Genomic DNA, 72,089 nt, shown 5'->3' on the forward strand with positions numbered 1-72,089 from the left:
CATGTTTCACTACCATACAATGCTGTACTCCAGATGTACATCCTCAGAAATTTCTTCCTCAAATTAAGGCCGGTATTTGATATTAGTAGACTTCTCTTGGCCAGAAATGCCTTTTTTTGCCATAGCGAGTCTGCTTTTGATTTCCTCCTTGCTCCGTCCGTCATTGGTTATTTTACTGCCTAGGTAGCAGAATTCCTTAACTTTATTGACTTCGTGGCCATCAATCCCGATGTTAAGTTTCTCGCTGTTCTCATTTCTTTTACTTCTCATTACCTTCGTCTTTCTCCGATTTACTCTCAAACCATACTGTGTACTCATTAGACTGTTCATTCCGTTCAGCAGATCATTTAATTCTTCTTCACTTTCACTCAGGATAGCAATGTTTTCAGCGAATCGTATCATTGATATCCTTTCACCTTGTATTTTAATTCGACTCCTGAACCTTTCTTTTATTTCCATCATTGCTTCCTCGATGTACAGATTGAAGAGTAGGGGCGAAAGGCTACAGCCTTGTCTTACACCCTTCTTAATACGAGCACTTCGTTCTTGATCGTCCACTCTTATTATTCCCTCTCGGTTGTTGTACATATTGTATATGACCCGTCTCTCCCTATAGCTTAACCCTACTTTTCGCAGAATCTCGAACAGCTTGCACTATTTTATATTGTCGAACGCTTTTTCCAGGTCGACAAATCCTATGAAAATGTCTTGATTTTTCTTTAGCCTTGCTTCCATTATTAGCCGTAACGTCAGAATTGCCTCTATCGTCCCTTTACTTTTCCTAAAGCCAAACTGATCGTCACCTAGCGCATTCTCAATTTTCTTTTCCATTCTTCTGTATATTATTCTTGTAAACAGCTTCGATGCATGAGCTGTTAAGCTGATTGTGCGATAATTCTCGCACTGTCAGCTCTTGCTGTCTTCGGAATTGTGTGGATGATGCTTTTCCGAAAGTCAGATGGTATATCGCCAGACTCATATATTCTACACACCAACGTGAATAGTCGTTTTGTTGCCACTTCCCCCTAATGATTTTAGCAATTCTGATGGAATGTTATCTATCCCTTCTGCCTCATTTGACCGTAAGTCTTCCAAAGCTGTTTTAAATTCTGATTCTAATACTGGATCCCCTATCTCTTCTAAATCGACTCCTGTTTCTTCTTCTATCACATCAGACAAATCTTCACCCTCATAGAGGCTTTCAATGTATTCTTTCCACCTATCTGCTCTCTCTTCTGCATTTAACAGTGGAATTCCCGTTACGAAACCTTAACGACTAGTTTGTCTGCTCACACTTTGCCTTGTAGTACAGCATCAGGCTGATGTCACACCTGAAAGCCGCACAAATCAAGCATTGGAGCTGATCGAGAATTAGGATCTGAAATTCATATCAGGTCGGAAATGCGTGTAGGCGCAACACATACGTGAAGGTAAAGTAATTTAAGACCTACCAGCGCAGAACAAGACCTGAAATCAACGAGTTGTCTTAGAAGCAAGTGGTCCGAGCCACACAAAGCCGGAAAAAGAATATATTACGTGATTAAAAGTATCCGGACATCTGGCCGAATACGATTTACAAGTTCGTTGCACCCTCCATCGGTCATGCTGGAATTCAATATGGTGTTGGTCCACCCTTAGCCTTGATGACAGCTTCCACTCTCGCACACATACGTTCAGCCAGGTGCTGAAATGTTTCTTGGGGAATGACAGGCCATTCTTCACGGAGTGCTTAACTGAAGAGAGGTATCGATGTCGGCCGGTGAGGCCTGGCAGGAACTCGGCGTTTCTAAACATCCCAAAGATGTTCTATAGGATTTAGGTCAGGACTCTGTACAGGCCAGCCCATTACAGGGATGTTATTGTCGTGTAACTACTCCGCCAAAGGCCGTGCGTTAAGATCAGGTGCTCTTCAACAGTGGGAAGCAAGAAAGTGCTTAAAACATCAGTTAGGCGTGTGCTGTGATAGTACCATACAAAGCAACAAGGGTTGCAAGAACCCTTAGTGCAAAACACGACCACACCATAACACCACCGCCTCCGAATTTTACTGTTAGCCCTACACACGCTGGCAGATGACGTTCACAGAGAATTCGCCTTACCCAAGCTCTGCCATCGGATCGCCACATTGTGTACCTTGATTTGTCACTCTACACAACGTTTTCCGACTCTTTGATCGTCCCGCTCTTTACACAAGGGAGTCGTTTGACATTTACCGGCGTGATGTGTGGCTTATGAACAGCCACTCGACCATGATATCCACCTCCCGCCTAACGGTTATCGTACTTGCAGTGGATCCTGATGCAGTTGGTAATTGCTGTGTGATGGTATGGATATATGTCTGCATATTACACAATACGACCCTCTTCAACAGTGGGCGGTCTCTGTTAGTCAACAGACGAGGTCGGCCTGTACGCTTTTGTGTCCCTTCACATTTCCACTTCACTATCACGTCAGCAACAGTGGACTGAGAGATATTGAGGGGTGTGGAAATCTCGCGTACAGACGTGTGACACAAGTGACACCCAGTCACCTGACCACCTTCGAAGTCCGCATGTTCCGAGAAGCGCTTCATTCTGCTCTCTCACGATATCTAATGACTACTGAGGTAGCTGATACGGAGTACCTGGCTTTAGGTGGCAGCACAATGCACCTTATATGAAAAACGTAATTTTTTAGGGGTGTCAGAAATGTGAAAACTTTGGGGCTTATCCGCATGGCAGAAAATTCACAAAATAGTTAAAGACATTTGGACTAAAGGAATCATATCCAGTGACTGGAAACAACCATTGAGCCATCCACTCCGTAAAAAAATCGCTCAACAGAGGAAAGGCCGCTGGACCTAGTGGGATACCAGTTCGATTTTACACAGAGTACGCGAAGGAACTTGCCCCCCTTCTTGCAGCGGTGTATCGTAGGTCTCTGGAAGAGCGTAGCGTTCCAAAGGATTGGAAAAGGGCACAGGTCATCCCCGTTTTCAAGAAGGGACGTCGAACAGATGTGCAAAACTATAGACCTATATCTCTAACGTCGATCAGTTGTAGAATTTTGGAACACGTATTATGTTCGAGTATAATGACTTTTCTGGAGACTAGAAATATACTCTGTAGGAATCAGCATGGGTTTCGAAAAAGACGGTCATGTGAAACCCAGCTCGCGGTATTCGTCCACGAGACTCAGAGGGCCATAGACACGGGTTCACAGGTAGATGCCGTGTTTCTTGACTTCCGCAAAGCGTTCGATACAGTTCCCCACGGTCGTTTAATGAACAAAGTAAGAGCATAGGGACTATCAGACCAATTGTGTGATTGGATTGAGGAGTTCCTAGATAACAGAACGCAGCTTGTCATTCTCAATGGAGAGAAGTCTTCCGAAGTAAGAGTGATTTCAGGTGTGCCGCAGGGGAGTGTCATAGGACCGTTGCTATTCACAATATACATAAAAGACCTGGTGGATGACATCGGAAGTTCACTGAGGCTTTTTGGAGATGATGCTGTGGTGTATCGAGAGGTTGTAACAATGGAAAATTGTACTGAAATGCAGGAGGATCTGCAGCGAATTGACGCATGGTGCAGGGAATGGCAATTGAATCTCAATGTAGACAAGTGTAATGTGCTGCGAATACATAGAAAGATAGATCCCTTATCATTTAGCTACAAAATAGCAGGTAAGCAACTGGAAGCAGTTAATTCCATAAATTGTCTAGGAGTACGCATTAAGAGTGATTTAAAATGGAATGATCATATAACGTTGATCGTCGGTAAAGCAGATGCCAGACAGATTCATTGGAAGAATCCTAAGGAAATGCAATCCGAAAACAAAGGAAGTAGGGTACAGTACGCTTGTTCGCCCGCTGCTTGAATACTGCTCAGCAGTGTGGGATCCGTACGAGATAGGGTTGATAGAAGAGATAGAGAAGATCCAACGGAGAGCAGCGCGCTTCGTTACAGGATCATTTAGTAATGGCGAAAGCGTTACGGAGATGATAGATAAACTCCAGTGGAAGACTCTGCAGGAGAGACGCTCAGTAGCTCGGTACGGGCTTTTGTTACAGTTTCGAGAACATACCTTCACCGAAGAGTCAAGCAGTATATTGCTCCCTCCTACGTATATCTCGCGAAGAGACCATGAGGATAAAATCAGAGAGATGAGAGCCCACACAGAAGCATACCGACAATCCCTCTTTCCACGAACAATACGAGACTGGAATAGAAGGGAGAACCGATAGAGGTACTCAGGGTACCCTCCGCCACACACCGTCAGGTGGCTTGCTGAGTATGGATGTAGATGTAGATGTAGATGAAGAAGGTAAAACAGACATCGACAACTACAGGGGCATATGCTTGTTACCAGTGACATACAAAATACTTTCTAAAGCACTTTTAAATAGAATAGAGGAACCAGCAGTACCTAATATAGGAGATGATCAAGCAGGATTTAGAAAAGATAGATGTGCAGAACAGATTATTAATTTTAAAACAGTTTTGAGAGTAAGAGCTACACAAAATAAAAATACAGTAGTTACTTTCATAGACCTCAAAAAGGCCTACGACTCAGTTGACCGACAAACACTGTTCCAGATACTTTATGAATCGGGGATGGATGAAAACACCAGAAGACTTGTCGAACAAACGCTCAGAGATACATCATCAAGAATTGAGTTTCAAGGCGAAATTTCTGAACCATTCAAAAGCAAAACAGGAGTTCAACCAGCAGATGGACTGTCCCCAATTCTCTTTAACTTGGTTTTAGATAAAATAAAAAAAACGTGGGAAAGCACATTAAAAAACAAAGGCACAAAGGGTATATGCAAGGGGCAAGGAAAGAACAAATTTGAAGGGAAATGTTAAGCCTTTGTGGATGATATGGCACTGATAACTGAAAACCGTACAGACGCAACAGTTAAGCTTGATCTGTTACAAGAGATTGATGAAAAGACTGGGCTAAAAATGAAAAAACCGAGTATATAAAACACAAACATAATTCAGAAAAGTTTATGAAAACAAAGTATGGAAAACTTGAAAGAGTTGATTGATTCAAATACCTGGGGGAGTGGATTCAAGCCAATGGACTGGATAATACAACAAATAAAGAAACAATAAGAAAGTTAGAATTAGCATATAAATTGACACAAAACTACTACAATAAGAAATCAATATGCAGACAAGTGAAGATTATAATTCAGTCATTAGGACACAGGCAACGTATGGATCAGAGAGCCTAACACTGAATAAGAAAGGCGAATTAAGAGAACTAGAAAAAAAGAGAGAGAAAAATACTACGAAAAATTCTAGGTCCTGAGAAAAACATGGAAAGCAGGTGGATTCAAAGGAGAAATTAAGACTTACACAAAAATACGGAAAAGATCATAGATACCATGAGAAAGATATGGCTAAAAATTTTTATGGACATTTGAAAAGAATGGAAGAAACACGGGTTACAAAGAAAATTTTTAATTAAGTTAGTAAGCTGAAAAAACTGTAGTATGGATAGATGCAGTAAAGAAAGACGCCAACTATATATATATATATATATATATATATATATATATATATATATATATATATATATATATCATTGTCTTCAGTCCTGAGACTGGTTTGATGCAGCTCTCCATGGTACTCTATCCTGTGCAAGCTTCTTCGTCTCCCATTACTTACTGCAAACTACATCCTTCTGAATCTGCTTAGTGTATTCATCTCTTGGTCTCCCTCTACGATTTTTACCCTCCATGCTGCCCACCAATGCTAAATTTGTGATCCCTTGATGCCTCAGAACATGTCCTACCAACCGGTCTCTTCTCCTTGTCAAGATGTGCCACAAACTCCTCTTCTTCCCAATTCTACTCAATACCTCCTCATTAGTTATGTGATCTACCCATCTAATCTTCAGCATTCTTCTGTAGCACCACATTTCGAAAGCTTCTATTCTCTTCTTGTCCAAACTACTTATCATCCATGTTTCACTTTCATACATGGCTACACTCCATACAAATACTTTCAGAAACGATTTCCTGACACTTAAATCTATACTCGATGTTAACAAATATCTCTTCTTCAGAAACGCTTTCCTTGCCATAGCCAGTCTGCATTTTATATCCTCTCTACTTCGACCGTCATCAGTTATTTTGCTCCCCAAATAGCAAAACTCCTTTACTACTTTAAGTGCCTCATTTCCTTATCTAATTCCCTCAGCATCATCCGACTTAATTCGACTACATTCCATTATCCTCGTTTTGCTTTTGTTGATGTTCATCTTATATCCTCCTTTCAAGACACTGTCCATTCCGTTCAACTGCTCTTCCAAGTCCTTTGCTGTCTCTGACAGAATTACAATGTCATCGGCGAACCTCAACATTTTTATTTCTTCTCCATGGACTTTAATACCTAGTCCGAATTTTTCTTTTGTTTCCTTTACTACTTGCTCAATATACAGATTGAATAACATCGGGGAGAGGCTACAACCCTGTCTCACTCCCTTCCCAATCACTGCTTCCCTTTCATGCCCCTCGACTCTTATAACTGCCATCTGGTTTCTGTACAAATTGTAAATAGCCTTTCGCTCCCTGTATCTTACCTCTGCCACCTTCAGAATTTGAAAGAGAGCATTCCAGTTAATATTGTCAAAAGCTTTTTCTAAGTCTACAAATGCTAGAAACGTAGGTTTGCCTTTTCTTAACCTTTCTTCTAAGATAAGTCGTAAGGTTAGTATTGCCTCACGTGTTCCAACATTTCTATGGAATCCAAACTGATCTTCCCCGAGGTTGGCTTCTACCAGTTTTTCCATTTGTCTGTAAAGAATTTACGTTAGTATTTTGCAGCTGTGACTTATTAAACTGATAGTTCGGTTATTTTCACATCTGTCATCGCCTGCTTTCTTTGGGATTGGAATTATTATATTCTTCTTGAAGTCTGAGGGTATTTCGCCTGTCTTATACATTTTGCTCACCAAATGGCAGAGTTTTGTCAGGACTGGCTCTCCCAAGGCTGTCAATAGTTCTAATGGATTGTTGTCTACCACCGGGGCCTTGTTTCACTTAGGTTTTTCAGTGCTCTGTCAAACTCTTCACGCAGCATCGTGTCTCCCATTTCATCTTCATCTACATCCTCCTCCATTTCCATAATATTGTCCTCAAGTACATTGCCCTTGTATAAACCCTCTAGATACTCCTTCCACCTTTCTGCTTTCCCTTCTTTGCTTAGAACTGGGTTTCCATCTGAGCTCTTGATATTCACACAAGTGGCTCTCTTTTCTCCGAAGGTTTCTTTAATTTTCCTGTAGGCAGTATCTATCTTACCACTAGTGAGATAAGCCTCTACATCCTTACATTTGTCCTCTAGCCATCCCTGCTTAGCCATTTTGCACTTCCTGACGATCTCATTTTTGAGACGTTTGTATTCCCTTTTCCTGCTTCATTTACTGCGCTTTTATATTTTCTCCTTTCATCAATTAAATTCAATATTTCTTCTGTTACCCAAGGATTTCTACTAGCACTCGTCTTTTTACCTACTTGATACTCTGCAGCCGTCACTATTTCATCCCTCAGAGCTACCCATTCTTTTTCTACTGTATTTCTTTCCCCCATTCCTGTCTATTGTTCCCTTATGCTCTCCTTGAAACTCTGTACAACCTCTGGTTTAGTCAGTTTATCAAGGTCCCATCTCCTTAAATTCCCACCTTTTTGCAGTTTCTTCAGTTTTAATCTACAGTTCATAACCAATAGATTATGGTCAGAGTCCACATCTGCCCCTGGAAATGTCTTACAATTTAAAACCTGGTTCCTAAATCTCTGTCTTACCATTATATAAACTGTCTGATACCTTCTAGTATCTCCAGAATTGTTCCACGTATACAACCTTCTTTTATGATTCTTGAACCAAGTGTTAGCTATGATTAAGTTGTGCTCTGTGCAAAATTCTACCAGGCGGCTTCCTCTCTTATTTCTTAACCCCAATCCATATTCACCTACTACGTTTCCTTCTCTCCCTTTTCCTACTATCGAATTCCAGTCACCCATGACTATTGAATTTTCGTCTCCCTACACAATTTGAATAATTTCTTTTATCTCATCATACATTTCTTCAATTTCTTCGTCATCTGCATAGCTAGTTGGCATATAGACTTGGACTACTGTTGTAGACGCATATGTATATAATTTCGGAAAGTCGGTAAATGTGTAAGGGCTTACCAACGTAAGTAAATTATGGCGGAATAATTGGAGAATTAAATAGATTCTGAGAACGGAAGATTCTTGAAAATTTGAAAATGATGACGAACACGTAGCACTGAACGATCGAAGATATACGTACAAACGGATGGAAATATTACGACGAAGTTAACGAAACAGAAGAATAAATAATATAAGAAACACAACTACGCGTACATTCAGACTGAGAAACAGGAACACCAATTCTAACTGAGACTAAGCACAGTTCGCACCATACTCTCCCATATTTGTAAGGTCTGGCTGAAAAAAAGTGACTACCAGTTAGATAGAAGTTAGGTATTTCCATCAACTCCCATTTAGAATGAAATATTTTTCATGAAGCTGTGAAAAATTACACAAGCCCAGTTACCATGCTCACTACTTCAATCGAGTTCCCAGTAGCAGCTTCTTTCATCAAAATCCGAGATACGAGTGAAGAATATCCAAGTCAAGCGCCAAGCGGAAGTGGTCGGAAGAAACCCTTTCCGCTCCCTGCCAACTTAAGCACAATGGAAACTCGACAAGGAAAAACGAAACCTCTTTGCCTCACTCTACACCTACGCAAGAGTTGGCTAAACTGCGAAAATAGCAGACAAGAAGTTTACTCGTTATCAAACACGACGAAAACCCAATGTACAGACGCACTCAGTGAATCTATCATTCAAAGAAGGTACGAATGGGAAACGACACAAGCACAACACTGAAACATCACAATCAAATGTGGGGAAGGTGGAGGAAACACAGATAGTAAATCAACATATGTGTGTGTGTGTGTGTGTGTGTGTGTGTGTGTGTGTGTGTGTGTAAAACAGGTACAGGACAAACACGAATTGAGGAAATGCGTTAAGTTCTGGCAAATAAGAACCAAGTGATGACTTTCTCCTGGCATGATTTACTAAGTGCAGCGAAAGTATGAGGAGTTACAGACACGCAAATTGTTGTTGAATCTCAGTAAAACATTTTGCAATCTTAAAGTATGCGACACTGAAGAGTCACATTACAGTCTCCACATTTCTCATTCACTGTCTCTTTCTGTTTCGAGTCACTGTAATTTCCTCCGGAAATACCGTCTTCTGTGAATGAATACTGGAAATTGCTTTAAAATGCCGTCATCTTGTGATGTTGGCAGTGCAACTGTTCCTAAAGAGCGAAACGGTCGCGACTTGTATCTTGATTATGCTAAGTTTGAAGCAGAAACGAGCTGATGGAATTTCGGACCCTACGCTGTAATCGGCCCAGTATGTTCCACGAACCTCTTCTCCAATTACAACGCTGTTGACCTCAGACAAGCACCGTGCTTCGGCTCTCCTGCATTCCTTGCCAGCGAAGCACTCGCAGCATCAACAGTTCGCGCAGCTGTAATTTGCTTATGAATCTGATACGGCACAAAGCTGACCCACAATTTGCACACTGGCCGGGGCCGTAATTTCAGAAGTGGCTGTTTAATTAGCTTGTCAGGCCAGGGGAAACTCGCCGAAACGGCCGTGTGTTCTGTAGAGGACTGAACGCCTACGGCTGCCTGGAATTTCCTCACTGTGCCACGGAACTGTATGACATACATACAGCGCACGATTTCTGTCGTGGGATTCGGCCCACTCTCTCTTTCGACTAATCGCAGTAATGTTAAAAGTAGCGGTCGAAATAGCACAGTGTAACACTTATATGGTTTATGAGTAGAGTTACTATAGGTAACTGTGTATTTGCAATTTATGAATTGTATATTCTGTGTTGTGTAAACTCCTTGATCTATGGCAAGAAAATCAGAGTTTTGTAATGTATATATGAAAAAGATAGACACAAAGCCCATGCCTACTACAGTAGTACAAGTTTATATGCCAACTAGCTCTGCAGATGATGAAGAAATTGGTGAAATGTATGACGAGATAAAAGAAATTATTCAGGTAGTGAAGGGAGACGAAAATTTAATAGTCATGGGTGACTGGAATTCGTCAGTAGGAAAAGGAAGAGAAGGAAACATAGTAGGTGAATATGGATTGGGGGGAAGAAATGAAAGAGGAAGCCGCCTTGTAGAATTTTGCACAGAGCATAACTTAATCATAGCTAACACTTGGTTCAAGAATCATGAAAGAAGGTTGTATACCTGGAAGAATCCTGGAGATACTAAAAGGTATCAGATAGATTACATAATGGTAAGACAGAGATTTAGGAACCAGGTTTTAAATTGTAAGACATTTCCAGGGGCAGATGTGGATTCTGACCACAATCTATTGGTTATGAACTGCAGATTGAAACTGAAGAAACTGCAAAAATACGGGAATTTAAGGAGATGGGACCTGGATAAACTGAAAGAACCAGAGGTTGTACAGAGTTTCAGGGAGAGCATAAGGGAACAATTGACAGGAATGGGGGAAAGAAATACAGTAGAAGATGAATGGGTAGCTGTGAGGGACGAAGTAGTGAAGGCAGCAGAGGATCAAGTAGGTAAAAAGACGAGGGCTAATAGAAATCCTTGGGTAACAGAAGAAATATTGAATTTAATTGATGAAAGGAGAAAATATAAAAATGCAGTAAATGAAGCAGGCAAAAAGGAATACAAACGTCTCAAAAATGAGATCGACAGGAAGTGCAAATGGCTAAGCAGGGATGGCTAGAGAACAAATGTAAGGATGTAGAGGCTTGTCTCACTAGGGGTAAGATAGATACTGTCTACAGGAAAATTAAAGAGACCTTTGGAGAGAAGAGAACCACTTGTATGAATATCAAGAGCTCAGATGGAAACCCAGTTCTAAGCAAAGAAGGGAAGGCAGAAAGGTGGAAGGAGTATATAGAGGGTTTATACAAGGGCGATGTACTTGAGGACAATATTATGGAAATGGAAGAGGATGTAGATGAAGTTGAAATGGGAGATAAGATATAGCGTGAAGAGTTTGACAGAACACTGAAAGACCTGAGTCGAAACAAGGCCCCGGGAGTAGACAACATTCCATTAGAATTACTGATGGCCTTGGGAGAGCCAGTCATGACAAAACTCTACCATCTGGTGAGAAAGATGTATGAGACAGGCGAAATACCCACAGACTTCATGAAGAATATAATAATTCCAATCCCAAAGAAAGCATGTGTTGACAGATGTGAAAATTACCGAACTATCAGTTTAATAAGTCACAGCTGCAAAATACTAACGCGAATTCTTTACAGACGAATGGAAAAACTGGTAGAAGCGGACCTCGGGGAAGATCAGTTTGGATTCCGTAGAAATGTTGGAACACGTGAGGCAATTCTAACCTTACGACTTATCTTAGAAGAAAGATTAAGAAAAGGCAAACCTACGTTTCTAGCATTTGTAGACTGAGAGAAAGCTTTTGCCAACGTTAACTGGAATACTCGCTTTCAATTTCTGAAGGTGGCAGGGGTAAAATACAGGGAGCGAAAGGTTATTTACAATTTGTACAGAAACCAGATGGCAGTTATAAGAGTCGAGGGGCATGAAAGGGAAGCAGTGGTTGGGAAAGGAGTGAGACAGGGTTGTAGCCTCTCCCCGATGTTATTCAATCTGTATATTGAGCAAGCAGTAAAGGAAACAAAAGAAAAATTCGGAGTGGGTATTACAATCCATGGAGAAGAAATAACAATTTTGAGGTTCGCCGATGACATTGTAATTCTGTCAGAGACAGCAAAGGACTTGGAAGAGCAGTTGAACGGAATGGACAGTATCTTGAAAGGAGGATATATGATGAACATCAACAAAAGCAAAACGAGGATAATGGAATGTAGTCAAATTAAATCGGGTGGTGCTGAGGGGATTAGATTAGGAAATGAGACACTTAAAGTAGTAAAGGGGTTTTGCTATTTAGGGAGTAAAATAACTGATGATGGTCGAAGTAGAGAGGATATAAAATGTAGACTGGCAATGGCAAGGAAATCGTTTCTGAAGAAGAGAAATTTGTTAACATCGAGTATAGATTTAAGTGTCAGGAAGTCGTTTCTGAAAGTATTTGTATGGAGTGTAGCCATGTATGGAAGTGAAACATGGACGATAACCAGTTTGGACAAGAAGAGAATAGAAGCTTTCGAAATGTGGTGCTACAGAAGAATGCTGAAGATAAGGTGGGTAGATCACGTAACTAATGAGGAGGTATTGAATAGGATTGGGGAGAAGAGAAGTTTGTGGCACAACTTGACTAGAAGAAGGGATCGATTGGTAGGACATGTTCTGAGGCATCAAGGGATCACAAATTTAGCATTGGAGGGCAGCGTGGAGGGTAATAATCGTAGAGGGAGACCAAGAGATCAATACACTAAGCAGATTCAGAAGGATGTAGGTTGCAGTAGGTACTGGGAGATGAAGAAGCTTGCACAGGATAGAGTAGCATGGAGAGCTGCATCAAAGCAGTCTCAGGAATGAAGACTACAACAACAACATATGAAAAAAGCGAAAGAATATGTTGAAATGATTATTCAGCAAATTTTTGTATTTGGGCTAGGTAAATTTTCCAGATTTTGAATACTTTATGACGAGATTCCCATATTCAGCTGCGTGCTCATACATCTGGTTTTATATTCCTCGAGTGAAATGAGCCACTACTATCCTTTAGGTATTGTTGAACTATTTACCGAATTTCATTAAGTGTTACATCATTATGCACTCTATACGAGTAGTGTACTTTGTTCGGATCCCGTCGTTTCACTAGAAAAACTTTTGCCCCTCCATGTTTTACAGTTCGGTTATAAGTCGATTGGTCCCGGAAACACGGAAAGAGAACGTGCGAAAATAAATATTTTATTCTACGAGATGTTAACAACAGCAATTTGATTGACTTCGACGAATGGCAATCCTCGACTTACCTGATAGATTGGACTATTTAACTATAGTCCAATCCCAGAAAGGCCGGCCGCTGAGGGCGAGCGGTTCTAGGGATTACAGTCCGGATCTGCGCGACTGCTACGGTCGCAGGTTCGAATCCTCCCTCGGGGATGGTTGTGTCTGATGTCCTCAGGTTAGTTAGGTTTAAGTAGTTCTAAGTTCTAGGGCACTGATGACCTCCGCTGTTAAGTCTCATAGTGCTCAGAGCCATTTCAACCATTCTCAGAAAGCTTTCGTGGAAGGTTTAAGTAGAATGCCTTTATCGAAATTTATTTGTAATCCCTAATTTCTTTTATTTGGTTTCCAAATTAAAAATTTTAACAAATACAATATTTTGAGCAGTATTTCTATTCATTTGCAGGGTAAGTAATGAAAAAATTTAAAATAAAACAGTTTCCACATGGGGAGTCGATCCCACGACCGTTTCATTGGCAGGACACTTAGAAGATGCAACAATTTCACTAAAGAGACAGCTTACACTACACTCGTTCATCCTCTGTTAGAATATTGCTGCGCGGTGTGGGATCCTTACCAGGTGGGATTGACGGAGGACATCGAAAGGGTGCAAAAAAAAGGGCAGCTCGTTTTGTATTATCACGTAATAGGGGAGAGAGTGTGGCAGATATGATACGCGAGTTGGGATGGAAGTCATTAAAGCAAAGACGTTTTTCGTCGCGGCGAGATCTATTTACGAAATTTCAGTCATCATATTTCTCTTCCGAATGCGAAAATATTTTGTTGAGCCCAACTTACATAGGTAGGGATGATCATCAAAATAAAATAAGAGAAATCAGAGCTCGAACAGAAAGGTTTAGGTGTTGGTTTTTCCCGCGCGCTGTTCCGGAGTGGAATGGTAGGGAGATAGGGGAGATAGTATGATTGTGGTTCGATGAACCCTCTGCCAAGCACTTAAATGTGAATTGCAGAGTAATGATGTAGATGTAGATTCTGTGCTCTATCCGCTGCACCAGACCCTGCCTGGAACATACTGTAACATAAATGGTACATGCCTCGCCCGGCCCGCGCTAAAATTCTATCTTGTTCTAAATGCTGGCCATCTGCTTCTCCAACTTCTGTCGCTTCCAGGTCTCTCCAAGGACTGCGGATATTATACATCGGGACGAAGTTGGTGATGATGAGTACTCACGGTCACCTTGTAAGACAAAAAATATCCTCTGGCACAGCCGCATCACATCTATAAAGTGCTGCTCACGATACACTGCCGTGTTCATTACAGATTTAAAAGTCTCCACTGCCACGCAGAAGGTTGAAATGTATCTCAAAGATGCCTACAATCTTCCTCTACAAGGTTGCGAAAGCGCAGCATTTGCTGACACCACCCTGGGGTTCGGCAGTGCTCCAAACAGCAAGGCGTCTAGTCATGCGTAAATAACGTCATATTTCAGAAGTCCATATGAGATGTAAGGTAAGTCAAGCATCTCATATTGGCATCAAATTCTGACCAACGTCGCATTGGACGTGTTCCACCATCGGAAGTTCGCCACACACCATTGTTACCCACATTTCACCATTTCTATGGACGCCTCTGCGATGGACGTCACAACTGCGATGCTCTGCGATGAAATCAAGCGGATTTCTTATGGGTGACCGAGGAAAACGTTTCCGACACGACAGAGCCTGACAAGGAGGCATAAAGAGTATCGACGAAACCACACCTTCCCTCGTGGCGCTGACTGCCACACATTTCGCAGTGGAAATCGACAATTCGCAGAACGGTGAGTAGTTCTGAGCAGCGGTGTGTCTAAAATGCTTTACATCTACATCTACATTTATACTCCGCAAGCCACCCAACGGTGTGTGGCGAAGGGCACTTTACGTGCCACGGTCAACACCTCCCTTTTCTGTTCCAGTCGCGTATGGTTCGCGGGAATAACGACTGTCTGAAAGCCTCCATACGCGCTCGAATCTCTCTAATTTTACATTCGTGATCTCCTCGGGAGGTAAAGTAGGGGGAAGCAATATATTCGATACCTCATCCAGAAACGCACCCTCTCGAAACCTGGCGAGCAAGCTACACCGCGATGCAGAGCGCCTCTCTCGCAGAGTCGGCCACTTGAGTTTGTTAAACATCTCCGTAACGCTATCACGGTTACCAAATAACCCTGTGACGAAACGCGCCGCTCGTCTTTGGATCTTCTCTATCTCCTCCGTCAACCCGATCTGGTACGGATCCCACACTGACGAGCAATACTTAAGTATAGGTCGAACGAGTGTTTTGTAATGCACCTCCTTTGTTGATGGACTACATCTTCTAAGGACTCTCCCAATGAATCTCAACCTGGCACCCGCGTTACCAACAATTAAATTTATATGATCATTCCACTTCAAATCGCTCCGCACGCATTCTCCCAGATATTTTACAGAAGTAACTGCTACCAGTGTTTGTTCCGCTATCATATAATCATACAATAAAGGATCCTTCTTTCTATGTATTCGCAATACATTACATTTGTCTATGTTAAGGGTCAGTTGCCACTCCCTGCACCAAGTGCCTATCCGCTGCAGATCTTCCTGCATTTCGCTACAATTTTCTAATGCTGCAACTTCTCTGTATACTACAGCATCTTCCGCGAAAAGCCGCATGGAACTTCCGACACTATCTACTAGGTCATTTATATATATTGTGAAAAGCAATGGTCCCATAACACTCCCCTGTGGCACGCCAGAGGTTACTTTAACGTCTGTAGACGTCTCCCCATTGATAACAACATGCTGTGTTCTGTTTGCTAAAAACCCTTCAATCCAGCCACACAGCTGGTCTGATATTCCGTAGGCTCTTACTTTGTTTATCAGGCGACAGTGCGAAACTGTATCGTATGACTTCCGGAAGTCAAGGAAAATAGCATCTACCTGGGAGCCTGTATATAATATTTTCTGGGTCTCATGAACAAATAAAGCGAGTTGGGTCTCACACGATCGCTGTTTCCGGAATCCATGTTGATTCCTACAGAGTAGATTCTGGGTTTCCAAAAACGGCATGATACGCGAGCAAAAAACATGTTCTAAAATTCTACAACAGATCGACGTCAGAGATATAGGTCTATAGTTTTGCGCATCTGCTCGACGACCGTTCTTGAAGACTGGGTTTATCTGTGCTCTTTTCCAATCATTTGGAACCTTCCGTTCCTCTAGAGACTTGCGGTACACGGCTGTTAGAAGGGAGGCAAGTTCTTTCGCGTACTCTGTGTAGAATCGAATTGGTATCCCGTCAGGTCCAGTGGACTTTCCTCTGTTGAGTGATTCCAGTTGCTTTTCTATTCCTTGGACACTTATTTCGATGTCAGCCATTTTTTCGTTTGGCGAGGATTTAGAGAAGGAACTGCAGTGCGGTCTTCCTCTGTGAAACAGCTTTGGAAAAAGGTGTTTAGTATTTCAGCTTTACGCGTGTCATCCTCTGTTTCAATGCCATCATCATCCCGGAGTGTCTGGATATGCTGTTTGGAGCCACTTACTGATTTAACGTAAGACCAGAACTTCCTAGGATTTTCTGTCAAGTCGGTACATAGAATTTTACTTTCGAATTCACTGAATCCTTCACGCATAGCCCTCCTTACGCTAACTTTGAGATCGTTTAGCTTCTGTTTGTCTGAAAGGTTTAGGCTGCGTTTACACTTGGAGTGAAGCTCTCTTTGCTTTCGCAGTAGTTTCCTAACTTTGTTGTTGAACCACGGTGGGTTTTTCCCGTCCCTCACAGTTTTATTCGGTACGTACCTGTGTAAAACGCATTTTACGATTGCCTTGAACTTTTTCCGTAAACACTCAACATTGTCAGTGTCGGAACAGAAATTTTCGTTTTGATCTGTTAGGTAGTCTGAAATCTGCCTTCTATTACTCTTGTTAAACAGATAAATCTTCCTCCCTTTTTTATATTCCTATTAACTTCCATATTCAGGGATGCTGCAACGGCCTTGTGATCACTGATTCCCTGTTCTGCACTTACAAAGTCGAAAAGTTCGGGTCCGTTTGTTATCAGCCACCCATTAGAAAACAGCGTTATCTGAACGCTGGACATTCGGTTCCACCATGGCAGAGTTGTCAATAGAAGGGATGAAATGTGGGTAAGAGGAGATGTGACGACCCTCTCATCATGCGACACTTTCGCAGTGGCTTTGGACAAAAAACTGTGATGAAGTTTGGGGCCAGTGCTACAACACTAACCACCTTACCCGTCACATGAAGTGATCTCTGGCCTTTCTGTCCCATCTGTCGATACCTTTCTGCTTCAAGTGTGGCCGAGCCCGAAGGTGCCGTCGCAGGTTGCCACCCTTTGCACCGTTAAAGAGAAAGGTTGTAGACACCTCTGAGTCAAAGCTTAACTTCTATGTCGAAATGAGAGATAATTACGGAATTTAAAAGAATATCACCCTATATTTGTGTTGAGGAGTCTAAATAGCACTCTTTTTTGTGGCCATTCGCCATCTATAAACTACACTAGACGTCTAGTGCTTCCCTGGTTACCTGGTTACTGAAAAATGTGTATTTGATCCTTTTTCCAACACTTTACAAAAAAGAAAAAGAAACTATTATAAATGCTCATAAAAATTCAGTAGTCGTATCAAATCTTCTACTGACAACCTTTCAATTAGAGAAATGTTCAAATGTGTATGAATTGATAAGATACCAAACTGCCGAGGTCATCGGTCCCTAGACTTACACACTACTTAAACTAACTTATACTAAGAACAACAACACACCCGAGGGAGGACTCGAACCTCAGGCGGGAGAGGCGGCGCAATCCGTGACAAGGCGCCTCAAACCACGCGACCACTACACTCGGCCTCAGCTAGAGGTTTCAGGGTTTACAAATAAAGGACGGTACGGGCATGGCATAAGCCTTTTGTTATGGCCGATCGAAATAAATTTAATGTTGCTCTGAAATATAAACGACATCGCAAAATCTTTAAGACAGGAAACAGATAATTGATGTGGCAACAAGTAGCTGACATCATAATGTCTTACTGTGGAAAAGTGTGTTCAAATGGCTCTGAGCACTATGGGACTTAACTTCTGAGGTCATCAGTCCCCTAGAACTTAGAACTACTTAAACCTAACTAACCTAAGGACATCACACACATCCATGCCCGAGGCAGGATTCGAACCTGCGACCGTAGCGGGAGAAGTGTGTATTGTGTGTTAAAGTGTTTCTATTCTTCTTTAAGAATCAAGTTTGCGAAACCTGCGACCGTAGCGGGAGAAGTGTGTAGTGTGTTAAAGTGTTTCTATTCTTCTTTAAGAATCAAGTTTGCTAAATATCGCTAGCAATTATTTTTGTCACTATGACCGGTTCAGACAGATCTATGTTTTCATCATTGGATCTTGTAACATTACTAGATGTACTATGAAACCCAAAAGAATCCGAACCACCTGAATTGCGTCTCATTTGATCTGCATGCAGCCCCAATAACGTAGCTGTCTTTCAGATCCTCTACTCTCTTTGTAGTACGGTCGTTTGATTATACAAAATAGATATCACAATGAATCACTAGAGAACACCGCTATTTAAGGCAATCAGTCCAGATGTAAATCAACATGGCGACGTTGTAAACTATAGGAAATGCATCATTAGAAATGAGACAGCCCTCGACGCTTGTAAACTCAGTCTTGCTATAGTAAGTGACATTTCAAAATCACTACCACACTCACTAGAATTTGAGTTAATGAACTCCGTCACATAAGTCATTCATCAATCTTTAAGCGAAATTAAATATTTTTATGAAGAAGAGATTTTGAGACAATATTACTCCTGACGTTCTGTGACAATTTGAAGTATTTTTAATTCTTACTAAGTTTTCTCACATCTGTGAAACATCGTTCCTGATACGAGTGGTTTGTCCTAAACTGGATGTTGAACTAATCAATTAAAACCAACGCGATTAACAATGGCATGCTCTCTATGGCAGCCGCAAAAATAACATCGCATCAACAGCAATTTCTCTGTATTCATGACTGAGCAATTATTTTTGCTCATGTTACAACTTTAAGCGGCATGGCGAATTATTTTGTTCTGGATCCATATTGAAACCAAACACCTGTAGCCACTGCAATACAGCAAAGCTTTCTTGTCTGATCCAGACTCCATCATAGTAAACGTTCGTCACTGGTGACTAGACACAAAAAGAGTCCAGAAATAACGGAGTTTCCACCAGTATCAGTTAGCAAGTCTGAACTTGAAAATTTTTGTGCTTTGCCTGGAACTCTGTCAAGAATTTTATCTTCCTGTTAAGTAGCCAACAGAAACGTTTAACATAATTTAAAGATACGAAGTATGCACGTGTTTAAAATGAAGTGCCATGAAGTAATGTTTTGTGACAGGGACTCGAACCCAGCACGTGATTAGATTATTAACTAACAAGGAGAGACCACGACGTTGGGATCAAAGATTTACATCAAACTTTGCACACTTTTAGTAAGCCATTAAAGCAAACTAATGTGCTAGTACTAACATGCACTACTGTGGCAATTTCGAGAAAATTCCACGACAAATTTTACACTTCTGTTGTGTTGCTTACGTCTCTGTACACAGATGCCGGACGTTATAGTTCATAGTGGTCAAGTAATTACAGTTCGAAAGTCGTGAGACCAACGAGTATAAGGCGACGGTTCGAATCCCACTCAGACTATTAGTCTATTACCTCATTCATCTCTGGTCATATTATTTAATTTATGTGACATTTGAGGGGTAATAAATGTTAAAATACGACAAGCATTTTTCTTGAAGTTTTGGTGAATTTCTTGTTACTTGACTACTTAATATTTTTATTTAAGTTTAGCTCTTAGGACACACATATTTATAAGTGTCGACAAGTAAATGAAGAAATGCATTCTGATTTATACGATGACATCTTTACCGGTGAAGGAGGTCTTCCAGCTTGCACAGTTAGTCATAACGAGATAATGTACTCCGATTTGGCAACCATTCGCTGTTTTTCTCTATCGGCAGGTGAAATACTTAATCAAGGTCCTTCATAACTGTTTATTTCTGATCGATAACGAACAAGAAATTGTTTCTCGGGAAGGTACTATTAAAATCCATTCCATCGTACATCACCAATCGTCTGCACCTATATTTGCCAAAATGTTGCGTTACGCATGGTTTGACTATCGGAAGAAAGAGAAATTTTCCAAAACGTCAACGAAGTGTGTTTTCACTTACTAACTCTGAAGATTCCATGTAAGTGCGGCAAAACTGTATTCATTCGATGTATTACATGCCCTTTCAGTTTATGTTCTCCATGTCTGTATGACAAATACCATCCAGCAACGCGATATTTCGTGAGTACATCCGAGGAGTAACTGGGCATTACTCTTGTGGTGTGGCACATTGTGACCTATTGTATTACTGACTGTGAAAAATGTCATTCGCACCATTGTTTGTCGAGGTTTGACTTGGATTTTCCAAGCCTGTACGTCGTCCCTAACAATCTAATAATAAATAGTAAATAGTCAAATAAAATATGAAATTCACGACAACTTCATGAAAATGCCAGTGGTTTTTTTCATTATGTTTCCTTTCAAATGCCATATAATGTAAATAATGTGACCTGTAATCAAAGAAATATACACTGAAAAAGCAAACGGGATTCGAACCGTCACTTCATCGAACGTTAACCATTTCTGACATTTTTCTTTTTTTTCTTGTTTTGCTTATTATCAGAGTGCCCTGGTACTATCGTGAAACTTCAGAAGGTCATAGTCAAACCATCATGTAATATAATCTGCAAATGGGAGTTAAAATTAATTATAACAAAACAATAATAAAATAAAGAAAAAAAGAGAACATAGCCGACAAAGCATCACCAAGACCTATTGATATGTATAAACAGTTTTTTATAGTTTTTATATTTATTCAAATCTACAAAGAACGAAACTTGTCTAGCTTGAAGGGGGAAACCAGATGGCGCTATGGTTGGCCCGCTAGGTGGCGGTGCCATAGGTCAAACGGATATCAACTGCGTTTTTTTTTAAATAGGAATCCCCATTTTTATTACAAAACAAAAAAGTGGTCCAACTAAAACATTCATATTTCTTTACGTACTACACGGATATGTAATAAAAAAGGGGGTTCCTATTTAAAAAAAGAAACGCAGGCCAATCAAAGCGCCATCTGCTTTCCCCCTTCAAGTTAGACGAGTTTCGTTCTTTGTAGTTTTTTCGGTTGATGCTTATTTCGTGAGATATTTGGCCCAGTCAGTGTCAGTGGACCACCCTATATATATATATATATATATATATATATATATATATATATATATATATATATATATATATATAAACAAAAAGCAGAAGACAACGAATCATATTGATTCTTGAGTTTCTCCCGGCGTATTTGATAATCAAAATATCCACGGGTGTGCTGCCGGTCTATACTGTCCAACGGGCACAATATTTCGGCGATCATACATGTCGCCATCATCAATCCATTGATGGTGTCACCTGGGTGTCAGCTGATTCCGCCCATAAGAAGGCAACGGGACGTCAAACAGCTAAGTTCTCACGTCTCCTTGACAAACCATCCCTGCAGGTTCCGTGCAAGACTGTCATCAATTTGAGTGGCATGGTGTTGAGTGATGATGCGGTCTTGGTTTTGCAGTAAGGTCTCAACTTCGCTCCCACCCCCAAGTTCACTCCGGTCGCAGAAATTGTTAGTGCTGTTGAACAGGTTGCAGCTCGACTTCCGCCAGAATCAGCCGAGGAAATACGTCGTGAAACTTGTCGTGCGTTGACGAAATCCAAGCCGATGAAGTCAAATATCAGCAGTAAAGAGAGGGCGGCCATTCGTGATCTGAGGAAGCGCTCTGAAGTTGTTGTCTTACCGGCTGACAAAGGCAATGTTACAGTTGTTGTCTCCCATAAGGACTACACTGATAAGATGCAGAGCCTGCTAAATGACGATTCCTACCGGAAGATCAGCGTTGACTCTACAAAGAAGGTGGAGAACAAGACGAGGGCGCTTCTCAAGGACGCAGATTTACCGGAGGGTGACGCTAAGAAATTGTTACCCCAAGGTCCGGTACCGCCTAGACTATAAGGACTCCCAAAAGTTCACAATGAGGGGGTACCATTACGCCCCATTGTCAGCAACATCAGGGCACCTACATATTTGTTGCCCAAATACTTGACGGGAATATTAAGTCCTTATGTGGGTAAATGCCCTCATCACATCCGTAATTCCGTGGATTTTGTTAAACCCCTTGATAGCTTCAGGTTGGATGAGTCAGATATCATGGTGAGTTTTGACGTCGTTTCCTTGTTTACGAGGGTACCCCTGCGAGAGTCAGTAGAATTGATTAGTCAGAAGTTTGACGAGAAGTCCACTGAACTTTTTAGGCATGTCTTGACTTCCACGTATTTTCTTTTTAATGGAGAACACTACGAACAAACGGAGGGAGTCGCCATGGGTAGCCCACTCTCACCGGTGGTAGGGAATTTGTACATGGAGAACTTCGAGGAGGAATCCCTGTCGTCATCCTTATGGAAACCCACTTGATTTTTCCGTTACGTGGACGACACTTTCGTCCTCTGGCCACATGGTATGGATAAACTCCTTGACTTCCTTACACATCTAAACTCCATACACCCCAACATCAAATTCACTATGGAGACTGAAACGGAGGGTAAATTACCTTTCTTTGACGTCCTGGTCAAGAGAAGGGCTGACGGCACCCTAGGTCATGGGGTGTATCGGAAGACAACGCACACTGATCTGCATTTGCACGCAGACAGCTGCCACAACCCTTCACAGAGGAATGGGGTACTTAAAACTGTAGTACATAGGGCGCGCACTATCCCCCAGGAACTGGAACATCTGAGAGCTATATTTCGAAAAAATGGGTACTCAGAGTGGCAGATTCAACGTGCTCTCCACCCAACCACTGCAGCACAACCTGTTGAGATGGATGAAGTCACGAGGGAGGAGGTAGGCACTGCATTTATTCCATACACAGGCGCACTCTCGGGGAAAATCGCCCGCATTCTGAAGAAACACCGGGTCGGAACTGTGTTTTGTCCTCCAAATAAAACTCGTGCACTGGTGGGGAGCTCCAAAGATGACCTCGGTTTGAGGAAGGCCGGCGTGAACCAGATTCCGTGTCAATGTGGCAAGTCGTATATTGGTCAGACGATGCGTACCGTCGAGGATCGATGCCGTGAACACCAGAGGCACACTCGACTGATGTATCCGAGCAAGTCGGCGGTCGCTGAACATTGTTTGTCGGAAAATCACGCCATGGAGTACGACCGCACGAGGATTCTGGTACAGACGTCGAGATACTGGGACAGCGTTGTTAGAGAGGCCATCGAAATTCGCACCAATGACGACCTCATAAACCGTGACTGTGGCTATAACCTTAGCAAGGCTTGGGAACCAGCGATCGGATTAATCAAGAGTAAATCGAGCAAACGTATAGTTGTGACGACCACGGCGGACAGAGCCATCACACCGACGTCATCTCAGACGCCGTCGCAATCTGTTCCACCGCGCGACCGTGGCGCGGGGAGCGGACGGCGGAGGGAGCGCGCCGTGGGCGGAGGGTATTTAAATCGGCCGCCGCCGCGACCGAACCCAGTTCCCTCTGAGCAGCCATAGCGTACGGATCTCCGTGCCGGCACGTTCACAGGAGCTCAGTCCGTCAGTTCACCTGATGATGGCGACATGTATGACCGCCGAAATATTGTGCCCGTTGGACACTATATTGATTGATTTTTTTGGGGGGAAGAGACCAAACAGCGAGGTCATCGGTCTCATCGGATTAGGGAAGGACAGGGAAGGAAGTCGGCCGTGCCCTTTCAGAGGAACCATCCCAGCATTTGCCTGGAGCGATTTAGGGAAATCACGGAAAACCTAAATCAGGATGGCCGGACGCGGGATTGAACCGTCGTCCTCCCGAATGCGAGTCCAGTGTGCTAACCACTGCGCCACCTCGCTCGGTTTGGACACTATAGACCGGCAGCACACCCGTGGATATTTTGATTAACGAATCATATTATTCTTTTTAAATAGCAAACTAAGAAAAATTCCAATTATTATACACGCTCATGTTTACATATACTTCATCTATACACATTTTACACATTTTACAATAGAACTGGAGCGATAGTCAAAACACTAAACGTAACGAGGAGGTAAACTAGGAGAGAACAAACAGAAGCAAATCAGATGGGAAGCATACATAAATGAAATTAATATCGAGGCATGCCCAACAGGTAGTGATCATGTACCGCATGAAGTTCATGTGATCTTACCCATTGGCTTCTACATTATAATGAACAAAGTGTCCCAGTAACCACATAACTGTATGGGTTTTCGACCGTGGAAAGAAGGAAGAACTGGTCGCAACATGATGTCCGTAGTGTATAACATCTCAAAATATCGGGTAATGAAGGCCAATTGCGTCCTAGTCCAAGACCAATTTGTCATATGACCTCTATAAGTATAGCGATATCGTATCTTACCTGTAAACGTACGACTACATAAATCCGTGGCACTAAGCCCAATACGGAAAAGTCGCTCGTTCGTTGGAATCAAGATTTTTACTTCCTTATACCAAGAGGATGCCACGCACTTCGGCAATATTGGAAGACTGCCGTCCAGTTTGTTTGCGGCGATCATGTTTCTACGAGGTTTGGGCAAGGGACTGCTTTCCAATTACGTGGTGAGGATGAGTCTCCATAAAATGACAGTCCCGAAATAGCTCACCGCAGGATACACGTCACGAATGTGTTTTAACTTATAATTTATGCGACCAACACCAACAGGGTGGTCAAGACTAGCTGGACGGACATCCAGAAATAAACGAAACGTGAATGTGTGTTTCTTGAGGTATCATCGAAACAGTACGTCGCACATATAGCATCTGCATTTTCTTTCGTATGTCAGCCAGCCCCAACGCCCCACAGTAACGAGGCTTCGTGACCACCTCACACCGTAAACCAAAGATATGTCTTTTCCATAAGAAACGACAAGTCAGTTTCTATAGTTTCTTCGCTATCATCCAGGAAAACGGATAAACTTTGGCCAGGTAATAAGCTTTGCACAAAACATATGTATCCAGTATTCGGACTTTCTGGAGTGGCGTAAGAGAACGCCTTTCATGTTCTAATATCGCTCCCTAAATTTTTTTCCGTAACTGATTATGTGTGATTCTGTAGTTCAATCGCCATTAATAGACGTCGCTAATATTAAGCAGTCGGCCAGCTTGCGTGGGTCCGTAAATACTAGCGAGCCGCTTAGCCCGAAATCGGGACGGGAGAGCGTGATCGGTGGTGAATTTAGTAGGGCAAATAGTCGGAAACCAGGCAAGGGAGATGCATTTGGGTAGACATGATGTGGCAATTAATGCAAACGATAAGAGGATTGGGATCGGAAATTGATTCTGTTAAAACCAACGTAATGTACCCGTGATCTGGGGGTAGCGTCTTTGATTCATAATCAAAACATCTTCGGTCCCGGGTTCGATCCCCGCCACTGCCTAAATTTTGATAAATAATCAGCATTGGCGGCCGAAGACTTCCGGCATAAGAAGTCAGCCTCATTCTGCCAACGGCCTTGTCAAAGAGGGCGGAGGAGCGGATAGTGGTTCAGGGCACTCTCTTGTGCTAGGGGTGGGAAATTGCCCCTAATGGCGGAAGAATCAGCAATGATCAACGACATGAGGAAGCAGAAGGCAATGGAAACCACTGCATTAAAGACACGTAACGTGTATCCACAGGACAAGTGGCCTGTATTTGAAGAAGTGTCATGATGATCTCTCCATTGGCAAAAGATTCCGAATAGTCCCCCATTCGGATCTCCGGGAGGGGCCTGCCAAGGGGGAGGTTACCATGAGAAAAAGATTGAATAATCAACGAAAGGATAACGTTCTACGAGTCGGGGCGTGGAATGTCAGAAGCTTGAACGTGGTAGGGAAACTAGAAAATCTGAAAAGGGAAATGCAAAGGCTCAATCTAGATATAGTAGGTGTCAGTGAAGTGAAGTGGAAGGAAGACAAGGATTTCTGGTCAGATGAGTATCGGGTAATATCAACAGCAGCAGAAAATGGTATAACAGGTGTAGGATTCGTTATGAATAGGAAGGTAGGGCAGAGGGTGTGTTACTGTGAACAGTTCAGTGACCGGGTTCTTCTAATCAGAATCGACAGCATACCAACACCGACAACGATAGTTCAGGTATACATGCCGACGTTGCATGCTGAAGGTGAACAGATAGAGAAAGTGTATGAGGATATTGAAAGGGTAATGCAGTATGTAAAGGGGGACGAAAATCTAATAGTCATGGGCGACTGGAATGTAGTTGTAGGGGAAGGAGCAGAAGAAAAGGTTACAGGATAATATGGGCTTGGGACAAGGAATGAAAGAGGAGAAAGACTAATTGAGTTGTGTAACAAGTTTCAGCTAGTAATAGCTAATACAAGAGGAGGAGGCATACTTGGAAAAGGCCGGGAGATACGGGAAGATTTCAATTAGATTACATCATGGTCAGACAGAGATTCCGAAATCAGATACTGGACGGTAAGGCGTACCCAGGAGCAGATATAGACTCAGATCACAATATAGTAATGATGAAGAGTAGGCTGAAGTTCAAGACATTAGTCAGGAAGAATCAATACGCAAAGAAGTGGGATACTGAAGTACTAAGGAATGACGAGATACGTTCGAAGTTCTCTAACGCTATAGATACAGCAATAAGGAATAGCGCAGTAGCCAGTACAGTCGAAGAGGAATGGACATCTCTAAAAAGGGCCATCACAGAAGTTGGGAAGGAAAACATAGGTACAAAGAAGGTAGCTGCGAAGAAACCATGGGTAACAGAAGAAATACTTCAGTTGATTGATGAAAGGAGGAAGTACAAACATGTTCCGGAAAATCAAGAATACAGAAATACAAGTTGCTGAGGAATGAAATAAATAGGAAGTGCAGGGAAGCTAAGACGAAATGGCTGCAGGAAAAATGTGAAGACATCGAAAAAGATATGATTGTCGGAAGGACAAACTCAGCATACAGGAAAGTCAAAACAACCTTTGGTGACATTAAAAGCAACGGTGGTAACATTAAGAGTGCAACGGGAATTCCACTGTTAAATGCAGAAGAGAGAGCAGATAGGTGGAAAGAATACATTGAAAGCCTCTATGAGGGTGAACATTTGTCTGATGTGATAGAAGAAGAAACAGGAGTCGACTTAGAAGAGATAGGGGATCCAGTATTAGAATCAGAATTTAAAAGAGCTTTGGAGGACTTACGGTTAAATGAGGCAGAAGGGATAGATAACATTCCATCAGAATTGCTAAAATCATTAGGGGGAAGTGGCAACAAATCGACTATTCACGTTGGTGTGTAGAATATATGAGTCTGGCGACATACCATCTGACTTTCGGAAAAGCATCATCCACACAATTCCGAAGACGGCAAGAGCTGACAAGTGCGAGAATTATCGCACAATCAGCTTAACAGCTCATGCATCGAAGCTGCTTGCAAGAATAATATACAAAAGGATGGAAAAGAAAATTGACAATGCGCAAGGTGACGATCAGTTTGGCTTTAGGAAAAGTAAAGGGACGAGAGAGGCAATTCTGACGTTACGGCTAATAATGGAAGCAAGGCTAAAGAAAAATCAAGTCACTTTCGTAGGATTTGTCGACCTGGAAAAGGCGTTCAACAATATAAAATGGTGCAAGCTCTTCTAGATTCTGAAAAAAGTAGGGGTAAGCTATAGGGAGAGACGGGTCGTATACAATATGTACAACAACCAAGAAGGAATAATAAGAGTGGACGATCAAGAACGAAGTGCTCGTATTAAGAAGGGTGTAAGACAAGGCTGTAGCCTTTCGCCCCTACTCTTCAATCTGTACATCGAGGAAGCAATGATGGAAATAAAAGAAAGGTTCAGGAGTCGAATTAAAATACAAGGTGAAAGGATATCAATGATACGATTCGCTGAAGACATTGCTATCCTGAGTGAAAGTGAAGAAGAATTAAATGATCTGCTGAATGGAATGAACAGTCTAATGAGTACACAGTATGGTTTGAGAGTAAATCGGAGAAAGACGAAGGTAACGAAAAGTAGCAGAAATTAGAACAGCGAGAAACTTAACATCAGGATTGATGGTCACGAAGTCAACGAAGTTAAGGAATTCTGCTACCTAGGCAGTAAAATAACCAATGACGGACGGAGCAAGGAGGACATCAAAAGCAGACTCGCTATGGCAAGAAAGGCATTTCTGGCCAAGAGAAGTCTACTAATATCAAATACCGGCCTTAATTTGAGGAAGAAATTTCTGAGGATGTACGTCTGGAGTACAGCATTGTATGGTAGTGAAACATGGACTGTGGGAAGACCGGAACAGAAGAGAATCGAAGCATTTGAGATGTGGTGCTATAGACGAATGTTGAAAATTAGGTGGACTGATAGGGTAAGGAATGAGGAGGTTCTACGCAGAATCGGAGAGGAAAGGAGGATAAGGAGAAGGGATGGGATGATAGGACATCTGCTAAGACATGAGGGAATGACTTCCATGGTACTAGAGGGAGCTGCAGAGGGCAAAAACTGTAGAGGAAGACAGAGATTGGAATACGTCAAGCAAATAATTGAGGACGTAGGTTGCAAGTGCTACTCTGAGATGAAGAGGTTAGCACAGGAAAGGAATTCGTGGCGGGCCGCATCTAACCAGTCAGTAGACTGATGACAAAAAAAAAAAAAAAAAAAAAAAAAAAAAAAAAAAAAAAAAAAAAAAACATGGGATCCAAAATTGATTTTGTTAGAATCGATATGGGTGACGTAAATTTAAAAATTAACTCTGTTCAATCCGAAATATCTTCGGTTGTGAAAGGCGAAGTAGGTAAAATGGCTAGTGGCATCGAGGAATTGATAGACGGAAAATTAAAAACCATTCCAGATGAAATGGGAAAAATTTCTGATGATGTTGGGATACTTGACTCTAAGGTAGATCAAGTGGAGAAAAATTTAAGTGGTAAGGTGGAGAAGTTGCAGGCAGACCTGGGAGGCAACGTAAGAAATGGTACGAGTAAGCAAAATGCCCTAATGGCTGAGGCGATAGAGGCTATTAGCAACTTATCCGTTCGTATAGGTAAAGTGGAGAAAAAAGTAGATAAAATAAAGGAACAAGTAGAATCTGGCATTAAATTTTAAAATAGTGAAGTTCGAAAGCAAATCAAGGAAATAAAAAGCGAACTGAATTCTTTAGCTGCACATCAAACCTCTACAGTGATCAGTGTTCCGTGGATGAACTCGGGATCGGTCAAATGTTTTGCAGACGACGGGAAATATCACCCAGTAAATTTTCTAATAGGATGCAGGGATGGTTTTATAAGGGGAATGTCCGACGAGGCGAAGATACAACAAGTGAAAAGACATTTGGAAGGTGAGACGCAATTGTGGGAATATATACACACCGTGATACGTTTATAGCCTACGAAATATTTGAAAGCAGTTTCCTGAACAAGTTCTGATGTGAAGCGAAGCAAATGCCACTCCAAAATGACTTTCTAACCGGCCAACATTTCTATACGGGAACGGGTCGATGCGAGAATTTTGCAAACGTCAACTTGCGAGATTAATGGATGTGAAACTCCGTTGGGAGTGCTTACTGAAATTACGATGTGAAAAGGCGGTTACCGGAAAATTTGCAGTGGGATCTAGTGCACAGTCCAAGCAACTCAAAAAATTGGCTCTAATCACTATGGGATTTACCATATGACGTCATCACTCCCCTAGACTTAGACCTACTTAAACCCAACTAACCTAAGAACAACACACAAAGCCATCCCCGAGGCGGGATTCGAGCCTGCGACAGGAGCAGCAGCACGGTTCCGGAATGAAGCGCCTAGAACCGCTCGGTCACATCGGCCGGCTCCTAGCAACTCAATACTGTGTCGAAGGCACAGGTAATACCAACAATAATAAAAATGAAAACAGTAGAAGGAAAGACCACTGGAACTGTGTAAGTACTGTTGTAGTACTGCTATATACTGAGCTGACAAAAGACGTGGGATTGCGATACGCACATATACAGGTGACTGCAGTATCGCGTGCACAAGGTATAAATGGACAGCTCCATGGCGGAACTGTGATTTGTACTCATGTATTCAAATCAAATCCTGAAGGTGGCAGGGGTAAAATACAAGGAGCGAAAGGCTATTTACAATTTGTACAGAAACCAGATAGCACTTATAAGAGTGGAGGAGCATGAAAGGGAAGCAGTGGTTGGGAAGGGGATGAGACAGGGTCGTAGCCTATCCCCGATGCTGTTCAGTCTGTATATTGAGCAAGCAGTAAAGGAAACAAAAGAAAAATTTCGAGTAGGAATTAAAATTCATGGAGAAGAAATTGAGACTTTGAGGTTCGCCTATGACATTGTAATTCTGTCAGAGACAGCAAAGGACTTGGAAGAGCGGTTGAACGGAATGGAGAGTGTCTTGAAAGGAGGATAAAAGATGTACATCAACAAAGCAAAACGAGGATAATTGAGTTTAGTCTAATTAAATCGGGTGATGCTGAAGGAATAGATTAGGAAATGAGACACTTAAAGTAGTAAAGGGGTTTTGCTATTTGGGGAGCAAAATAACTGATGATGATCGAAATAGAGAGGATATAAAATGTAGACTGGCAATGGCAAGGAAAGCGTTTCTGAAGACGAGAAATTTGTTAACATCGAGTATAGATTTATGTGTCAGGAAGTCGTTTCTGAAAGTATTTGTATGGAGTGTAGCCATGTATGGAAGTGAAACGTGGACGATAAATGGTTTAGACAAAAAGATAATAGAAGCTTTCGAAATGTGGTGCTACAGAAGAATGCTGAAGGTTAGATGGGTAGATCACATAACTAATGAGGAGGTATTGAATAGGATTGGAGAGAAGAGAAATTTGTGGCTCAACTTGACATAAGAAGTGATCGGTTGGTAGGACATATTATGAGGCATCAGAGGATCACAAATTTAGTATTGGAGGGCATCGCGGAGGGTAAAAATCGCAGAGAGAAACCAAGAGATGAATACACTAAACAGATTCAGAAGGATGTAGGTTGCAGTAGGTACTGGGAGATGAAGAAGCTTGCACTGGATAGAGTAGCATGGAGAGCTGCATCAAACCAGTCTCAGGACTGAAGACCACAACAATACAACATTGAAGTGAAAAGGTGTCCGATGTAATTTCGGCAGCACGAATTGAATGAACAGACTTCGAACTCGGAATGTTACCTGAGGCTAGGCACATCGGACAGTCCACTTCGGAAACAGTTAGGGAATTCAATATTCCGTCATCCACAGTGTCAAGAGCGTGTCGAGAATACCAAATTTCAGGCAATACTTCTCACCAAAAACAACGCAACGACCGAAAGCAGCGGCGTTTGCGTAGGTTTGTGAATGCTAAGAGACAAGCAACACCGCGTGAAACAACGGCAGAAGTCAATGTGGGACGTGCGACCAACGTATTCTTTAGGATCCTCTTGGTCTATGGCAGCATATGACCGCCGCGAGTGCCTTTGCTGACAGGGCGACATCGCCTGCATCGCTTTTCCTGGTCTCGTAACCACACAGTTTCAACCATAGACGACCCCGTAACCGTACCCTGGTTAGACGAGTCCCGTATTCAGTTGGTAATAACTGATGGTAGTTGGTGTTGGCTCCGTAACAGCGTGACCTGTGTTTACATGGACCAAGCGAACCGGGCACTGACTGAAAATGTCTGTGTTCGGCTTCTTGTAGACCGTTTTCAGCCATCCATGGACTTCATATTGCCAGAGAAATCGCCGCGCCGCAATTGGTCGCGACCGGTTTCAAGACGATTCTGGACAATGCTGTCTACTGATATCTCCATCCATATCGCCAGACAATCAAGCTACAGTAGCCCATTACGATCAGTATAGTAAGGTACTTAAAAATGTTACCAGGAAGGCAAAGAGTCTGTGGTACGCAAACAGAATAGCTAATTCACAGGATAAAATAAAAACCATATGGTCTGTTGTGAAGGAAGTGTCTGGTCAGCAGCACGAGTTCGACCATATGAAGTCTTTTAGCAGTAAAAATATTTCTCTTACTGATAAATCAGATGTATGTGCAGTATTTAACAATCATTTTCTGAGCATTGCTGGTGAATTAAATAAAAATTTAGTTTCTGCTGGAAATCATATAACATTCTTGGCAAATGCCTTGCCGAGATTGATGTCTGAAATACTCCTCTGTGGTACAGACAAGAGGTAGATCGAGTCAATAATTAGATCACTGAAGACTAAGGACTCTCATGGTTATGACGGAGTGTCTAGCAGAATATTAAAGTACTGTGCTGCAAATGTTAGCGCTGTATTTAGCCATATTTGTATTGTTTCCTTTAGGAATTGTCAGTTTCCTGAGCGATTAAAGTACTCAGTAGTAAAACCGCTTTATAAAAAGGGAGAAAGTGATAATGCAGATAATTTTAGACCATTTCTATGCTATCAGTGTTTGCAAAAGTTATCGAAAAGGCTGTGTATGTAAGGTTAATTGATCATTTTATATCACACGATTTGCTATCAAATGTACAGTTCGGCTTTAGAAGTCGTTTAACAACTGAAAATGCTATATTCTCTTTTCTCTGTGAGGTACTGGATGAGTTAAACAAAACGTATCGAACGCTTGGCATATTTTTTGATTTAACTAAGGCATTTGTATGTGTTGATCACAAAATATTTCTCCAGAAGTTGGACCATTACGGAATACGTGGAGTAGCTCACAACTAGCTCACCTCTTACTTTAGCAACAGGCAGCAAAAGGTCATTATTCACAATGCTGATAACGGCTGTGATATGGGATCTGAGTGGGCTACTATCAAGTGGGGGGTGCCCCAGGGATCAGTGTTGGGGCCGCTCCTGTTACTTATTTATATAAATGGTATGCCCTCTAGTATTACGGGTAACTCTAAAATATTTCGATTTGGTGATGACACTAGCTTGGCAGTAAAGGATGTTGTGTGCAACAATGGCTCGGTTTCTAATAGTGTGGAGTACATGGCTTGTAGAAAATAAACTACCGCTAAATCACAGTAAGACTCAGTTTTTACAGTTTCTAACGCACAATTCAACAAAACCTGACATTTTAATTTCACAGAACGGGCATATGATTAATGAAACTGAACAGTTGAAATTTCTAGTTGTTCAGCTAGATAGTAAGCTGTCGTGGGAGGCCCACGTTCAGGATCCTCTTAAAAGACTTAATACTGCCATTTTTGCTATTCTAACGGTATCAGAAGTAAGTGATCGTTCCACACAAATGTTAGTCTATTTTATTTATTTTCATTGGCTATTGTCGTATGGTATTATATTTTGGGGTAACTCTTCTCATTCTAAATGGATATTTTGGGCTCAGAAACGGGCGGTTCGGGCAATAGGTGGTGTTAGTTCACCAACCTCTTTTCGACCTCTGTTCACGAGTCTGGGTATTTTGACATTGGCCTCCCAATACGTATATTCCTTATTGTCGTTTCTTGTTACCAATATTAGTTTATTCCCAAGAATAAGCGACTTTCACTCGGTTAATACTCGGTAGAAATCAAACCTACATCTGGATCGGACTTCCCTAACTCTTGTGCAAAAAAGGTCTGCAGTATACTGCTGCATCCATTTTCAATAAGCTGCCACTCGAATTCAAAAATCTTAGCAGTAATCCACGCGCTCTCAATTCGAAACTGAAGAGTTTCCTCATGGGTCACTACTTCTATTCTGTCGAGGAGTTCCTTGAAAAATTAAGCTGATTTTTATTGTATTGCTGATGGCGTTTACTTAAACTTATGGCCTGACTTTTTTAAGGTTCATGAACTTTTATTTTTATCTGTTATTACGTTTATGTTGTATTGCATGTACTGACACGTTCCATGACCTTGGAGATTTGCTCCTCAATTTGGTCCTACGGAACTTGACGAGTAAATAAATAATTAAAAAACGAATTCCATCGAAAATTTATGGGACACAAACGAGAAGTCAGTTGTCCACGAAATACTGCACGGGCAACACGTTCTCAATTATGGACGGCTATGGAGGCAGAAGGCTCAGTGTTTCTGCAGGGGATTTCCAACCCCTTGCTGAGACCACACCACGTGAAGTTGCTTCATTACACCGGGCATAATGAGGTCCGACAATCTATTTGGAGGTATGACATTACTTCAGCCACGTCTTTGCGTACATTAGTACTGTGCTGCTTTCATGGTGGGTACTGAGTCGTACGTTGCAACTGCACTAAATGAAATGTTTAATGCTTCAGCTGCAATTGCAGTAGGAGCAGCAGTAGCTCTAGAGCTGTTGAGATGCGTCTAAAATATTGTGAATACGTAAATAACTCAACAATTTGGTGCTCTAATCTCAAGACAGTGTTTATACAAGATGTAAAAGCACAAACAGTTCTTATTAACTGTTAAAATAGCTCAGGGGCTAAGGGAAGCTTTTCAGCAGGAGTTGGGACCTACTGCGTATTAAGAGGTGCTGACGTTGTTTGTAATTAATAACAAAAACTGAGGGAAGTATACAATAATAGAAACAAGAAATCTGCAGTATGAATGGGTCCGCCAACAAGTCGTTGACGAGATATCTGCGTATGTTTGATTGAGATCCGCCACTGACTTCAGAAGGGAATGTTGCTGTGTAAGTCGGCTTAAATTTCGCCTACTATTAAGAGCTGGAGGTTGTGGTATATGCTTCATGAAGGACTGGATAAACTGTGAGGATTCTATAGATTGACCTCCAAGATTACCTTACCTCAGTCGGCTGGGTTATTGTGTCAAGAGTAACCTCAAACTTGAAATTCTCTTGTTGATAAGACTCAAGACCTTGGGCAGCGAATTGTATAGTCTGGTCAAGATTTACGAGATATCAATCGTACACAGATGATGTATATGAGTCTCACCGTTATCTACAATACTGTTGTAGGCCGAAGCTTTGATTTCCACATTTGAACCAGCTTCTGGCGTAGAATCTATTATAGAATAGTGTCAATGCAGCTGCCACGTTTTCACGATTACCTTTGTACGTCTTTCTGCCCGATGCAGATTGCGACTCATGCCTCAGTCTACTGCTAATCACATTGTAAGTTCGCTTCAGTGTTGTTGAGGCTCTCCGGCAATGGAATAGCACTTAGCAATTAGGGAAATTGCGTTAATACTGCCTGTACTTCATACTTAGGTGGCCTATTTATCATATGCAGTTGATATTCCTGAGACAATATCTTTACACACCGTAGAGCCAAAGAAACTGGTACACCTGCCTAATATCCTGTAGGGTCCCCGCGAGCACGCAGAAGGGCCGCAACATGACGTGGCATGGACACGACTAATGTCCAAAGTAGTGCTGGAGGGAATTGACACCATGAATCATGCAGGACTTTCTATAAATCCGTAAGAGTGCGAGCGGAGGGAGATCTCCTCTGAACAGCACATTGCAAGGCATCCTAAATATGCTCAATAATGATCATGTCTGGGGATTTTGGTCTCCAGCGGAAGTGTTTAAACTAGGAAGAGTGTGGCCGCAACATGACGTTGCATGGACACGACTAATGTCCAAAGTAGTGCTGGAGGGAATTGACACCATGAATCATGCAGGACTTTCTATAAATCCGTAAGAGTGCGAGCGGAGGGAGATCTCCTCTGAACAGCACATTGCAAGGCATCCTAAATATGCTCAATAATGATCATGTCTGGGGATTTTGGTCTCCAGCGGAAGTGTTTAAACTAGGAAGAGTGTGGCCGCAACATGACGTTGCATGGACACGACTAATGTCCAAAGTAGTGCTGGAGGGAATTGACACCATGAATCATGCAGGACTTTCTATAAATCCGTAAGAGTACGAGCGGAGGGAGATCTCCTCTGAACAGCACATTGCAAGGCATCCTAAATATGCTCAATAATGATCATGTCTGGGGATTTTGGTCTCCAGCGGAAGTGTTTAAACTAGGAAGAGTGTGGCCGCAACATGACGTTGCATGGACACGACTAATGTCCAAAGTAGTGCTGGAGGGAATTGACACCATGAATCATGCAGGACTTTCTATAAATCCGTAAGAGTACGAGCGGAGGGAGATCTCCTCTGAACAGCACATTGCAAGGCATCCTAAATATGCTCAATAATGATCATGTCTGGGGATTTTGGTCTCCAGCGGAAGTGTTTAAACTAGGAAGAGTGTGGCCGCAACATGACGTTGCATGGACACGACTAATGTCCAAAGTAGTGCTGGAGGGAATTGACACCATGAATCATGCAGGACTTTCTATAAATCCGTAAGAGTGCGAGCGGAGGGAGATCTCCTCTGAACAGCACATTGCAAGGCATCCTAAATATGCTCAATAATGATCATGCCTGGGGATTTTGGTCTCCAGCGGAAGTGTTTAAACTAGGAAGAGTGTTCCTGGAGCCACTCTGTAGCAATTATGGACGTCTGGGGTGTCGCATTGTCCTTCCGGAATTGTCCAAGTCCGTCGGAATGCACAATGGACATGAATAGATGCAGTTGATCAGAGAGGATGGTTACGTACGTCTCTCCCGTCTGTCATATGTGGACTTATCAGGGGTCCCAGACCACTCCAGCTCCATACGCTCCACATCATTGCAGAGTCTCCACCAGCTTGAACAGTCCCTTGCTGACATGCAGGGTCCATGGATTCATGAAGGTTTCTCCATACCCGTACACGTCCATCCGATCGATGTAATTTGAAACGACAGTCATCCGAACAGGCAACATGTTTCCAGTCATCAGCAATCCAATAGTTTAACCGACGGGTGGCCCTAGCCACACGGCATTTCCATTTTGAACAGTCCAATGTCAGCGCTGATGGCCCCAGGCGAGGCGTAAAGCTTTGTGTCATGCAGTCACCAATGGTGCACGAGTGGGCCTTCAGCTCCGAAAGCCCATATCGATGATGTTTCGATGAATGGTTCGCACGCTGACACTTGCTGATGGCCTAGCACTGTAATCTGCTTCAATTTGCGGAAGAGTTTGTAACGACAACTGTACATATAATAATTTTTTTTCTTTATGAATTTAGATAAATTAATGTAAGCAATGGTTTGAATTTTTTTTTCGGTTCGTATCGTTATGTTAAAGAGACTGTGAGCAACTTTTGAAATGAATATTATTATTTATGTTAGATTTCAAATAATGTGGTAATCAAAGGAAAGTGTATTTAATGTTAAAACGATTGTAAGATGTGAAAATTGTAATTTATACACTTGGTCCATACGTAGGTAATGCATTAGGATATGTGTAGTAGAAAACCTGTGGTGAATACCCTACCTGTAGGGGAGCGGGAAAAGGTGGAGGCAGGCGAGGCGGGAAAACGCACACTGGCGCGGTTCGGCACAACGGGCACAGTATTACAGTCGGAGGCGAGAAACAGTCGGAGTTGGGAATCGGTCAGAGGAACACGTACTGTACCGAGGAGGCTACCCAGGAAAAGTGGATTCCATTGAGCCTCTGATGAACCGATTCCGACGACTACTTGGCATGGCTATATTCTGAGGCACAAAATTGGAAAGGTTACGACGCTAACAAGATGGAAAGTGCCGATGTTGTGTGAGCCTTAGCCGTGCTTGTATGTGTGCTGTGCTGCCCGCTATCTCGCTGCCCACCATCCGTCGCCCCGACTTGCACAGGTCAAACATTTATTTCATCTTTAGAAGTGTATCTGTGTGGACCAGTGTCGAAAATGTTTCTAACTGTTCAATAATAACGTGACTTTTACCAGAATTGCCTTAGTCGTGACTTATCCTGATCACTGACCTAGACAGGATCGTTACCTCGTATTGTGCAACCCGAGTATCCTGAACTGAAAGTTTAATGTTAGTGTTAACGAAAATTATCAGCAGATTAATCGATGCAATAAAGAAGTCTAAAGTTCAGTGTGTTATTGCAAATGTTGGTAAAGAACAAAAGTATGACTAAATTGAAAGAGAGTTTTTTTTGGATTGAGTTAGCGATATTATTTTATTAATTTGAGACAGAAATAATGACAGTTAAATTATTTAGAAGTAAGACAAAAGAGTAGTTATTCATAGATTGATAATGTTGAGGGTTAATTTGCCTTCAGTACTTAATAGTTTCAGTTTAACGACCATAACAGTTTTAATGTTTTTCCATCCTTAATAGTGACATTGTGTGTGTGTTTTCAAGATTGTCAATGCTAGGGCAATCTATGCCCGATTTCAGTCTGATCAATATACAAAATGCAGTTTGTAGTAATCATTGCTGTGTGGTGTTGTATAAATTTAGCTCGTCCAAATTAGTACAAAAAAGAGAAAACTTTAGTTCAGTGGATTTTTCTGGTTCCAAACTTTGCCATATAACGCATCATTACTACGTGTTACTATGCTTGTACAAGCACCCACTTGTACAAGGGAAAACTCACTCATTGCCTAAGTAGGCTGGCGACCGAATTATTAATTATAGGTAGCATCTACTGTGTGTACTTCTTGTCCATGCGAAAGAGTAATTATACTTTACATTTGCTTGATGCATCACTGTAGTTATTGACTGACTATAAGTCCGATCTTGCTTCTATTAGGTACACGCGGTCAACTAATGTACTAAAATCCTTGTTTATTAGGTGAAGCCCGTGAACTTATTGCAGTACAGGCTTTATAGAGCTAACGTACGTCCGAGCAGGGCGGTAGTGTTACAAGTTGCACTTCTATCACGTTGAACGATTCTCTTCAAGTCGTCGTTTGTCCCGTTCTTGCAGGATTTTGTCCAGCCGCAGCGATGTCGGAGATTTGATGTTTTACCGGATTCCTGCTATTCACTGTACACTCGTGACATAGACGTACGGCAAATTCCCCACTTTAGCGCTACCTCGGAGATGCCGTGTCCAATCGACCGTGCGCCGACTATAACACCACGTTCTAACTGACTTAAATCTTGATAGCCCACAATTGTAGCAGGAGTAACCGATCTAACAACTGTTGCAGACACTTGTCTTATATAGGTGTTGCCGACCGTAACGCCGTATTTTGACTGTTTGCATATCTGTATACGCAGTTCTATACAAGTTTTTTCGGCGCTTCAGTGTAGGATATGAAAGTGATGATCAAGTTGTTAGATATGTATAAGTATAACCCAAGCAGCTTTTGCAGCTGCAAACCCAGTGTGGTAACGACAAAGGCGTCTGTCTATAAAGTATGAAATCTACGTTCGAAACGCGGCGGTGCTACAAATTTTATTTCATTGCTTCAGCCTACATAGTTAACATAGATAAAGGCGAGACTCCGTATATTTTAGGAACATCAGCTGCATTTGATCACCTATGCCTGAGGTACAGGCCGGCTTAACCCCACTTCTCTCTTTGCTTAGCTGCTGTTCCAATATTGGGGACTCTTGGAAATACTCAAGAGAATTTCGCAGAGGAACTGCAATAGGCCGGGGTATGTGTTGGAATTTGTGGCAGGGAAGGAGACGTAGACCAGAAGAAATAGAAATTGTTATAGGTTCATTACACGGGATAAGAATCAGTAGCATCATATCCCAAAGAGGAACTTGAAACACTTAGCTCAGAACAGGATCATGTTGAGGTATGCCTACTATGGCTCAAGTATGAATGATCAGTTAACCGTGCGCTCGTTAAAAATGTTTCTATTAGAGGTGTTCATGGCATCACAGACACTTGATGGTATATGATCACTATACAGACACTTCTAAAGGAACAGATAGTACTCAATAGTAAATGCAAAACACAGTATAGAGATATAGACATATGTCGAATGACACGAGTTTGGCGGTCTCAGGCGCTGCAGTCATGGACTGTGCGGCTGGTCCCGGTGGAGGTTAGAGTCCTCCCTCGGGCATGGGTGTGTGTGTTGTCCTTAGGATAATTTAGGTTACGTAGTGTGTAAGCTTATGGACGGATGACCTTAGCAGTGTAGTCCCATAAGATTTCACACACATTTGAACATCTTTGAAACGAGTTTGGCAGTCAAGAGCATAGGAGGCCTTCAACAAGTGCCGTTGAAGAATATTGCTGAAAAATCTCTCAGAAAAACTGACAAACTTTCAATCGTATAGGAAGGCTGTCAGTTTCGCGAAAGTTGGTGTCTAGGCTCTAATGGACGAGGCAGGGACTGATGTTAAGTTTAGCAGACTTAAAGCAGAAATGGTTATCTCCGTTTCCAAACAGCCGTTTACAAAGCAAAGGTGGGCAATGTTGATCCAGTTCAATTCTAGTACAACTAAAAAGGTTTATCAATAGCGTTGAGAAACAGCTGAGATCGTTAATGAGAAACAAAGCTCCAGGCTTTATGGAATACCTATGGATTCTATACCGAATATCGGGCCAACACCTCTTTTACCCATAATATGCAGCATGATCCCACGGATAAGAAACTGTACCAAATTATAGGACACAAGCACAGAAAAGACTCCTCCACAAGAATAGCAGCACAAGTGAGCCACAAAACCACTATCCAATATGGCTGACACTCTGTCATTATTATACGGTCTGAGTAAATATTCTCAGCTGAAATTCTTTCGGGTATTACAGTTTTGAGCATGACTGTTACTCTGCAACAGTACACTAGTTTCAACATAGGAATATACAGTCATCCGGTTGCACATAATTGATTGGTATATTGACCTAGGTTTCGGCAGCTGCTAGGGTTGTCTTCATCAGAATGAAATTTTGCTAAACTGTATAATTACATTGCTAGGAAGCAATTCAGAATATTAATAGGGAATCTTGCACAGATTGACGTATTTCCTGAAAACCTACATTGATTCGGTAAACAGCGAACACGCGAAACCCAAATCATCTTCACGAAAGCCGTGGAACATATATCGATGGAGATATGTAGCTGGCGTACGCTATTCATAAATTTCAGTCCAGTGGCGATCTGTCTCTTGCTATTGGGATTTGTTAGTTGTATACTTTCTCGTTCGATACACTATCAGGAAGGATTTATCTCTAGATGGTCCACCTATCGGAAATGTGATTAAAGAGAATACACTATCGCAACAAGGAGAGACATGATTGGATTCAATCGTTTTTCTGCAAATCCAAAATGATTTGCTCCTTAAAGGCGCGAAACACGTAAAGTATACGCGATTGTAACGAGACAATGTGCGCCCGTGGCATTCCCTCCCATTACATCGCGTCCGAGTGATTGCGTCACAGATTGGATCTTGATTATCATCATTCTCTTCAGCTGATTTTACACAGATTGCTGTTGTCAACGAAGAAACAAATACGTGTCTTCACTGTCAGTGTCAACAATGAGTTCGGGCACAAAACCAACCGAACCGTTGCGTAGCATCAGTCTCATTGACAAAACTTCCGAAGAAAGAGTCGATTTCAAAGAGCGCTTTCTAGGAAGTCTATTTCGCATCCTTCGGGCTGTGAGAGGAAGTTGAGAAGAAGTGAGGAGGTAGGTGATCACCGACTTTTAAACTATTCTGCAGTTGCAGACAGCGGATCAATACTGGAAGACAAATATTTTGTGTTTTATCTACGTTCGCATATTGCTATAATGCTGCAAGCCGAGAGGAGCATAAATTCATTTGCTATTTCCAAAGCGCTTGCCACGTAATTGTAGTTTCAGTTTGTCGTCTTCTGGCTGAATGCAGCACGTGCCTCAATCGAAATTAGGTCCTATGTACACAGACATACGTTTTCTATTTGTGCATCTCATGATGACAGAAAAACATCATTCTAATTATTTTTTGAAAGATCTTCCGCGGAATATGTGGTTGTTCTACTGAGTTTTCCTCCAAAACTTATTCCTATAGCAAATTAAAGCCAGCTGTCTCTACATTTCAGCGCTTAGCCTGCGATTTCCAAAAATGTGATTCACAGAAAATATCTGATTTTGAACTTGACGTATAATAGATACCCATAATCATAACTTACTTTCTACAAATATCGGAAACTCGTCATCTCAAGTCAAATACTAATTCTTTTCCGTGTTCAGCGTGTGAATGAAGACATCAAGTAGCAGTCACTACTACTGACTATTGGTTTACGAAAATTCAGTAACGTTTTACGTAATTACATAAAACTAATTTAGCAGTTTGAAAATGTATGAGTACCTACAAGCGACATCCAGGTTAATAACTTCACTTCCAAGTCGCTTAGTAATCGTTACCTCTCTATAAATAGCAATAAAATACTATTTCATTCTCGTATGTGTCAATACTTCTAGTACCATCGCAACTCAAAACAGTTTAGGAGGATTTATAAAATTGACAGACTATAACGTAACTCGGTGAATAATGCAAAAGTGGAAAGCAAAATTGTTAACTTCTGTTAGAAATTTCTTCTGTGGCCCATCAGAAAATAGGGTTTCAGATTAAATTTACGTCTGCGGTTCGAGTTTCTGCTAATAACAAAGGCTATACTGGCAAGACACGATAAATTTTTGGTATCGACGAATTATAATTGCCAGAAGCCGAAAGCGCATGTGAAATTTGCTATGTCCAAAACAGAACATAGCTGATATTGATGAACTACGAAAAATCGTCACTGTATGTGCGGCAAAAGACGACAAAGTATGTTATGATGTGTAGGCAGGTCAGTAATTTCGACAGGTGGTTTGTATCTGTAGAAGTCCTGCTCACCTAGAAACTTTAACTTCAGTTGTGAAATAATGTTCTGTGTATCATCATTTCGTACATTGATGGAAGGATTTTGAAAATGTTTTAATGGAGTGATTTTTTTTTCTTAGGCACTGCAATAACGACTACACAGTTTATGCGATGAAGATTGGTATATAATCGTCACTGAGGAAGTGCTACAACCGTTCAGAAGCAGCAAAGCTCTGATGCATAGTTTTTCATTGCCACTACAGATGTCTGAATAAGATTTATGAAAGGCTCTATCTAAAGTATAACTTTCTATGAATGTGGAAGAAAAAAAGAACAGTAAGGAAGACAGAAATAAAACAATTAGAAGCTTTTGAAACAAGACCCTACCTGTGATCTGTTTGCGGACAAGGCGTAGGTGGTGTGTTTTGGAGGGGTGGGGGGGGGGGGGGTAGTGACGAAGGGACAGAACTGGGGCGACTCATATACGTGTCAGTGACTATGCAGAAGAAACTTCAGATCTATTACACAAACAATTAGGCTGTGTTCATGTGGGATGCAATGACGCCGTTAATGAACGAGAAATCTAGCTCTATTTTAGTAATGGTCGTACACGAACACTTGATCTGATGACTCTGACTATAATGTCCATCTTGCTTCAGGTATTCTAAAGCATTATTTAACTGAACAGTAAGTGCTACTCCGTTTTTATAAAAGCGTTTCCAGACATACCTCTAAAGCGTTATTTGTATATGTGCTTTTTAGTCTTGATATTTTTTTTAAATATTTGTTATTCGCATACTTAGTAATTTAATGTTGTTGTATGTGGATCTCAGCAGTGGACTGGTTTTCTTCGATGTGCTGGATGAGTAGATGAGTTAAGGGAAAAGGTTACAGTGCCTCGTCACTTTCGGAAGTACTACATTGAGATATTATTACTTTTAACGTACAGAAATCCATTTCAACCATTAAACGGAGGACATCGAAAAAGTGCAAAGAAGGGCTGCTCGTTTCGTGTTATCGCGCAATAGGGGTGAGAGTGTCACTGATGTGATACGCGAGTTGGGGTGGCAGTCACTGAAACAAAGGCGGTTTTCTTTGCGTCGAGTTCTATTTACGAAATTTCAATCACCAAATTTCTCTTCCGAATGCGTGAATATTTTGTTGACACACACCTACGTAAGGAGAAATGATCATCATAATAAAATAAGAGTAGTCAGAGCTCTAACGGTAAGACTGATGTGTTCCTTTTTACCACGCGCCATTCGAGAGTGGAACGGTAGAGAAGTAGTACGAAAAATTGAGGACGTAGGTTGCAAGTGCTACTCTGAGATGAAGAGGTTAGCACAGGAAAGGAATTCGTGGCACTTAAGTGTTAATTGCAGAGTAACTATGTACATGAAGATGTAGATGTAAACAACTAAATCAAATGCTCTGCTGACGTGACTGGTGAGTAATAACAATTACTAAGCAACAAAAGCGATTAACATTATCAACGGTTCAGTATCAGTAGGTGAGATTATTCCTAAATTAGTATCTTCTGCCCTACATTCTGCATTTTTGATAAACTTCTCTATTTGTTGAATGGTTGCATTGCACTGCTCATAGCCCAGAAATTTGGCCTGGGATTGGGAATGCAATTTACTGATAATGTGGAAAACGATTTGTACTCGTAACATCATGAGGTTTACATAAATAGTTTGCACACGCAGAATGAACTAATGTTGATCAAGTATTTCAGTTAGCCAAAAGGCGATAATCATGATTACCAAATTTATCAACTCTCCAACATTCTTCAGAATTTTTGCAGATTAATTTGATTTGACTCGTTAGTAAGGTTTTACAATACATAATCAAATGTACAGTGCACACTGCCTATCATTAACGTTTTAGTGTACCTTTAACTTACTAAGTGACTCCATTATTCTCAACAATTGTTTGGGTGCTGCAAAAAAAGGAATTATGATCAATCAGGTTTTTTGTTCAGTTTCATAGGTGTTTCAGTCTACAATACAGCACTTTTATGGTTGTGATAAGCTCTGGCGAGTGTTACATATGGTGCAAAGTATTACATGAAACTGAATTCTTTGTTTAGGGAAATTCTCCTTGAAGCCAGATTTCACGTGACTATTTTCGTATCAGGTGACACTGTGGTTACTAAAGACTGTTTCTTTTACGTTTCCAGATGTTTTCGCGAGTGAAGTCGCTGTTCGGCTCGCCAGCTGCCAGCCAGGGGTGTCCCAGGCTGGTCGACGAGCCGCCAACACCTGCGCCTCTGCGCCGCCTTCGGCCACCTCGACCAAAGCCGAATGAGAAGGAGGTGGAGTCCACCACCACCGACAGCGAAGAGGCCGCTGCTGATAAGCCAGAGATTCAGCCAATTCATGTAAGCAGCAGGAGCAACATTGTATAATAATTACTCTCAGATGGTTCTAAGAACAAGGAAATGAATTGCAGTAATGTTACGCAGACATATTTAATGACATAAATTTTTCTCTTCACAGTTTGGTCCGAGACCGAGAATTGTGCATTTTGACTTGCCTGACGTTGGAGATGAAGAGGAGGAAGTCTCTGGCTCTTACTATCCTCCTGGAGTTCCAGTTCCACCCAGTCGGCTGCAGATCTTCGCCAACAGACCGCGCAGACGGAAGATTATCCGAGAGCCACCGTCGCAGGAAGTGCAGACTGCGATGGAACATCTAAGAGCTGAGATACAAGCAATGGTAAGTTACCCGTGTAGTTGTTAAACGCACAGCATAACATTATCAATCGAAACTTAGATTTCTTTTTCTAATTTTTCTGCATCGGACTCTTGTAATGGATGTAAATCTAGAATTAATTTAAATCGACACCCACATCCAAACTCTGTAAAACACTATGATATGATGAGGAGGAATGATAAGGTAATCCTGAAGCCAAACACAATACATTGTTTCAGAATAGGTGGTAAAGAAAAAAGATTGTCATCAGATTGATCTAAAAAATAATGGGCATATATATAATTATGAACGCTTGTGTTAATTCCTTGAACGGAATGTTTATGGAGAGGTGATATTGTTAATATGAAGATTCAATTATAAATCTAATTTTTTCCATTACTTGCAAAACTCATAGTCATCTCATTGTTAGAGATTGTATGTAGACTGTCATACCTTAAGTGCTAGAAGTAGCTTGCTCAAGCAAGCAGCATAATAAAAATAATTCTTTTTGTCATTCGCAGGAGAAACCGGCAGCTACAACTTGGACTGGGCTTTTAGTGGAGAGTCTAGTCGACCTGTATCGAAAGAAGAGGGATTACCGGAGGAACCATGGATTGGCAGAGAGACCAGGGTTCATCATTCGAATGAAGGGAAGACTCGTACCTGTTCGTGAGGCAGTGAGAAGATTTCTGCATCTGAAGAAGAAGGCGGACAAGAGACAGCTGCCCACAGGCATAGATTCAACTCTGCGTGATTACTTTCTTCATTGTGAACACCCTGACCCTAATTACCCTCCGATTATTCTGTTAACACCACAGCTACTTGAAACCGCGCTGTGAAGGGACTGTAAAAAATCAGTCTGGTTTGGCTTGAAATAAAACATCTTAAAGCCTATTTACTTGTGCTTTTCATTCCATAGCAAATTTTTAAAACTTTCTACACACATTGAACTAGAGTAAAGTGAAAAATGATCTATAGTGTCAGTAGGAGCCTCTTAAATAACCTACTTGGTAGGAAATACATCAGAGATAACCTGGCAAGCATAAGCTGAACTGGAGCACTTGGCACTAGAGTTATCGTCACTAAGGTTTTGAATGGGGCAAATCAATTTAGTGCGGTCAAACTTAACAAACCCGGTAACAACGTTCAGAGACGCTACAAGTCAGCCAGATTTCTTCTACAACTTTCCAATCGCTTTAGAGCTTTGCAGACTGTGGAAACCGCCTCCAGACAACCCAAAGAGCTCAGATAGAGTCGGACAAGTAAGGAAAAGTGCAACTTTGGTTAACTGAAGAGCGAAAAATAGGCTGAGAGGATACTTCTGAGAGGCAATTTTTGATGGTATGAAATGTCGGAATTAATGGAGAACTTCCTGGTTAGTCAGCACTTTAGAGCAACTAGTATTAAGTCAAGCGTAGGACTCAGCTATGTATCTCGTGATATGAGGAATGTACGAGGGATATTCGTAAAGAAGAATATGTACTCATTAATGTGGACAAAGGCAAGTTTTTAGAGCGTAACATTATATCTTTGGATGATATCAGGAACACCGCTGAGAATCCTTCTTTCATTAAGGTGAAGTTTGTGCCAATCTTTGAATAACACGACAGGTCTTAAAGCCTCGGAATTCAACCAGTTATGCCTGTCATTTATGTACGTGACTGATGAATGGCACCTCACACTGTCACACAACATGCGACGTAGCTTATATCTCAATGCTTTAAGAGATTACTTGGATTCCCAATGGTCAGAGGCTGTCTGCATGACAGACCTCTGACAGCTAATCCCAGTGATTTGCAATAAGTTCAATAAATGGCAAATATTTGCAGAGCTATCAACAGAACAAGCAGCAGTTAAGCGACAAGGTAAAATACGGTGACTGGATACAACAAAAATTTAAAAAAATGGTATTTTCGGCTACAGAAAACAATACTATTTAATGTGAAGTACTTGTATCGCGAAAGCAAACTGAAAAGTCAAAAGATATTTCTTCAGGTGTGCTTGGCTAGGATAACACAACACCTTCAGAAAGTCACAGCAATTAAAGAGATATATCTAGGTGGATACACGTTAATATCAAATTGCTGTAGACATCACAAGAGGGAAAATGGATGGAATGAGACGCGGCAAATATTTGCAGAGCTATCAACAGAACAAGCAGCAGTTAAGCGACAAGGTAAAATACGGTGACTGGATACAACAAAAATTTAAAAAAATGGTATTTTCGGCTACAGAAAACAATACTATTTAATGTGAAGTACTTGTATCGCGAAAGCAAACTGAAAAGTCAAAAGATATTTCTTCAGGTGTGCTTGGCTAGGATAACACAACACCTTCAGAAAGTCACAGCAATTAAAGAGATATATCTAGGTGGATACAGGTTAATATCAAATTGCTGTAGACATCACAAGAGGGAAAATGGATGGAATGAGGCGCCAAGCCAGAAGTGAACCAGTACAGTATAAAATAGCTCTTCAAGTGATGTACTTCAGTGATGGAGTTGTGATCATAGAACATACTGGCTTTGTCAGTATACTGGCACCAACAGGAAATGTTCTACACATAATTTAACTGTTAGAGAGGATATGAGTCAGACAGTGGTAATAGGTGCAAAGTCGCCAAAATCTTAGAGGATTTCGGTAATTTGGAAATATGTGGTAAGATCCTATGAGACCAAATTGCTGAGCTTATCGGTCCCTAAGCTTACACAGTAACTTAGCCTAACTTAGCGTAACTTTAAGGACAACACACACACCCATGTCCGAGGGTGGACTGCCCGCATCTCGTGGTCGTGCGGTAGCGTTCTCGCTTCCCACGCCCGGGTTCCCGGGTTCGATTCCCGGCGGGGTCAGGGATTTTCTCTGCCTCGTGATGGCTGGGTGTTGTGTGCTGTCCTTAGGTTAGTTAGGTTTAAGTAGTTCTAGGGGACTTATGACCACAGCAGTTGAGTCCCATAGTGCTCAGAGCCATTTGAACCATTTTCGAGGGTGGACTCGAACTTCTGACAGGAGCAGCCGCGCGAATCGTGACAACCCGCGTCAGAAAGCGCGGCTATCCAGCGCGGCGGATTTCGATACTTATTTGATGTAGGACAGTAAAGATTGACGGCACCTGGAGTTACTGATAACGACTTTCGACATTTTTCCAACTAAAACACTCCTAGGATTAGCAGAAGGACACAGTGGCTGACAATCAGTATCTAAATCCCGGTGACTTTCATGAAAAAAGGCGAGCACTATAATAACTGCTATATATGACCTTCTATGGAAAATGACAGCAAAAAAGATTATACACCAGTCAGATAAATTTAAGTACGACCACTATCAATAGAGTTTTGTTTTACTAGAGCTCAGAGATAATTATAGTGGAATTCCAGAGAATCTTGTTCCACAAAATGCTATATTACAGCCGGCCAGTGTGGCCACGTGGTTCTAGGCGCTTCAGTCTGGAACCGCGCGACCGCAACGGCGCAGGTTCGAATCCTGCCTAGGACATGGATGTGTATGATGTCCTTAGGTTAGTTAGGTTTAAGTAGTTCTAAGTTCTAGGGGACTGATGACCTCAGAAGTTAAGTCCCATAGTGCTCAGAGCCATTTGAACCATTTTTTTTATATATTACACTCTGCTAAAACAACCAACACTGGCGCTATACTACAAATAATACATCACAGCGTTTCTCAAGTATATTTAAAAGTGTCAAGACTGCCGAACGTAAAATTAATCCATATGAATGCACAAGCGCATTCAGAGGAACGAGCCATATTCTCGCTGCTGATACACGTTAAAATTCTGTTTTTATGTGCGTCCATAACATAACGCACAACGTTCTTCTCACGTTCCTATTGTCGTCAATTTATTGCCCACATAGAGAGCGTTCCACTACGTAATTTTGTCCAGCGCTCGAAATAAATCTACTGTAGCAGCACCACCGTTTAAGATAGGAAAAATTTAAATTCGGTGCAATATTTCTGAGCGTACACGTTACGCCAGGCGCGGCCTGTTGACAGTAGGTTACGCTTACCAGCTGTTGCGAAGTAGACTGGAGGCCACAGGGCCGTAGAACCACTGAAAAGAGTAAACACAGCGGATTGCTAAGTTTGGACGCTAGGTAAGTGTTGACACAACGCGTTCTGAGAATCATATCCATTTTGCGGTATCTGCTAACACAGAGCACCGCCCGTGTCCTTTGTAGTACCCGGTGCTATGTGGCTGTGGCAATTCGGCGAACTGTACTGGAGAATTGTATCCCCCATGCGTTCAGTGAGGCAACCTTTTGAAAGGGGATCGCTGTCGGGTGTAGAAGGCCTCTCCCGACATCCGTGTATGTCGTCTTGCGCATGTTCACAACGCTGCCCGATAGCGTGCCGTAGCGGGACAACCTCTGAAGCGTTACGTGGATTTCTTCGCTCGACCGCACCAAGAGCACCACGTCGTCTGCGAAGGCAGCACATCGGAAGGTCACGTCTGGAATGCTGCTGCCTTCCAGTCGGCGAAGACCGTGCAGTGTGGGTTCGAGGACCTCCGCGAATAAGATTCCTGATAAAGAACATCCCTGTCGCACCGACCGTCCAAGTGATGTGTTAAGTCTGGTGTCCGTTGATCATTATCAGGGAGCGCGCCCCGTGGATTCAGCGTAAGATCACCCTTGCTGACGCCTGCGAGAGGCACATGCGTTCGAGCACGGCGCGAAGGAAAGTGTGGCCGATACGATCAAAGGCGCTATCAAAATCGACGGCGACAAGAGCACCTCGCAGGCGGCAGGCCGCCGTCAGCGCCGTGACGTCACGGTAGGCGCAAAGTGCCCTGTGGATGTTGTTGTCTCCTCCTAAACATGTCTGGTCAGGATGGACCATGTGTCCGATGGTGGTCTGAAGGTGGGTGCGGAGATTGCGGGCGAAAAGTTTATAATCCGCGTTAAGTATGTAACCTCCATCTTTCTAATCGGTCTATCCTGCTTGCGATATAAAATATGACCATGGATTGCGTGTATACCTAATGGAATTTTTATAGCTGGAGAAGGATATCTTTCCCGAAGAAGTAATTAATTGCGGTCGTCAGACCACTAGGGCGATTTATATCAGAAATTCTGTACAAGATAATGGGAAAGAAAAACATTCATTATTAAACACTGAGGTGGCAACTGAAGGTTGTCACGTTTTTTGAAACTAATTTTAAGTGAGCGTGTAATGACAAAGAGAACCGAGAAGTCACTTTTACGATAAGTTTGTCATTACATTTTGAAAAAGGCAATCGAGTAATTATTTGAAAGTATCCATGTTACTACTGGACTTCGTTACGTGAACAATGACGTTCAGTGACCTCAACATAACGTCATCAAAGAAATTTAGAGAAAGGCAAGCACTTGTTACTTTGTAGTTACTTAATTTGCAAATTGGATTCATATTATTGTCTGAACAACTGAGCCTTATTTACTGACTTGAACAGAATTAAATACTTCACTTACCAATCCAAACAGCCATGTGCTCCAGGCTATATGTAAAATAAATAAAATTTCCACACTCTTAATTTGTGCATTTTCTTTAGTTTTGGAAGTTTTCCAGTGATAGATCCTCAAACTTCGGTTAGCATATAAGGAAAAACGGGGAACAAGGACCTTGCTTGGTAACAATGTCTGGGGGCAATGAGGACACAATCGTCCTGAGTTTAACTGATTATTACTTAAATAAAGTTCATTAACCAAATCACATTCAGTTGTGCTGCTGGGTCAGCCGTTAATACTTTCTACCGATGATTAGTCTTACTTTAGTGCTGTACATGCGACGAAACTCGGAGCCGACGACGAATCTTTGTTGCTGGAACTGTTGTTGAAGACGCTAGCATCTTGTGGGGCCGCAGCTAATTACAGGAACGGGCAATCGTAATTAACACAGCCTCTTCCACCCGTCCACTGTCCTTCCTCCTGCTACTAGTCATCTGGCCGGCGCGTGTACATGATGCCGCCGACAATGGTACTCTCTACTGCGAGAGCGTTAACACCACACTTCCGCACACTACAAGCGCTGGAACCCGTCTCCCGCTTTCTCCGCTCGCTCTGTGCAACTACACGTAACGTTAGCAATAGCTCCGGACGGTGCACAAGTCCCGCCCAATCACCCCCCTCCACACCGATCTATATCCTAAGCTTCGCCCGTGGTCTGCCGCATGTTCCAACATCAAAGTTGTTCGTATCACAGATATGCCAGTCATAACAAGGGAGAAAATCAGTAGATTGTATGAAATACAGTTTTTCCAGTACCATTGTGAAAAGAAATAGAAATATGCTCATTAATATGCGAGTTGAAATATTATCAATAAGAAAGTAAAAAAAAAAAAAAGGTATCCACCCCGTCTTTTTTATTTCATGAGCTTTCATCCGCACTATATTAAAAAAATCTGATATTTTTTAACTGCAGTGAGCGCAAATTTCCGTCACATCGCGAAGTGTAAGAAATTCTATTGGGAAATATTAATTGGTAGTATCGCCAAGGATGCTGTCCATTTTCTCGATTGTCTAAAGTCAATGTTGTGCATAATCAACGCAAAGTCGATGTCTTGGTTTGTTTCTGATTACTTCATTAAGACTAAAGAATAAAGAGTGGGATAATGTAAAAATGCGTAATGCAAGCAGTCAGATAATTATACAGTGACATTCTTCATTAAAATTTGCCTGAGTAATGGGTGAATTTTTACTTGTGAACTCTTATGACTGCTTGCTTATAGCAGACACGAGATTACCTTCAGTTCTTCTTCAGTGTTTGAGAGCTTTAGAGCTGCCTATTGTTAAACATATGTACATAATTTCGCCAGTGTCATTCCAACACATCTTATCGTACTTTAATGACTGTTAGATATCAGTTTTGACAGCAGTTGGCCACAACAGTCAAGATTAGGTACCTTGTGTATGATAACTTTATTGAGAGTGCGTATCTATGTTTCATTTTGACAGTATTACACAAACTGCTAAGAAGTACTAACAGCACAACACTGCTAGTATGAACAACCGCGGTAAAACAAAAAACGACGAACAAAAACACAGCAGAGACGAGGACTACCAAAGATCTTATTGATATGCTCTTGGTTTTTTTTTTTTTTTTTTTTTTTTTTGGGGGCTCCTTCCTCCCCTACAGCCCTACCTTGTCCTCTCCAAATTTGCCGCCATCCTAGAGTGTCGACGCAGCACGTACAGCAGGGTGCATTGAGTAGCAAGACTTGTTGCCAGGAACCAAATTAAAAGCGAGGGGCATACTCTGCTATGCCGCAATGGGCGACGACACTTGACTCAGATAGACACCTCGCTCTGCAGGTGTGAAGAAATAGTGATTTGAGAACCAAAAGGAAGAAAGAAAGAAAGATAGAAATGAAAGGAAATTAAAAACAGGGACGGCAGCACACACAGGTGAAAATGAAACTGGCGAGATAATCCCATCGCCCAGAGAATTAACGAAGAAATAAGCTTCTAAGATTGATGGCGTGATTCCTATTTTTCCAATAAAGTTTTTGCAATAATTGTTCCAATTGCGAATCTGAGGTGAGTCAAGTCAAGTCAAGGATTGGTGCAAAGAACCAGGGGCAAGCCCAGGCAATGCCTGGATAAGGTGCCCTAGGCAACCTGGAACACCGTTTGACATCCATGGATCATTGCAACTTTCAAAAACCGGGCAAAAGTGGTCGTATAGTTTGGAGCAGACTCCGCCACGCGATGCTGGCTCCACAGGTAGTCCATGAAAGAGACAGCATCGGTGAGGGAAAGGTCGTAGATCGTGAAAATGGTGTGGCCCAAGAGCCACACCATTGCGTTACGTCTTGGTCGGGGTTGTGTTTGAAGATCAGGGGTAATGAACCAGTCTGTGGACACATTTGCTGGTGTCGTCCCACCTATCAGCGCTATGAGCACACGTGCAAGGGCCCACACTTCTGTGACGTGGGGGCAGAGGAGGCGATGCTCCCTGGTGTCGACGTCACCACAGCGGCCGCAAGCAGCCGAGGGCCGTAGGCGGATGGCCGCCAGGCGATGGTTAGTGGGGATTAAATTGTTGACGACACGGTACCAAAGCGCCGAAACTGCCGTGGGAAGGGCTGGGTTGTTAATATTAGCCCAAACTTGGTGCCAGATGACCGATGGTCGTCTGTCCTCTAATTTATGTGGCGTGGGCTGGCCTCGGAGTGCCTGGTAAAGGCGCTTCGACGTTCTTGCCTTGTCAGTGGCCACTGTGAGGACATAACTGCGGTGGAAGTAATAGTCTCTGACCGTCGTCAGCCGGAACGGAATATGTGTCAAACAGACCGGTGCACGCGCCGAGTGTGGACGATAACGGTCGAAGAGGACCGCTGTAGTCCCACCGGGGTCGGCGTCGCGCAAAGCGGCGACACGGTGAATCAGAAGGGCCGCACATTTCCGGGAAAAGTCAATGAGGCCGAGGCCGCCATCGACCTTCGGCAGTGTACAGGTCAGCGCATCAACCTTGAACAGCGCATGCCGCCACAAGAGCCAATATTCTGCTTGTGAGATGGCTCGGCCGATCTGCTTCGGCAGCGTAAGGAGTTGGGCGACATACCATGCTCGTGAGAGGAGATAACCATTAATCAGCTGGATGCGTTGATGGAGGTCGAGCCGCCGATCAGCGTGGCTCACGCAAAGTCCCCTGATGCGTGTGAGAAGCCGCCGCCACGTGAGGGTTAACATACGCTGCGGACAGGCAGTCACCTCAAGACCCAATATACGCTGTTCCCCCACAACTCGGTACCAGGGGCGTTCGACGGTCAATGATCGTGGCCCTAGCGGAAGCAACACGGTCTTGTTGGGATTTAACTGAGCACCGGAGGCCCGTTCATAAACGTCGAGAACGCGGCGAACGGAATCGATGTCCCTGGCGTTAGCAACGAACACACCAACGTCATCGGCGTAGGCCGCACAGCGGAAGGTGACGCCTGGGAGAGCGACACCGTCGACCAACCGGCCTATGTCACGCAGCAAGGGGTCCAGCGCTAAGGCAAACAAATACATCGACAAGGGACACCCCTGTCGAACTGACCGTCTGATGGGAATGGGGCGCGACCGGCAACCGTTCACCACGATAGTGGAATTCGCCCCATCCAAGAAATGCCGGATGATGCGTATGAAGCGCTCCCCAAAACCCATCCGCGACATAACGCCCAGCAGGTAAGGGTGCGAGACCCTGTCAAAAGCACCGGCGAAGTCCAAGGAAAGAATGGCAGCCGGGGTGCGAGTGTCAGCGGTGAGGAAGACAACATCGCGGTACAGGGAAGCGGCGGTGAAGATGTTCCGACGCGAAACGCCACAGGATTGAGTGGGGCAAAGTACCTTAGTCATCGCCTGTTTGAGACGAGAGGCCACGCATCGTGCCACCAACTTATAGTCAGTGTTAAGGACAGTGATAGGACGCAGGTCTTGAGCTCGACAGTGACCAGTCACCTTTGGAATAAGGGCAATACGTCCAGATAAAAAGTCGGCGGGTAAGTCACATCCAGCAAAAATCTCCTCGCACATTTTGCAGAAACGGTCGCCGAGCAGGTCCCAAAATTGTTGGTAGAACTCATAAGGGAGACCGTCGGGGCCAGGTGATTTGCGTCCCGGACAGGTACGGAGGACAGATGTGAGGTCAGCGAGTGTCAGGGGCTCAGTTAAAGAGTCGCGGTCATGACGATCCAAAGAAGTTGGCACCCCACTGACAAGTGCACATTGGGCGGCGACGTCGACCTCAACATCCTGGAAGAGGTGTGTGAAATGGTCCGTCAGGTGTTGGAGGACGTCACGGTTGTCCGTGATACGCGCACCATCGTCTGTCTTAAGGCGCAGAATGGTGTTCTTCTTGGCACGAGTTCGTTCAGAGGCAAGGTGATAAAGGGATGGCTCCTCGCCTTCAATCAGAGATGCAGAACGACACCGCACCACCATACCGTCGGCTTTCTCCCGAGAGAAGCGAAGGATTTGCGCTTTAAGTTTGTTGAGGCGCATGCGGAGCTGATCGTACCTGTCAGCAGGAAGAGTCAGGGCGTCAGTGAGACACTGCTGATAGAAAGCCAACGTGCTACGTTTCCAGTGGGCGACGTCGCGACTATATTGCCGGATAACACGTCGCAGCCGGGGCTTCGCACAGCGGAGCCACCAAACCACCGTGGTAGGGTACCGGGAAGTGTGGCGGGGGGTAGGTGTGGAGGGGGTAAATGGGCGGGGCTTGTGCAAATGACCCGAGCTGTCGCTAACGTTTCCTTGCAACAACTCCCTACCCAAAGATATTACAACGCACAAGCACTGCTATTATCTTTGCGAGTCGAAGCCCATAACACTTCTTTTGGCTTTTTCCCAGAGCTTATAAGTTTCACAGTAAAACACAGATTAATACAATGAAACGTCAACAGACTTCTACCTAAATGTACACATACAGTGAAGCAATGTCCTCACTTATTAAAAGAAAACATTTAAATTATATATATATATATATATATATATATATATATATATATATATATATATATATAGCTGCTGCCATGCATCCTGCATTTTCGGTGTTACAAGTAGTGTAAGAGGACGATAGTCGTAACATCGATGAATACCGCTCGGTATGGGAACTGGTATCATGATGCCTTCGAGGAAATCAATGGGGACGGTAAAATCGACGCGGAGGAGGTCTTGAAACATATGAATCCACTGAGCGCCCATCAGGGGGTAGAAGGCGCGGTAGAATTCGTTCGGTAAGCCGTCTGGGCCCGGCGATTTGTTGGTTGCGCTGCGTGCCAAGGCCGCTGTTAAGTCTTCAGCAATCACGGGAGTCCGCAGTGCGACGTCCTGGGGCACTACTCGGGGGTCAGCCAGACCGCACAGCTTGTCTTCGTACTCGCCAACAGTCTGTGGGTCCTCGGCGTAAAGCGACCTCTAATGTTGGACGAAAGCCGCAGCAATGGCACACTGCGAGTTGACGAGCTCACCCTCTACTGTCTCCACTGATGTTATAAGGTGGCGCTTGCGGTGGCGTGTCTCTCTGATAACGTGATATACGGATGCCATTTCGGTGGGGATGGTGTCCTGCACCCATTCCCTGACACCTCCATCAGGCTGTCCTGCGGTGAGACGGAGTAGCCGAGTTTTGAGACGATTAGCCGCTGTCTGCCGTTCGCGTGATGGCGGCTGGGTCATGAGTTCTCTCAGTGCAGTGGAACAAAACTCCGACGTCGCCCGACGCCAGCACGCTCTGTCACGGCCACATCCCATGAGTATCCGTCGGAGGGCCGTTTTGGGGCGGTCGAGCCACCAATGTAAGGTGGAAGGATGAGTATGCAATCTCCGGAGGCAGCGGTCCCATCTAGCAGCGATCTTCCTAGTAGTACAAATAGGAAATGTTCAACGTCCATGGACCACGGCTGCGGTATGTGAGCTGTCGACGGATTGCGCCAAAGCAGATGTATGCCAAATGGTCGGTGAAGGCTGTCGGCCACAGTTTCGCGTGCCTCGTCGCGGCGCGAAGTCCTCGTGAGACGTACCGGGTGATCAAGAAGTCAGTACAAATTTGAAAACTTAATAAACCACGGAATAAGGTAGAAAGAGAGGTAAAAATTGACACATATGCTGGGAATGACATGGGGTTTTATTAGAAAAAAAAACAAAGTTCCCAAAATGTCTGACAGATGGCACTGGACAGCGAAACGTCAGTGGACTGCGCATGACAATCGTGTATAGGAGGAACTGTAATGAGAGAGAGAATCAGATGCGCCAGCAGTCGCAGCATGTTGACGTTACCTGAAAAGGCGCTTTTAGTGAAGCTGTATTATCAGAATGGGGAATGTGCTAATTCAGCGTTACGATCCTATCGTCATAGGAAGGGGATTCGAACGAGTAAAGATCCGTTGACTAATGCAGCTGTGGCGAGAATGATTTCGAAGTTCGAAGCCACGGTTTGTTTAGACGATAGACCCCGTAGTGGCCTACCGAGCACAAGGCGTAACGCCGCTGAAACAGTTCAGGAAGAAATGGAGACTGTAGCGGATTCGTCTATGCACGGGGAAGTCAGCTCTCGTGCACTCGTACGGCGCACCGGCATTCCATACACTACTCTTTGGTTGGCAGTTAGGCGTACCCTCCAATGCTATCCGTACAAAATTCATCGGCATCATAAACTGTTACCTGGCTATTTAGTGAAGCGGAGGACATTTGCGGTGTGGGCGTTTCAAAAGATGGCGGAAGATGACGATTGGTTGAGTAACGCGTTGTGGACCGACGAAGCTCGTTTCAAGCTCTGAGTGTCTGTCAACGCACACAACTGCAGAATTTGGGCTAATGAAAATCCTAGAACTGTCGTGAAAACTGCATTGCACGACGAGAAAGTCACGGTATGGGTTGGATTTACCACGTCTACCGTTATCGGGCCTTTTTTCTTCGAGGTAACGCGTGGTTCAGGTCTTGTAACTGCTACCGTGACGGGTGACAGGTACGCCGATATGTTACAGAATCGCATCATCCCCAGCCTGGCTGATAAACACCTGCTGGAACGTACGATGTTTACGCAGGATGGCGCTCCACCCCATATTGCTAGACGCGTGAAAGATCTCTTGTGCGCGTCGTTTGGTGATGATCGTGTGCTCAGCTGCCACTTTCGTCATGCTTGGCCTCCCGTGCGATTATTGGCTTTGGGGTTACCTGAAGTCGCAAGTGTATCGTGATCGACCGACATCTCTAGGGATGCTGAAAGACAACATCCGACGCCAATGCCTCACCATAACTCCGGACATGCTTTACAGTGCTGTTCACAACATTGTTCCTCGACTACAGCTATTATTGAGGAATGATGGTCGACATATTGAGCATTTCCTGTAAAGAACATCATCTTTGCCTTGTCTTACTTTGTTATGCTAATTATTGCTATTCTGATCAGATGAAGCGCCATCTGTCGTACATTTTTTGAACTTTTGTATTTTTTTTTGTTCTAATGAAACCCAATGTTATTCCAAGCATTTGTGTCAATTTGTACCTCCCTATCTACATTATTCCGTGGTTTAATCAGTTTTCAAATTTATACTGACTTTTTGATCACCCAGTATATCCGGTCGAGGCGGCTGTCAGAGTGGTCGGTGAAATATGTATAGGCACGGCGATCCCCCTGAAGGAGACGCCACGTGTCGTGTAGCGTCAGGTCTCGCACGAGAGCCTCGGCTGCCGCCGCTTCATGATAAAAATGGTCACGCACAGGTATATATTTGACGACGGAAATTATCTTGCAATTTTCTCAATAGCGCTTGAGAAGTACGTGCTACTGATTACACATTTTGTTGTCCTCATGGGGTACTAAGAGTGTACGGAGTTTGCAGTAAATCCGCGTTCCAAACGTCGTGGCCTCCCCTTGTTAGTTTAACCTCGTCTTCGCGGTCTTGACGGGAACACGGGATTGTGGTATATTCCTATACTCTTAATTTAAGGCTGGTTTGGAAACTTGCAAAGTAAGCATTCATGGAGTAATTTGCTTCTATTTTTATGGGCTCATACAAGTTGCAACATTTCTATGACGCTCTCCGATTGGCGAAATAAAGTTGTATGTATGCGTCTACCTTTTTACGTATTCGTTAAAACCATTCTCCTGTTAATCCTATAAGGTATGATATGGTAATGTCTGACAATTGGTTTACATATGCCTGAACCTGTGTGATCATTTCATTTCATATCCCCACAAATTCCTAGAGTCAGGCATTTCTTTTGTTTGTATCGCTAGAGGTTTTGTCGGTACGATATTCTAATGATAGGATACTACGTGGACACGCCAAAGAATCTGGTATAGGTATGCTTATTCAAAACGTGGATATGTAAACAGGCAGAACATGGCGCTGCGTTCGGCAACGCCTATACAAGAAAACATGTATCTCACGTAGTTGTTAGACCAGCTACTTCTTCTACATACAATAGCAGGTTATGAAAGTTTACGTCAGTTTGAACGTGGTGTAATACTCGGCGTACGAGCGATGGGGCAAAGTATATCCAGGAAAGCGATGAAGTGATGATTTGCCAGTACGACCATTACACGAGTGTACCGTGAATACCAGAAGCCGGCGAAACATCAATACTCCGATATCACTGCGACTGCAAAAACATCCTGCAAGAATGGGAATAACGATGGCTGAAGAGAATCGTTCAACGTGACAGAAGTGCAGCAAATTGCTGGACCATCAACAAGTGTCAGAGTGCGAACCATTCATCAAAAGATCATCGGTATTGGTTTTCGGAGCCGAAGGCCCACTCGTGTACCCTTGATCACTGCACAACCCAAACCTTTACGCCACGCCTAGGCCCGTGAACATCTATATTGGACTGTTGATGACTGGAAACATGTTGCCTGGTCGGACGAGTCTCGTTTCAAATTGTATTAAGAGGATGGACTTGCACGGGTATGGAGAGAACTTCATGAATTCATGGACCCTGCATGTAAGCAAGGGAATGTTCAAGCTCTGTAATTGTGTGGTACGTATGCAGTTGGAGTGATGTGGGACCCCTGATACATCTAGATACGACTCAGACAGGTGACACGTATGTAAGCATACTGTCTGATAACCTGCATCCGTTCATGTCCATTATGCATTACCACGGAGTTGGGCAGTTCCAGCAGGACAATGCGACATCCCACACATCCAGAATTGCTACAGAGTGGCTCCAGGAACACTCTTCTGAGTTTCAACGCTTCCTCTGGCCACCAAACTCCCCAGTCGTGAACATTATTGAGCATATGTGAGGTGCCTTGCAATCTGCTGTTCGGAAGAGATCCCCACCCCCTCGTACTCTTACGGATTTATGGACAGCCCTGCAGCATTCGTGGTGTTATTTCCCTCCAGCATTAATTCAGACATTAGTCTAGTCCATGCCACGTCCTGTTGCAGCACTTTTGCGTGCTCATTGGGGCCTTACATGATATTAGGAAGGTGTACCAGCTGCTTCGGCTCTTCAGTGTATAAATTTGCTTTCAGTCAAGTACAGACTTTTGTATATCTGAACGTCCATCTTTTTTTCAGTCAGGACTTCATAAGAGCTAACTACATCATTTGCGACATCGTGTGTAAAGCACAGTCTCCTACGTACAGTCTCCTCATTCAGTAAAAATACGAAATCGCTGGCGACTTGAGTGAATTACAGTCATAGTGTGATTCGTCCTGTGGGAATATCTCCAAAAAGTAATGCCCTTAAAATCAATGTGGCGTACACGTCATCCGATTGATACTTGGAGGAAATTTGATACGGCATTACTACAATTAGCTATTTTCTGCTGAGAAAAAAGTGTTAGTAACAAAAATATGACCTTGCAAGTAATACGCCCACTACATCAATTACTTACACTAATAGTACTGAAATATTCTCAGTACGATAACGGACGCACGACCGAATGGTCATTGACGCTCTAGTTCGGAACGTGCCTTAGATGTTCTTACATAGTTCAGAAATACTATACGTCATGATTACCTACAAGTACATGTCTTAAGGATATCATCAATTATTAACTGTAAACGTAAATTCTCGTTTGTACGTAGATATATTTACAGGACTGGCCATTAAAATTGCTACACCAAGAAGAAATGTAGATGATAAACGGGTATTCATTGGACATATATATTATACTAGAACTGACATATCATTAAATTTTCACGTAATTTCAGTGGACAGATCCTGAGAAATCAGTACTCAGAACAACCACCTCTGGCCATAATAACGGCCTTGATACGCCTGGGCATTGAGTCAAACAAAACTTGAATGATGTGTAAAGGTACAACTGACCATTCAGCTTCAACACGATACCACAGTTCATCAAGTGTAGTGACTGGCGTATTGAGACGATCCAATTGCTCGGCCACCATCAACCAGACGTTTTCAATTGGTGAGAAATCTGGAGAATGTGCTGGCCATGGCAGCAGTCGAACATTTTCTGTATACAGAAAGGCCTTTTCAGGACCTGCAACATGCGGGAGTGCATTATCGCGCTGAAATGTAGGGTTTCGCAGGGAGCGAATGAAGGGTAGAGCCACGGGTCGTAACACATCTGAAATGTAACGTCCACTATTCAAAGTGCCGTCAATGCGAACAAGAGGTGACCGAGACGTGTAACCAATGGCACCCCACACCATCAAGCCGGGAGATACGGTAGTATCTGCGATCACGAATACACGCTTCCAGTGTGCGTTCACCGCGATGTTGCCAAACACGGATGCGACCATCATAATGCTCTAAATAGAACCTGGATTCATCCGAAAAAATGACGTTTTGCCATTCGTGCACCCAGGTTCGTCATTGAGTACACCATCGCAGGGGATCCTGTCTGTGATGCAGCGTCAAGGGTAACCGCAGCCATGGTCTCCGAGCTGATTGTCCATGCTCCTGCAAACGTCGTCGAAATGTTCGTGCAGATGGTTGTTGTCTTGCAACCGTCCCCATCTGTTGACTCAGGGATAGAGACGTGGCTGCACGATCCGTTATAGCCATGCGGATAAGATGCCTGTCATCTCGACTGCTAGTGATATGAGGCTGTTGGGATCCAGCACGGCGTTCCGTATTACCCACTTGAGCCCACCAATTCCATATTCTGCTAACGTTCATTGGATCTCGACCAACGCGTGCAGCAATGTCGCGATACGATAAACCGCAATCGCGATAGGCTACAATCGGACCTTTATCAAAGTCGGAAACGTGATGGTACGCATTTCTCCTCCTTACACGCGGCATCACAACAACGTTTCACCAGAGAACGCCGGTCAACAGCTGTTTGTGTATGAGAAATCAGTTGGAAACTTTCCTCATGTCAGCACGTTGTAGTTGTCTCCACCGGCGCCAACCTTGTGTGAATGCTCTGAAGAGCTAATCATTTGCATATCACAGCATCTTCTTCCTGTCGGTTAAATTTCGCGTCTGTAGTACATCGTCTTCGTGGTGTAGCAATTTTAATGGCCAGTAGTGTAAGTCTTGCTTGAACGAAGTATCTACCATTTCCCAATCCACGATAACGAAAATCTTGTGTGCAACGTCCAGATAATATTGACTCCTTTACTAGGTAATAAATTTTATGTTTCTGCAAGAAATTAGTTCCCGACTTTCAGTTAACATAACACGAATATAGGCGTAACAATTTTGAGAACCAGGTGCGGTAGTACTAAAATCCTGATGCCGACACATCCGCAATAATGTAACCGACTTTGAAGAGCTCCTAAGTAACTGTACATTTCACATAATAGTAGGTAGCAGAAAGCTGGTTAAATTATTAAACTGTCAACACTAAGATTTTTTGAGAGAGTAAATGAAAAGGATACGGTGATGAGAGATGTAGATGATGTAATTGTAGCAATACACAAGACAGTCACCTTCACGGAGATAGGAATATGCAGCTCCATGCGGCATCGTTTGGGCCAGACTCAGTAACTGGGATGGGCGCTAACCTAACATGGATCCTTCTACATAACAGAAGACTCACCATATGATGATACCAATAAATTTAGACAAAACAAATTTGACTTTGCGAAGTTCTAGAATTATACTGTAATCATCGCAGGGGACTTCTGTCATCGAACAATAAACTGAGCTAAAAACAGTTCTCCTAGAGATGCTCGTAACAAAACATCCAGCGAAACGTTACTGAATATACTCTGGAAAGTACCAAAACCAGATAGTCTGAAGCCCCATTCATGATGGGAATATTTTGGATTTAATGGCAGTGAATAGAAGTAGACTATTTGAAGATGTCCACACTGAAAATGGTACCAGTGACTATGAGGCAGTTGCAGCAACAACGATCACCAAAGCACAAAAGGCAATTAGAGCAAAACTGAAATTCTTGTATGTTCGGTAAGCTATATAAACAGTCAGTATCGCCCAATTCCAATAAATAACTCAAATGCTGCAGTCCATGACAGCAGCGTGTAGATGTAAGCATACTGTGGCTCAGGTTTAAAAGAACAGTTGAGCATGCATTCGTTAGATAGGTACCTACTACAAGACTTCACGACAGGATGGACACTTCATAGTATACGGCACTGTAGAGAAACTAATAAAGGAAAAAGATACTACTCAATGCCCCAGTAAAGGGCTGTAGCTTGATGTTGAATGGAACGTGTCTCTCAGACAGTGGCACAGGAAGTCTTCAAAGAGTACCGCAGAAGAATATTATCGAAATATGTCTCACAAAACCGGATAAAATATCAGTCGCACAGAAAGGCTGCTATTGGCGCTTGTGGGCGAGGCGGGGAATAATATTAAGTTTATCACACTAAAAGCAGAAATAATTATTTCAATTTTGAAACATCCATTTGCAAAGAAAAGGTGAGCAATGATGATCCAGTTTAATCCTCGTACAACTGTAGAGATGAATCAGTGACTTTGAGAAACAGCTGAGATCGTTAATGTCAAGCAAAGCTCCAGAGCCTGATGGAATCCGTACTAGATTCTATACCGAACATCCGGCTGAGTAACGCCTCATTTAACCATAACATATTGAACATCCCACGGACAAGAAACTGTGCCAAATGATATGACGCAGTGGCAGATCAGATTCCTCCACAAGGAGGGCAGCAAAGCTGAACCACAAAACCACTGTCCAATCTCACTGACAGGTGCTCATCGTTACACAGTCTTAGCAAATTTGTTCTCAACTGAAATTTAATAGTGTGTCTGGCACAGCTTGACGTCCTTCATGAAAACCTGCATTGACTCGATGAACAGCGATTACGTGCAACCTATATTGTCTGCATCAGGCTGAAAACCATGGAACCATAAATTGAGCTGGATGGAGTACTTCTTGATTTCCGATAGCCGTTTGACTCAGTACAACAAGCACGCATCGCACTCGTAGGGATCGCGAAGACACACATAACCTAATTTGACCGCCCTGAGAGGCGGTTAATCAATCATACTCGCTTCCCATATGTAAATGGAATGTGAAAATGCCCCATTACGTGGTACAATGGGAAGTATCCACTTCCATGCACTTTATAATGGTTTGCACAGTATACAGGGTGGCGCACGATATGTGTTACCAATGGTTTCTTTCACAATTTACGACGCACATTAGATATCCCGCTGGGATCTCTACAGCAGTACCAGCAGAGCTTGGAAAAACACATGACTTTCGAAATGACGTGTAATTCACGATACTGCCGCTAGGAGACTAGTAAGCAGCAATGGCTGACAATGGAAGACTGACGACACAGCAACGACCGGCAATTGTGTTACTTTGTCATGAAACGAAAAGCCTTGTTGTGACTCAGAGGCGATTTCGACAACAGTTTAACACACGATGGGTCCCTTGCAAGAAGACCATCCACAGGTTGTACGATAAATTTGTACAGGAAGGAACAGTATTGGAAGCGAAGCGACCTCGGCCTAATCCTCCTTGTTCGCCGGAGAATATTGAAGCGGTATGAGTTGCTGTACAGGGAAGCCCCGGGAAATCGTGTAGAAAGGCAGCAGTGCAACTGGGAATCTCCAGACGCTCCGTTCAACGCATTCTTAAAAGTGACCTCCATATATACCCATACAAGGTGACCTGTGTACAGAAGCTCACTGAAGAACACAAGACCTACTGTTTGCTCAGTGGGCAGAGGATAGGGAAGAAACTCTCAACAACGTTTGGTTTTCAGACGAGGCGCATTTTCACTTAGACGGTGTGGTTAACAAACAAAATGTACGCTTTTGGGCCACTGAAAACCCACAGGTGCCTCATGAACGACAACATTATGCTCCGAGGATTACAGCATGGGCAGCAAATTTCCTGTCACGGACTTACTGGACTCTTTTTCTTTGAAGAAACTGTGAACAGCGAGCGTAATTTGATCATGCTTCGCAATAGCATCATTGGACAGCTTTTTGGTACTGCCTTGCCCTTCAACACGCAGTGGTTCATGCAAGATGGAGCAAGGCCACATACTGCCAACACTTTGTTGGAGTTTTTACACTATCATTTCGACATGCGGATCATTTCACTCAGGTTTGCGCTTAAATGACGGACAAAATTGGCCCCCCAATAGTCCAGATCTCAATCCATGTGACTTTTCTCTTTGGGGGTACCTAAAGGAAACAATTTTCCCGAAACGTCCACGTGATTTAATGGAACTCAGAGGACTTGTTCTTCAAGCTTGCAGTGAAATTACGGAAGACGTGTGCCGTAGGGTAATCACTAACTTCAGTGTTCCTTTGAAGGAAGTTAGGAAACGAAATGGTGGACATATTGAGCACGTGCTGAGTTAGATCAGATCTCCATGGACGGCTCTTCATTGTAGTACATGTTCCTTTCAGATTGTATTGACAATAAAGTTCATATTCAAAAACAAAATGGAAACACATTTCGTGCGCCACCCTGTAGCTATATATGTCGATGGAGATGTATAGCTGGCGTGCGTTGTTCATAAATTTTTTTCCAGTGGGAATCTCTTACTTTCTATTGGTATTAGTTACTTATATTCCTTTTACTTGAATAAACTCATAATAAGGATGTATTTCTAGATGTTCAACCTATCGGAAAAGGAAATAAAGAGAACAGACTTTATAGAAACGGAGAGACATGGTTGCACTCAGTCGTTATTCAAGTAATTCAAAATTATTTACTCCTTATGGATGCGTAACGACTCGAATGTATGCGACTGTAGCGAGACGTTCTGAACCCCTGGAAGTACCTCCCTTCAAATCGCGACCAAGTTTTCCCCTCACGTACTGCCTCTCGATCATCATCGCTGTCTTCGTTTCGCTTTACACAGACTCCGATTGTCAATGAATGAACAGATGCGTGTCTGTGACGTCAGTGTCAACAATGACTTCGGGCACAAAACCAACCGAACCGTTGCGCAGCATCAGTCTCATTGACAAAACTTCCGAAGAAAGAGTCGATTTCGAAGTGCGCTTTCTAGGAAGTCTCTTTCGCATACTTCGGGCTGTGAGAAGAAGTTGAGAAGAAGTGAGGAGGTAGGTGATCACCGTCTTTCAAATTATTCTGCATCCCAGACAACGGATCACAGACTTTTGTCTATTGTCGCGAAGTACTATAATGATGCAAGCCGAGAGGAGCAGAAATTCATTTGCTCCTTCCGAAGCGCTTGCTACGTAACTGTACCTTTCAATTTGTCATTTTCTGGCTCATGGCAGCATTTGTCTCACCGAAGCCTACGGTTTCCAATGATGTGCTTCACAAAAAATCTGATTTTGACCTTGACGTAAAATACAAATCCATAACCAAATCTTAATTACTAAAAATATCGGAAACTCGTCACTCAAGTCAACTACTATTACTTTTCAGCATTCAGCGTGTGATTGAAGACATCTACTGGCAATCACTGCTATTAACTAATTCAGTAACGTTTTACGTAATTACGTTTAACTACTTTATCCGTTTAAAAACAACAAACAAAATTCAGGTTATTAACATTTCTTTCATGTCATTTATCCATCATTGTCTATAAGCAGTCATAAAAAACTATTGCATTTTCAGATAGTGTGTCAATAGTTCCAGAACGGTATAGAAGCGTAAAACAGTATAGAAGAATCTATAAAACAGTCAGATCGTAACATAGCTCGGTGAATAATGCAAAACGGGAAAAAATTATTAATTGGGTTATAAATGTCTTCTGTGGTCGATCAATAAATAGAGTTCCAGATTAAATAGATGCACATTGCTCGTGTTTGTGCTAATAACATAAGCTATACTGGTACGACACGATAAATGTTCGGTATCTGGGAACTCCAGTTGCCAGAACCCGAAAGGTATGACCACAAAGAAACATAGCAGATGTTGATGCACTACAAAGATTCGTTACCGTGTGGGGGGCAAAATACGACAAAGCAAGTTATGATGTGTAGACAGGTCGGTAATTTTGACAGGGATTTGCATCTGTACAAGTCCTGCTCGCCTAGAATCTGGAAGTGTAGACACGAAATAATGTTTTGTATATCTTCAGTACGTTGATTTATGGAAGGTTTTTAAGATTGTGGAATGGTGTTGGGCCGGGGGGGGGGGGGGGGGGGGGGCAGAGTTGGTGCAACTTGTATTAGTTTCGTTGACAATGCAGAAGAAACTGCAGATCTACAGCAAAAATATGCAGGCTGTGTTAATTTGAGCTGCAATGATGTCATTAATGACAAAAACAACTAGCTATTATTTTACGAATGATTGCACATGATATAATGCCTTTAACGTTAATGTTCATTTCGAATCGTTTCTGTCATGCAGGATATAAATGTATACTAAATGTTACAACATTTTTATAAAAGCGTTTCTGGATACATATATCTGAAGCGATACTTGGATGTGGTGCTCTTTAGTTCAGATTTTTTTTTGTATTTTTGAGTTCTGTGTTTAGTAATTTAATGTTTTGATATGTGGATGTCAGCACTGGAATGGTGTTTTTGATGTGCTGTATTAGTAGATGAGGTTTGGGAACCTGTTGTTACAAAGACTGGTCACTTTCGGGAGTAGTATATTGTATTACTATTAATGTTCACACATCAATTTTAACAAATAACTAAATCAAATGTTCTGCTGACTTGAGTATTGAGTCAAAGATATTACTCGGCAACAAAAGCAATTACCTTTATATCTCTTTCATTATCAGTAGCTGAGATAGTTGCTCAAATGGCATATTTTGCCCTACATTCTACATCATATTTTAACTTCTCTGTTTATTAATTGCCTGCATGCACTCCTCTTAGTCCAGAAAAATAGCCGAGGAGTAAAATTCACTGAACACGTGGAAAACGATTAGTTCTCATTGCGTCAGAAGGTTTCATAAATAATTTGAACATAGAAAACGAAATAATGTGGTTGAAGAATTTCAATTAACCGAAAAGATGATCGTCACCATTATCACACTTATCAATTCTGCTCACTGTGTATCATTCACATGGTAGTGTATCGTTAACCTATTTAGTAACTCCAATATTCTCAATAATTGTTTTCTTTCGAGAAATATTTGTTTTCTTTTAAAGATTAATCAGTTTTTTGTTCACTTTAATTGGTGTTTCAATCTAAAGCACAGCCTTACTTAAAGTTAATTCCTTATGATTGTGATCAGGGCTGGCGTATGTTACATATGGTGCAAAGTATCACATCAGACTGAAATGTTTGTTTAGGACAAACCTCTTCGTCAATAAGCCAGATTTCACATTACTATTTTCGTCTCAGTAAACACTGTGGTTATTAAAGACTGTTTCTTTTACGTTTCCAGATGTTTTCACGATTGAAGTCGCTGTTCGGCTCGCCAGCTGCCAGCCAGGGGTGTCCCAGGCTGGTCGACGAGCCGTCAACACCGGCGCCTCTACGCCGCCTTCGGCCACCTCGACCAAAGCCGAATGAGAAGGAGGTCGAGTCCACCAACACCGACTGCGAAGAGGCCGCCGCTGATAAACCAGAGATTCAGCCAATTCATGTAAGCAGCAGCAGCACCATTGCATAATAACTACTGTCAGAGTGTTCTAAGAACAAAGAAATGAATCCCAGTAATGTTACGCAGACACATTTATTGACATGAGTTTTTCTTTCCACAGTTTGGTCCAAGACCAAGAATTGTGCATTTTGACTTGTCTGACGTTGGAGATGAAGAGGAGGAAGTCTCTGGCTCTTACTATCCTCCTGGAGTTCCAGTTCCACCCAGTCGGCTGCAGATCTTTGCCAACAGACCGCGCCAACGGAAGATAATCCGAGAGCCACCGTCGCAGGAAGTGCAGACTGCGATGGCACATCTAAGAGCAGAGATACAAGCAATGGTAAGTTACCCGTGTAGTTGTTAAACGTTACAGCATAACATTAGAAATACAAACGTAGATTTCTTCTTTTAATTTTTCTGCATCGGACTCTTGTAATGGATGTAAATCTAGAATTAATTTCAATCTACACCCCCATCCATACTCTGTATAACACTTGTGATTATTAGGAATGAGAAGGTAATCCTGAAGCCAAACGCAATACGTTTTTTGAGAACAGGTGTAAACGAAAAAAGATCATCTTCAGAATATTCTAAAGTAGAATGGGCATATATATGAACACTTGTCTCAATTCATTGAGTGGAATGTTTATGGAGAGGTGATATTGTCAGTATGAAGATTCTGTTAAATCGGGGTTTCATGTTATACCTCTACTTTATTTCTCATTACTTGTAAAAGTCATAGTCACCCCACTATTACGATCGTTTGTAGATTGTAACACCTTAAGTGCTAGATGTAGTATTGCTGAGGGAAGCAGTATAATAAAAATAAATGTTTTTGTCATTCGCAGGAGAACCCACCACCTTCAACATGGGCTGGGCTTTTAGTGGAGTGCCTAGTCGACCTGTATCGGAACAACAGAGATTACCGGAGGAACCATGGATTGGCAGAGAAACCAGGGTTCATCATTCGAATGAAGGGAAGACTCGTACCTGTTCGTGATGCAGTGAGAAGATTTCTGCATCTGAAGAAGAAGGCGGACAAGAGACAGCTGCCCACAGGCATTGATTCAACTCTGTGTGATTACTTTCTTCATTGTGAACACCCTGACCCTAATTACCCGCCTATTATTCCATTAACACCACAGCTACTTGAAACCGCGTTGTGATGGGTCTGTAGAAAGTAGTCCGCTTTGGCTTGAAATAAAACACCTTAAAGCCTGTTTGTGTTTTTTATTGCATAGCAAATTTTTAAAAACTTTCTAGACACAGTATGAAAATGAAAAATTGTAGACACTGTGAAGACGGCGTGTGTATTTTTTCCGTAGGAACCTCTGAAGTAACCTGCTTGGAAGGCAACTCTTCAAAACTTGTCCGAAGCATAAGGTGTACTGAAGCGATTGGCGCTGCAGTTAACTTCACTAAGATTTATGGGTGGCTGAAATCAGTTTGCTGTGGTCAAACTGACCAAATCAGGCAACGGTGTTTAGACACAATACACTGTTCAGTCGCTCAGATCTTTCTAAACGGTGGACAACCGCTCCAGACAACCCAGAATTCACATTCCGACGAAGAAGTAAGGAAAAGTGTAAGTGATTGCTAATTATAGAGTGAAAGAAAGGTTGAGAGGGTACTTCTGGTAGGCAGTTTTATTTAGACACAATGTCTGCATTAATGAAGAATTCTCTGGGTAGACAAGAATATATAACCGACTGCCTTTAAGTCAAGCGTACTTCATAGTAACGTAACTTGTGATTCATGGTATATGGCGAAGGATATTCACGCCTAACCGCTGTAAGACCACATGGATGCACCCACGCTCCAAACATTGGCATCTTATAGACTACGTTACTACTCGACAGCATGACCAGAAAGACATTCTCATCACAAAAGCAGCAATAAACATCGATGAGTATTGGACTGGCCATAGACTTTAGTCAGCCGTTTCAGAGTACCAAAGTATCGCAAGCCACGATCCCACAGCCGGCCAGTGTGGCCGAGCGGTTCTGGGCGCTACAGTCTGGAACCACGCGACCGCTACGGTCACAGGTTCGAATCCTGCCTCGGGCACGGATGTGTGTGATGTACTTAGGTTAGTTAGGTTAAAGTAGTTCTAAGTTCTAGGGTACTGATGACCTCAGCAGTTAAGTCCCATAGTGCTCAGAGCCATTTGAACCACGATCCCACTTTTCAAACCCACCAGGCAGAAAGTTCAACATAAGCAACCTGAACAACAAAAACGTTCGCTCACACATCCAAGACATACTGCCTGAACAACTTAACAAAGCTCCAGCATCCACAGATGATGTCGAACAAGAATGGACCACATTAAAGAACATCATCAAAGAAACTGCTGAGAATGTTGTTGGTTTTTGTACACGGAAAAGAAGTGACTGGTTTGATGACAACCATGGAGAAATCCAAGCCATCATCAATGCAAAGCGGGATGCTTACCTATCCCTTGCTCAATATCTGTCCTGCGCAGAAAAGAAAGCACACTTTCAAGAACTCAAGCAAAAATGTCAAAGTGAAATACGAGCAATCAAGAACAAATGGTGGCAACATAAAGCCACAGAACTCCAACATCTTTCCGATGCAAGGAACCTGCGTGGCTTCTACGCTGGTATTAAAGAGCTGTATGGACCTATCCGCTCCTTATCAGGAACACTGAAAGTTGCTGACAACTCCACCATTCTTACTGAAAGTCAGGACATCTTAAATCGTTGGAGAGAGCACTTCAGCTCACTGTTAAACCGCCCTTCTAGTGCCGCTGGAGATTTTCTCAAAAATGTCCCACAGAACCCACCACAACCCTGGATGGCTGATCCTACAACTTTTCAAGAATTTTGCAAGTCACTCAAGAGTGTGAAACCTGGGAAGCCTCCTGGACCTGACAGCATCCCGATGGAGCTTATTGAGGGTGGCGGCTTGCCTCTAAAATCTAGACTCTTCTCACTCATTCTGTTAATGTGGGAAACCCGCAATGTACCAGCTGACTTGTAGAACTCCACAATTGCCGCCATCTTCAAGAAGGGCGACAGAAGAGCTCGTGGTAATTACCGGGGTATATCTCTACTCTCTGTCACTGGCAAAATTTTTGCAAGAATCCTTTTAAATCGCCTCCAGACGCTTTCAGAGACTATACTACTTGCGTCTCAATGCGGGTGTCGACTTTCAAGAGGGACAATCGACATGATTTTCTGTGCACGACAACTACAGGAGAAGTGCAGAGAACAGCAAAAGCCTTTAGTACTTGTTCTTGTTTTCTACGATCTAGAAAATGCCTTTGATACAGTTCCCAGAGAAGCCATGGTCTTAAAACGCTTCGGCTGCCCTAAACATTTTGTTGACCTGATTGAAGCTCTCCACGTTGATATGACTGGACAGGTCCTCTGCCAGAATGAAATGACTGGTGAATTCCCAATAACAAGTGGGCTT

This window comes from Schistocerca serialis, chromosome 1 (genome assembly GCF_023864345.2).
Source record: "Schistocerca serialis cubense isolate TAMUIC-IGC-003099 chromosome 1, iqSchSeri2.2, whole genome shotgun sequence".
Taxonomy (NCBI): domain Eukaryota; kingdom Metazoa; phylum Arthropoda; class Insecta; order Orthoptera; family Acrididae; genus Schistocerca; species Schistocerca serialis.